We start from the raw sequence: 72,089 nt of genomic DNA, 5'->3' as shown, positions 1-72,089 counted from the left end.
AATGTATTATTTTTTAATGGTTTTAGTCCCGGCTGCTGAATTTTGAGCACTTCTCTGAAATGTGAGTCTAATTCTTCATACAATACACATACACAAAAAACTCTAAGCCTCTTTCAGGATATGACTTACAGCTTTTTTTCTGTCCACGTGCAACTCTTATAATTATCTTTGCGCAATCTGAACATCTTTTGGTAGCTAGCCGTCCTGTACCTGGCCGCTTTAGAAACAGTAAACAAAACTCAGCTGTTCCTGCGAGGATGACTTGTTTTGTGATTGCTAAGGACCATCCGAGAACACTAAAGGAAATGGGCTTTGCCTTTAAGAAGTTTACAGTTTTACAGAATACACTGGTGTGTAACGTATGAAGCGCAAAATAAGTAGAGTAAGTCACTATAAGCTAGTAACTTAGATTTAGAATGTCTGTATGAGCGATAAGGGTATTTAGGGTTCATAAAAAAGGATGAGGCAGATAATACTGACTTGCGTGTATAGAATGGGTAGCAGTATAATCCAGTGGTGAAAAGATGAGCATTGCATATGGAAAGACCAGGGCTCATAGCCCAGCTTCACCACTTTCTTGCGATGTGACTAGTTTAGTGACAGCATCCTTCAGACCTTTCACACTTAACCGACCCAAACCTTTATTTTCTCTTCTGTAAAATGGGGTTAATGATACCTTCTTGTTTGTTTCTTCAATAACATAGATCATATAAAGCACTGAGCACAGTGCCTGGACATAGTGGGAGTTCAACAGAGAGCCGTATTTTAGAATCACAGTGCTTTGTATTTATTCAGAGTTTTCAGATACATCATCTCATTTGTTCCAGACGCCAGTTTTGTAGAGAAGATGAGATAGGCATTATACAAATATTCATCCACCTGCCAATTAGATGAGAAAACAGAGACACAGAAAATGGAAGTGACTTGCTCAAATTAGTGACAGAGCGAGTACAAAAAACTGGTCTGGAACTCTTTCCACCCCATCTCACCAAACAGGAGGCACAGCCACAGGCATTTTCAGGTCCAAACGGAGTGACACCATGTAAACAATTACTGTTCTCTGATCAGCCTAGAAAAACTTTACAGAAAACATCAAAGATTTCAAGGACTTTCTGAATGCTGAGAAAAAGGTAACTTTAAGATGATGTGAGGGATTGATACTTAGCTTTGCTCAGGCAACAAGCTCACCAGAGATGTATTCTGAGGTCAGAATCCTAATTAAGGAAATTTTAATCAAATATACCTTTGAAGAGTAGAGACATATCAATTTCTTCTATTAAGTGAGAATATCACCCACTCACTGATACTGTAATAAAGATTAATGGGCAAAATGCAGGAGGGGATTTGTATATGGAACTCTTCCAGAGGCTGAGGCTCTGGAAAAAAAAGAAAACAGGAAAATTTATGTGCCTCTATTCAGTTTTCCCTTCAATATATCCTACCCCACATCATGTAAATGCTTTTATTTTGTTAGATTGCCTGAATTTACATCAATTAGGGATTCACTTGGGTTACTAGGCAATCATGTTTAAGGTGCACATAGTTCTGAAGTTTACTTATTTAACAGCCATTTATAGATTAATATACTGTTTAATCAGATTGCTTTCCTAACTTTTAAATGATGCCAAAGAAAAAAAGAATTTTGGCAAAGAGAGGAGGCAGGTAATCTGAGGATAAAGGGCAATTTAGGGACTATGCAAATTGGGTTTAATCATCTAGTAAGTGCCAAGTGATCAGAGAGCAGAGACTCTCAGGGCAGAAAATTAGAGAGAAGGAGATGGTAGAGTCCCAGAATTACTGTACAGCAAAATAATTTTCCAGAGTTATGCCTATATCCAGAGAAAGTATGGAAATATTTTTCTTCTTCACATTCCTCTTGTATAAGGGGGCCCTTATGCATCCTGTAATTTTAACTTATGGTACCACTATTATTTGACTGCATAATGGTTACCCAGATATTTGTGGGCTGACCTGGGAGCTTACATTGTTTCTACAGGAAAATGATTCCTGAGTTTTAAGTAAGCAGACTGCAAACGATATTTTTTTTTTTAAAACTTAGGCAGTGCCTATGTTTATATTATACATATTGATATAGCATGCTGATGTCTTTAAATAAGAAACAGGCAGTTATAACAGCCTATATTCCTTAGCTCCCTCAAAAGAGAGTTTGTCCAAAGTAAGGAGACCATCCTCTGAAAATATCTACTCTAACAACTTAAATGTCCACTGACAGATTACCAGATAAAGAAGATGTGATATATACATACACAATGGAACATTACTCAGCCATAAAAAATGAAATAATGCCATTTGCAGCAACATGGATGGACCTAGATATTACCAGATTAAGTGAAGTAACTCAGAGAAAGACAGAGATCATATAATATCATTTATATGTGAAATCTAAAAAAATTACAAACCAAAAATAGACTCACGGACATAGATGGTTACCAAAGGGAAAAGTGGTGGTGGTCGGGAGCACGGAAAATAAATTAGGAGTGTGGGATTAACAGATACACATTACTATACAGAGAGTAGATAAACAACAAGGACCTACTGTATAGCACAGGGAACTGTGTTCAATTTCTTTTAATAATATATAATGGACAAGAGTCTGAAGAAAACATATATATACATGTATATGCACAACTGAATCGCTTTGTTGTACACCTGAAACTAACATTGTAAATTAACTACACTTCATTAAAAGACAAAATTAAAAAAAAGAAAATATCTACTCTAATGCTTCACAAAATAGAATGTTGAATAAACTTATGTATTTTTTAAGTAGAACTGGACAGCAGTGCCTACTGGGAATCTTTGCTAGTCATCAAGCCATCCTAACAATACTTGACTTCTTTTTCCAAATATACCATTTCTCCTTAACTTATTTGTAACCCTGAGCGTAAATCCTCAATATGCGTGGCACCATATTCAGTACAAGAATTTCAGAGCAAATGACATTTATTTGGCATAACGCTTATCTTAGCTGATCTCCTTCATTTTTCATTGAATTTAACTCAAGTTTACCAAATTTCGAGCTAATCTGAGTCAGCTTCTAAAGCATCACATTAACACTGAAGACACTTAAATATAAGGATTTAGACCATTACATCACCACTCACACGTTTTAGGCCTCTCCCTCTCCGTCTCAGTCCAGGTTACCATTAGCTCTCAACTGGCATTTTACAATAGCCTCTGAAATTGATTTCTTTGCTTTCACTCTGTCATCTGTGATCGAGTCTCAACATAATGGCCAACATGATTTTTCTTTTTTAATTAGATCGTGTCACTTTCCAGCTTAAAGCCCTCCAAGTGCTGACCATTGCACTTAAAATAAAATTCAAATTCCTAGGGTGGGGGAGGGTCTAGCTCAAGTGGTAGAGTGCATGCTTAGCATGCATGAGATCATGGGTTCGATCCCCAGTACCTCCTCTAAAAATAAAACCTAATTACCTCCCACCTTCCACCAGAAAAAAAAAAATAAAAGAATTCAAATTCCTTACCATGACTTATGAGGATTCGCATGACCTAGTTCTTATACCTTTTCTTGTCCTTCTACTCATTTCTACATTCCAACCCCACTGGCTTCTCTGTGTTCCTCAAGGAAGTTTAGCCTATTCCTTACCCAGGTCTTTGCAATGTACCTTCCATCAGGAATGCCTGGTTCCTGGATTTCACACATCGGGTTCTTCTCTGTCTTCGGATCTCAGCCTTTCCGTGCTCATCTCTGCAGTGCGGCCTCCAGGCCACCCAGTTCCTCTCTAGAGTATGATCCTGCCTTATTCATCACACTTGCTAGTAACTACAATTATTTTATTTAGAGCTCTCTCTCTGTCTTTCCTCCCTCCTAGAATTTAAGCTCTGTGAGAACAGGGGTCTTGCCTTGTTCTTTGACACTGTCACTGAGAATTGTCCTGGAGCATATACTAAGCTCGTGATACTTTAAACTTTTAGAACCTATATTTTAGAATAGAATGAGACTTTAAGTACTATGAAGTATAACCTTTTCATGTTCTGGATGATAAAAATTAGTGCACAGAGAGATTAAAAGACGTAGATGGTAAGTTACAGGATCAGTACCGAAATCCAGGTCTCCTGACTCCATGACTTCACATGGCCTCTCCATTATAGCTAGCTGCCCTGAATTCTCCTTAATTCTTGAGCTAGCTGGATCATATTTCTCCTCTCCCTTCTTAATACAATGTTTTCTAAGCTATTGTCTTGTCCAGTCATCACTGCTAACATAATTCCTTTATTGTGGAGGTTTACTAGCTTTATTATTAACTCTATGAAGCACTTTGTGATGCTAGTTATGAAGAATAGCTCATGAAAATAAACTGTAACATGTAAAAAAAAAAAGCCCCAGTCCACAGCAGCACCACACACAGTGCATCTAACAAAGGCTCAGTTGTGCTGTTGCAGGGAAGAGTCAATAATTAGTAACACATTTCTAAAGGTCTCTCTTGCATAATTTTTGTGTCCAGATGTCTATGACATTTGGGTTCTAAAATAGAGTTCCAAATACCACACATTCATGCACATTTTCCAAGAATAATTGGATGATTTTTGAATCTTTCTATTTAATAAACATCAGGACTAAAGATGGACTCCTTCACAATATCAAATTTATTCATTTTAAACATCCATTTTGATGTGGCAATTGTTTGGCATAAACACAATTAAAAGAGTGCCAGATTGTGAATCCTTTGAAGTTTTTGTTTATGATATGTCTATTCCAACTGCTAGTAGTGTAAAAATGGAAGGTAATTTACATAAAATTTTTCAATTCACATGTTCTTGGAGATTAACTTTTTCTTTTCTTTTCTTTCTTTCTTTTTTTTTTTTTTTGAGATTAACTATTAACAATTCCCTCAAAACCCTTTGGAGGATCCCCACGGCCTAGAGTGTAAAGTCCAAGCTCCCTAATAAAGTACAAGCTCCTTTTGCTGCATCTGGTCCTGCCTACCTCTCTGGCTCCAACAGTTTCCACTCCTCCAAAGTTTGTGCTCTGGGAACACTGAACTGCTTGTAATTCCTGGAACACGGTGGAATGCTGCTTGTTTCAGTGCCTTTGTTACAGGCTGTGCTCTTCCTCTTCAGTCTCCCAGCTTTGTTCTGTGCACCTTTAAGTTCCAGCTCAGGTGCCACTTCCTGCAGAAGACCATCTCTGATGCCCTCAGCTTGGGTGAGGGAGTTCTTGGGAGCATAACTCCCTCCCTGAACTGCACTGAATTACAACTAGCTATTGATGTATGTTTCCCGTTGGGACAAGGACTACTTTAAAGAGGGCTCCTCTTTGTCTCCACAGCATTGGGTAGGAGTTAAATAAAAGATGCATGAATAAATAAGGCATCTGCATACAAAAATTGAATTACAGAAAAGCAACAATTAGACTTCAGTGATTGCTAGGTGCAAGAAATCCTCAATTAATTAGAACCAGCTACCTGCCTGAATTTACTGGAATTTTTGAAGACAGAAGATTTACATTATGCTTTAAAAAAAAAAATCTCAGGAAAAAAATGTTATTGCCAAAGATCTCTTAAAAATGAGTGAAAGGATAAAAAGACAATTTCTAGGGTATGTTATAGCATAAGCAAGATTTAACACAAACTTCCCAAACTTCTACATTATTTCAGTGGCCGCCAATCATTGGAGAACTGAGGCTCCTCGAAACTACTTAAAATGGTCTTAAATCTACTACTGTACTCTGAGTATCTATGTATATATAATAATGATGCTATATGAATATTTTAACATGTATGTCGACATTTGAGATTAATAAAATAAAACCATTTAAAGCAATACTTCATTCATAGAACCAATGTCCTTATATATTTTCTCATTCCTTGTTTTCAGATATTCATTTGACAAATAATATACATATTGAGAGCCTAGGATGTGCCAGGCCCTGTGCAAGTACTGGGGATTCAACAATAAACAAGTTAGATGTGAGTTCTGTCCTCAGGGTGTTTATAGCCTAGTAGAAAAGAGTCAAAAAACAGATAATCATGAGCCCTATGAAAGAAAAAACTGGGAGCTATGTTAGAAAATAGTAAGAGAGAAGAAAAGAGATACTCAAAGAAAGCTTTTCCAGGAAAGTGATTTTTATTTTTTTTTAGTTTGTTTTGCGGGGGAGAGGGGGTAATTAGGTTAACTTATTTACTTATTTTATGCAGGTACTGGGGATTGAACCCAGGACCTCATGCACGCTAAGCATGCGCTTTACCATTTGAGCTATACCCTTACCCTGAAGGTGGCTTTTGAATTGAAATCCAAAGACAATGAAGGAGCCAGCAGGGAAAGAGGGGAAGGAATAGCTTTCCAGATAGAAGGGTCAGCATGTGCAAAGGCCCAGCCAAGAAAGAACCTCAGATGCTTTGAGAAATTGAAATAAAGCCAGTGTGGATACAGCAGGCTGGGCAAGCAGTGAGGTGGAGCTGGAGAAGCAGGCAACACCAGGTCATTCAGGATGGAGCACTGTAAGTGTGCGATTTCCTTCTAATCACAGAAAGAAGTGGAGAGAGGAGACTACTCACTATCTAAATTACGCATCACAGGGCTAACTGTGCTGCATGTAAAAAGTGCTTAATTGTGCTTCCCAGATACCCAAGTAATATTTCTGAAAGTATTTATCTTTCAGAATACAGAAAAAATACTGGCATACCAAACATTCTCCCAAAATATGAATAATTTCTTCTAGCAGATCTAGTCAATTGTGTATTGGTAGAAGCTTGGACCTTCACAACACCCTTCTCAACCAACCTTAAACGGATATCTCTAGAGGGAAAAAGGGCTGTTGAACTTAGGATCCAAAGGGCATTTTTTTTTTTTCTTTAACTCTCAGCATGCTGGTTCCAAATGGCAACATATTGTCCAGTTGGTTCTTATCCTGGTCATGAAATTTCACAAGGGTTGTGCCTGGAGATAAAACTCAGGGAGGACGCAGATGCAGTTAGCCAGGGGATTGGATGCTGCTGCCTTCATTCTTGAATTCCAGAGGATCACTATGCCGTTTGCTCTAAGTTTGCTCTCATTGTTTATTCTCACATAAGCTGAATTTTTGTGCCTCTGAAGGATTCTCCCAAATGAGGAGGAGGAAGAGGTTATGTTTCCACATCCTTTTGTGTTTGAAGAACAGTCTCAAATTTAACATAAGAATATAGTCATCATAAACATACCTTAATGAATATCTACAAAGTATTTTATAATTTTTAACCATTTTCACCCGTTTGTGACTGCGTGGATCATGTAACTGGGAGCATTTGCCCTCTACAGTGCTCTGAGGAGATTGAGAAATCAGCTGTCAGTGATTTCCCTGGGGGTCTCTGGAGCTTTGGTGATGTAAGCACTTTTCTTCATCGTGTTAAATTTAGGAGGAAAGAAAAATCTGCTGAGTTTGTGTTTCTGATGGCAGTAAGCCAATTTTCCTTTCCATATGTTGTTTGCCCTGGGGCACTCATAAGGTACATGGGATTCATTTCCACTGAAGGAGAAGCCTTAGAGCATGAGGGGAAAAGTGAATGAGACAGGATGGTATGATTAGCTATTTACTGTGATCTGCAAAAGAATACAAAAAATGGGGACTGGAAGCAGAGGATCAGGAAGGTGTACAAAGTCAGGTTGACATTCATGTAGATTTTCTTGATTTGTTTGCAAAATAGGCAAGTTTGAAGCACAGGTCCTCACTGAGATGACATTCCAGTGGATTTCAGGTCCAGAAGTGACCTATAGTTTGATTCAGTGCTCTGATGAGGGAAGTAGAGATTACTGGGATGGTAGGACCCAGGAAGGATGTGCGGTCTGTGGGGAGGTAGGCCTTCTGGAAGAAGTCCTTTCTAAGCTGAGATCTAAATAATAAAAATGGAATTTCAGGCACAGTAATGGGATGGGGTGGACTAGAATGTGGAGCATGGAGGAGGAAGCATTTATGCAAAATATAGTTAAATGGGAGGTGCATTCCAGGAACTGAACGTAATTCGATACGCTGACGCAGAGTGTGTAAGTGGAACGGGCGAGGAGTTACTAAGGGAGGAGGCTGGAGATACATATCCAATTATGAAGGGCCTTCCAGGACAAGCTAAAGATTGATCCAGGGACAATGGGGACCCCAGACAGATTTTTAGAAGGAGAATGTTCAAATGAGAAAGATCAACTTGGCATCAGTGTAAAGAATGGATTAAAGGGATCTGTGGGTAAATCGGGAAGCCAATAGGAAGTTGTTGCAATGATGCAGACAGTAGATAATGATGACCTGCACTAAGGTAGTGCTAGCGGAGGGGGTAAAAGTGGATGGAGTTAGGAAGTAAAAATAGTGAGACTTGATAATATTTGTTGGAAGAAGGAGGTGGAGGAAAAGGAGGCCTGCGTTTCCCTAGTTTTCTGGTTTAAAGAGCTGGTGGATGATGAGTTTATTCTCTAGGAGGAAAGCCAATCAACTGGGTCAGTGTTCTTTGCACTAAGCCATGCTGTCTGCCTCTCTGTCCAGAGCACGCTGGGTTCAGAGGGAAATTTGGGTAGCCAAAACGCGGCTATGAATCGAGTACCAGAGTTGTGATTTCCTAGGATAGTCTTGTTTTATGCCTATTGTCTGAGAGCTCATCTGGCCTAGCAGTTTTCTGGAGAAGAGTGTCCTGGTTTGGATCATCAATTATAGTTACCCTATTTACGGGTAACTGCCCTTAGAAGGAAAAATAGGTTCGTTCTTCTCTCGAACAAAAATTTTACTGGGTTTGTAGCCATACGCCAGTATGTAAAAGGAATGAGTTGGCTGGAATAATTTAGTAAAGAATAACTTTCATTATTCATGTCATTTATCTGAGTAAGAAATTCTAAGTTATATCTAGCCTGACTGAAAAAAGTTCGAGTACTTGACAAGCTTTGTTATTTCACCTCAATCTGCCATTTTATTTTTTAAGTTGTGAGCTTAAGTCATTCTAAATTCTCCAAAGGGGTTTAAATAAACCACGGACATGGCTACAGTATTATAAATGTTTTGCAAAATTTTTGTTCTCATAAGTGTTATTTTGGGTAGATGAGATTATTGTTAGGATAGGAAGCACCATCATATCCTAAAGTGAAGGGTTGATTTTGGGGCTTTGGGGAAATAAAGATATCCAGGATGTCTGAACATGGTGAAACTATTTCAGAGCTCTGTTTTTTTACAAAAAAAAAAATCTCATATTTACAATAGCCAAGACATGGAAACAGCCTAAATGTCCATCAACAGATGACTGGATAAAGAAGAGGTGGTATATTTATACAGTGGAATACTACTCAGCCATAAAAACCAACAACATAATGCCATTTGCAGCAACATGGATGCTCCTGGAGAATGTCATTCTAAGTAAAGTAAGCCAGAAAGAGAAAGAAAAATACAATATAAGATGGTTCATATCTGGAATCTAAAAAAAAACCAAAAACAAAGCATAAATACAAAATAGAAATAGACTCACAGACATAGAATACAAACTTGTGGTTGCCAAGGGGGCGGAGGGTGGGAAGGGATAGACGAGATTTCAAAACTGTAGAATAGGTAAAGAAGATTATACTGTATAGCACAGGGAAATACACACAAGATGTTATGGTAGCTCACAGAGAAAAAAATGTGACAATGAATATATATATGTTCATGTATAACTGAAAAATTGTGCTCTACATTGGAATTTCACACAACACTGTAAAATGATTATAAATCAATAAAAAATGTTAAAAATAATCTCAAAATCTACCTAAATGTTTTTATCTATACACCTCATTTATATATTTATAGCCCATCTCCTTCCAAAAAGGACAAAAGATAGCTCCGAAAGATCCATTAGAAACCAGTTTTTTCATAGACGTTGATATGTTTCTAACTCCAACTGTTTTTTGAAAGATAAGTTTATACAAGCCACCCGGTTACTTCACTTTCAAACAGATTGCATTCCAAAAATGCATTTGAGGATTGGCTCTTTGAAAGTTGGAATACATTTTTTTTTTCTTTCAGAAACATGATGATGGTTGAGTTCCCAGGCAAGTGCACAAAAACCTGGTCAACCTAGGATGTTTACTGCTTGCTTGAATTCTGGGTCCTGGAGGTATTACTGAGGAGAGTGGAATGCTTTTCTCTATCAGGAGGAAAATTCTAGAAAAGGTAAAGTGTGTCTTGTTATCACCTCCTTTCTCTTCATTCTCTCTCTCTCCTGGTATTTCTCTAGGCCTCCATGCTGTCCCAGGTCCTCACTGCTTCCTTCCATTTGGACCTGTTCCAACTCCTTATAAATGTCTCAATTCCTAACGATTGCTTCTTTCTTCCCTAATAAAACTCCTGTGTCCTCAGTGTACTTTTCTTAACTTACCATTAAAGCATTCTATTTGAACACCATATGTGAATGACTAATGGATTCTGAATATTTGCAGAGCTCTTTCTAAAAAAGACATATAAGTGAACATATATTACTTCAAACATTTATATTATGGAGAGGGAGAATGTAATTCAATTTAATAGGGGGAAATTCAGGTTAAGACAAGGTATTTTTGTACCAGAGTCTCCAAAATTTGATTCTTTAAGTTCCTACTTTATTTATGTGTTTATTTACAATTTCCACCTTTACTTTTAAAGATAGCAACAATTAGCATTAGTATATCACCTTACAATACACTTTGATATACATTTGAAACTGTAAAGTATTATTCCTATTTAACAGAAAGGAAAAGTGAGGCTCAGAAAAGTTAAGCGTCTTGCTTAGAATGTCCAGCTCAGGCTGGAAAGGTCCCAGTTCCAGAGACCGAGCTCCTGGGAAAGTTGTCTTCGTTCAATTGCCTTTCCAGTTTCCAAAGTTTCCAACATCTCCATGCTGACAGTGAAGGTTCTGGCACTGCTGATGAGAGGAAGGTCATGGAAAAACCAGGAATTTAGTTCAGGACTGCCATCCCTAGAAAACCATTTAGATGTTTCTCTTGTTGTAAGAAATAGTTGTTCTGCTAATAGCTGATATAAACTTGAGATCTGGTCAGAAGGGATGGAGGAAGGGAGTCAGGAAGAAATGGAAACTTCACACATTCAGGGGATATATTTATACACTATGTATATGTTTGTATATGTATGTATATGTAATAATGACTTTACATTGCCTATAAGAAAACACAAACCAATTTCTACCATGTTGTTGTTGTGGGAGAAGATGAACTCTGCGTCCTTCTATTCCACCATCTTGAAGCCTTGCTATCTACCATATTGTTTCTCAATTTTCCATTATTGACGAGACAAACTATGTAGCCTATAAATGTCACTGTTTAGGAAACATTCAGAGACAGAGAACACACACTTGACCAGATCATGAATAAATGAAAGTAAATAAATAAATACAAAGAGGTGCAATCAAGAAGCCATACTATTCTTAGTTGTAATTAGAGTTAAATTGAAGCCTGTCAAAATAAAATTCAAAAAGAGTCTGTACATTTGGAAGAAGGAAAATGTCTTGATGGCAAGTTCTGACCATGGCAGGGAAACTCTCTTCTTGTTCCTAAATAACATACATGGATCTGTTAAGATGAACCTTTTCTTTGGGGGCCCATCCAGTTAATCAGCAGTGACAAAGACTACACAGGAAAACACAGATGCTCAGAAGTCCCAGTCAGCTTTTGGGCATGAAGAACCAAGGGGACCAACCGAGGCTCCCCTTGGGGTGCTTAGAACCATAAGCCCTTGAAAATTCTCGCTTTAGTCTGCCTAGTACTTGAGGTGCACTGAAAGAGCAATAGGGAAAGAGAAGACTCAAATCATTAACTCTTTCCTTATTAAAACATTCACAGACAACTAAACTTAAAAATAATATTAGGCAAATATTTATCAGAAGTTTCTCAAGAAGGAAAAACCTGTGCAACTGTGTGATAAAAGGAAGGTAATAGACGATGGCATTTTGAAAAAATGAGTCATATGATCTTTTGTGGGAAAGAAAGGGGTTTTGGGGAGTGGGGAGGAAAAAGCTAAGGAAGGCTGTGATGATGTTTGTTTTTTTTTTTTTTAAGCTGTTGATAACCTATCAAATCTAGGTTGGAGAAAACCCCAGCAATGAAGATGTTGATCCACTTGCTTTAGACAAAAGCTAGGACTTGAGGTAGACAGACAGGCTAGAGCTTGTCATTATTGGGAGTGATTGGATTTATTTATTTGAACCTCCTCAAAGAATGTTAAGGTTAATTTAGAGCAAAAGAAGCATTTTTAATTTTGTTTTGGCAGGTGTGGGGACTTCGTATTTGTATAGAAGCATGTGTGGGTTTACCAAGGTATAGGAAAATTCACTAAGATTAATTTACTGGAGTACATTTTTTAAATAAAAGAAGGGTTCTAAAATCAAAGGTGTATTTCAATGTGATGGTTATTCTTAATATTCTTTACTCAGTTAATTTGTCATTATTTATTTAGACATAACCTTAAATTCCAGTGCAAATTATAATTCTGTTCTGTTATTTTCTATCAACATACTTTGCTTATGACAGCACATAATTCTCATAGTTTGATAAAGGAGCTTCTTTTGTAGTTAAAGAGCCGTTTACAGAGCAATTATACAGTCAGCCCTCCATTTTCTCTGGTTCTGCATTCACAGATTCCACCAACCACCGATTGAAATTATTTGGGAAAAAAAATAATTCCAGAAAGTTCCCAAAAAGCAAAACTTGACTTTGCCATGCACCAGCAACCATTTACACAGCTCTTACATTGTATTCACAACTACTTACATAGCATTTATGTTGTATTAGGTATTATAAGCAATCTAGAGGTGATTTAAAGTATACGGGAGGATGTGAGTAGGTTATACAATGCAAATACTATGCCATTTTATATAAAGGACTTGAGCATTTGTGGGTTCTGGTATAGATGGTAGGGTTGGGGCGGGGGTTGTCCTAGAACCAATCGCAGGGAGACCCGGAGGGGATGACTGCATCTTTGGGATCATGGTATCTCCCCTGCCAGGTATGTATAGGATGACTGTATCTTTGAATGAAAATAACATATAATCTACATTTTGGATCAATTTATATTGAAATCTGCTAACTATACAGATTTATGGGAGCACAGTATTTTTTGTGTAATGAGTATTTCTTGAATACATGGATTTTATATGGAGAATTTAAGAACAGGGTAAGTTTTTCAAAAAGAGCAGATTTAGTTGGATAAAACGGGTGATGCAAAGAGCAGACCCAGTGAAGCCCCACGGGCAGCAGAGCAGCTCAGGGCCATCCTCTCAGATCAACAAGGCTCAGAGCGCTGCTGGTAAAACCCAAAGCATACACAGTATCTCGTACTTTACTAAGTTTGTTCAATTTTTTATTTTATAAGGTCTTCATAACTTTTACCTCCAAAATATGTCTTAAGTATGTCCTTAGAATAATATCATGATGTCCTATTACGGCCTATGAGGCCCTCCGGATCTGGCCCCTGCCTACCTCCCACAAAATCTCACCTACCCTCCTCTCTCATTCACTTCCCTCTTGGCAAGAATCTTCTTCCAATTCCTCCAATATCAGAAAGCCTTTCCCATCTTAGGGTCTCTGCATGTGCTGTTCTACTTAAGAAACTCGTTCCCTACCATTAGCCAAGTTAGTTCCTTCTCATTTTTTGGCTGAATGAATGAGCAGACCAAATATAATATCTGAGAAGTGGGGAAACATCAGACTGAGGAAGGCCTTGACTGTCCTTCATTTGGGAGGTAATGAGAAGCCTTTGAAGCTTTCAGACTAGAGACATTTACAAAATGGAGCTTTTGAATGAAGAGTGTGAGGATAGTGTATCAAAGGGAAATGGAAGGGATGTCCACTCAGGAAGTTACTGCTATTTGATTATGTGGTTAGTCAAACCATGTCCTTCTTGTGCATGGTTTTAAAATGATAAAATGAGGAGAGTCCAGAACCAAAAGCAAGTGACCCCTGCTCTAGTCCTGCACTAACTACCTGAGGTCATCACTAACTACCTAAGGTCTAACCACTCAAATAAATGGCTTGTGAACCTCTAAGCTTCTAATTCTAGCACTGAGGAAAGCTTTAAGTACGTAGTAGGCACTAAACAAATACTTATTTGTTAAACAAATTAATAAATAAGCAAATAAAATCTATGACTATATGATACACTTTTCACATTTTAGTATTTATGGTTCTTTGTTTGTTTTGGGGGGGAGGTAATTAGGTATACTTATTTACTTTTTTTTTTTTTTAACTTAACTGAAGTACTAGGGATGGAACTTATGACCTCCTGCTTGCTATAAACATGCACTCTACCACTGAGCTATACCCTCCCCCAGTATTTATGGTTCTTTATAGGAACCTTGGAAGTTCAGAAAACTATCAAGAAGGAAATAAAAATCACACATAATCCCACCATCCTGAGACAATTATGATTAACACTCTTACACAGCTCCCTTCCATCTCTTTTTTTTTAATTATTCCCTCCTCTGTGTTCCCGTTACACTATGTTTATCATTCTGTTATCCTAACTTTTATTTTATATCACAATTAGTTGTCTGTTTTCTCCTGTTAATTAAGGGCTCCCTAAGGGCAAAGGCTGCTGTTTATCTTCGTGTCCTTTGGGCCTAGGACAGGGTCTGGAACCAAAGTGCAGTTTTGTTTTGTTTAAATTTCATATTCAAAGTGAATCCTGTAGTATACATAACCATCCATCAGAAATTCTTACCTTTAGAGATTTATCATCATTTCAACTCAACGTATCTAAAACTATTTAAACTCCTATCTCTTCCTACAAGAAAACAAACGAAATAAAACAAAACCTTTCTACTCCCTCTATGTTGTCATTGGTACCTTATTTTCTCGGTCAAGCTTTAAACTTTGAAATTATTTCAATTCTATGTGGTTGCTTCCCATTTCCAGTAGCAATTTATTCATTCCACAACTCAACACCAAGTGGTGCACTGTTGTTCTCCGTGCTAGGTATATAGTAATAGTAAATAGCACAGACAAGGTTCCTTCTCTTTTGGAACTGACATTCTAGTGGAGGGAGACATGCAACAAACACAGAAGAAAAATGTCAGGTGACGGTAAGTGCTTCATGGAGAATTAGAACCAAGTGATAGGTAGAGAGTAGCTGCTTCAGATTGCTCATCAGAAAAGACCTCCCTTTAGGATGCTTCTCCTCCCTCTCTCCTCCTTTTTGGTCCTCTTGCCAACAGGCCCTCATCACCTCGTGCCCGCCTTATTCTAACAGCTTAATGGACGGCCTTCTTGATTTCAGAACCAACTCCATATCCTGCCTTTACACTGATCTTCTGTTTGATTGTTGTGGAAAGAGAGGATAAGATCCGTGGAAAATTGTAATTTTCTCCTTTGTTAAGCACACAGATAACAGCCTAAATTACGGAAATCAGATCCAAGTTTTACTCACCAGACAGAAAACTTAATTACTCATGAAGTTAATAAGAGAGTCAAACTGGAGAGATCTCCTTGAATTTCAGCTCAGAGACCTTTCTGATTAGTGTTCAGGGAGAAGGGAGTCAGAGCTACTCCCTGGAGGGAGCAGGGACCGAGTCCTTCCACTAAGGCCACCCAGAAGAGAACGTTCACTGAGCTCCAACTGGGTGCTATGAACTGTATTGAGTGCTTAATTCACTTTCTACCACTGAGACCTCATAATTACCCTCTATGATAGATATAATTAATTAACTTGCTTCCAAGCCCTACAATTAGTGAGCGGTAGTGCAATGACTAGGACTCAAGTTTGGGTAGAAACCGTAAATTTCTTTTTTTAAGAAACCGTAAATTTTATAAATTGGTTATAAATGATATTCTGAGAAACATAAACAAGAACCACAAGTCAGTGGAAAGTGAGTGGTACCTAGAACAATTATTTGTAGAATAAACGAATAAACAAATGAGAATAAATAGGAAAATTTATACCTAAAGTAGTCATTTAGGAAAATGAGCAGAGGAAGGAACTGACCACAGTTAAAGCTAGTCATTCATTCATTTATGCAACAAATAGTCATGAGTACTTTGTGTCAGATGCTGTGCTTGGCGTTAGGGATATTGTTCCTGCTCTCAAGGAGCTTGTTTTAATGGGGCAGGAAGACAGTAATATAGACATGCTTTGAATGAAAAGCACAAGGTACTTTGAGAGCGGAGGATCTGAGCTACTCTGGAGGGTCCTTAGCAACTGATGCTTAAGTTGGAAACTAAAAGATACATAGGAGTTTGTCAGGCAAGTGAGCAGGTGAGAGCATTCAAAGCAGCGTGAACATTATGTGCAATGTTGTACCATTACATCTCAAGGCAGAAAGCAGCATGGTGTTTGAAGATTGGAAGGGAACCAGTTTGGGTGGAGCTTGGTAAAGAGAGTAGGGAGGTGGAGTGAGGGAGATCATATGGGGACTTAGAGATTTGGGGCTTTATCCTAAGACATTAAAGGATTTTAAACTAGAGAGGGGCAAGACCAGTTTTGTGTTTTAAAGAAATCACTATGTCTGCTTGGTGGAGAATAAATTGGAAAAAAATTCAACTTGAATGCAGAAAACCTAATTAGGAGGGTTATTGCAACAGTGCAAGTAAGACTTGATAGTACCTCTCATTGGATAGAGAGAACTGGATGGATTTAAGAAATATATAAGATGTGGAATAGATAGGATTTGGTGTTTGATTTTATTAGAATATGAGACATGGGCATGTTTCTGGAATGGCTGGCCATATTTCTAAAGTAAGTAAGAAGGTGGTGTTAATTAATGGCATTGGGACCCCCAGATGAACCAGAAGAGTGTGGAGAGTGAATGTCCTAAATTCAACTTTTTATTTTTTAATTTTTTTGCAGAGGGAGGTAATTAGTTTTATTTTAAAATTTTTATTATTATTATTTTTTTGATGGAGGTACTGGGGATTGAACCCAGGACCTTGTGCATGCTAGGCATGCCCTCTACCATTGAACAATACTCTCCCCTCCCCCACCTAAATTCAATTTGAAGAAGTAAGCGGTTAGAAAAGTGAGGCTTGGGCTGGGCTGTATCAGCCATTGTGATAAAGGAGGATTTGAAACTCACTGGCTAAGGATGGTGATCCTAAAATTTTTCTTTTTTTTCCTTTTTTAGAAGAGGGAAACCTGGAGCTATGGCAGGATCCCTGTCCCTCCTGGGGAGAGAAGTGTGCGGGCTAGATTGCTCCTGGGTACAGATCCCTGGTATAAACTTTTTGACTTCTCATGCCTATGAGAAAAATAATATTTTAGTAAGCAGTGCTGTAAGTTGTATTTATTTATAAATCATAAAATATTGTCAATCTCTACATTAAATATTGGTAATTGTTTTATTGTATAGATGCAAATAAATAGAAATAAAAATGGTATCCATTTCTTCATGTATCCCAATAGATCACGGTATTTTGGAGATAACTGGTCTAGAGAATTTTGAAAAACAAAGTACCAAAGTACCATTATTTCAGACATGCAACTATTAAAAGTACAAAAGTCAACTTTAAATCTTTTAATTTAAATGAAATAGTAAAACAGTCAAGTTAACTTTTTTAAAGTTTACAATCAATCAATCATCAAGCAAACAATAATACAAGGAAGGCTTCTAAATTCAATTTTTTAAAATGTATATTTGGTGGGAAGAGGTAGTAGGGTAATAAGGGTTTTGTTTTGTTTTTTTTTTAATGGAGATACTAGGATTGAACCCAGGACCTTATACATGCTAAGCATGTGCTCTACCACTGAGCTATACCCTCCCGCAAGAAGTCTCCTAAATTCTAAGCTAAACATCACATGCTTTACTCAGACTGAGAGGCTGACCATCTTGGAGTACAAGTGACAACTCCAGAAAAGTACCCAGTCAAAGACTGGCTGTTCCAGCACATGCATAAGACTTCAAATCTCATAGGATGTTAGATTGAAAGTATCTACTTATCTTGTTTTAAGTTGCAAGTGACAGAGCCACAATTTGAACCTACTTAAGCAAAAAGGAGAATTGATTAAAGGATTCTGGAGTGTTTTATAGGATCTACAGAGAGCAATATGAGTCTTGGGGAACTGGATCCAAGAACTTGAATCACATCAGTCCCACAGTCTCAAGTCTCTGTTCCCTTACACATCTACTTCCTTCCTTTCTTTTACATTAATTAATTTAATTTTCATACCCTAAGAAGTTGATACACTGTTATTTCCATTTATAGGTGAGGAAACTGAGGCACAGTAACTTGTGCAGGGTCATATGGTTAAAATGGCAGAGCCAGGATTCAAATCCAAGCATTCTATTGACAGAACCCACATTCATTAACTTTTTATTATGGGATATTTGCAAGATACACAGAAGTAGTTTAAACAATCTTATTTTAAATTCATCTAAGGTAAAAATTAAATGGAACAACAGAGAGTTCTAACTGTGGTCCCTCTGACTTAGTATCCTCTCATTGAAATCTCAGAGCGCTAACGTCGATCCAACATTCCCACTAATTGACTAAAGAGTGGCAGATCCATATTTAAGTCATGCTCGTATGCTTGCATAATTTTCAGCAAAATGTGAAGCAAAATATGAAGAACCTGTCTGCTAGTAAAAATAGAATGAACAATAACCAAAATATTCAAAGAATGAATTGTTAAGATTCATCAGGGACTCCAAAATAAGCAAAGAAGTATTCCCATGATTTTTCTTTTTAAAGACAAAAATGCCAATAAAGGATTCAAACTCAAATGATCTATTTTATTGAAGAAAGAATGGGGCATAACTAGCCATTCTTTATATTCTTGTAATACTGATATTTCTAGTCGTCTTGTGCTCTGAACAATAGTAGTACAGTTTTGCAGATTTTCCTTCTAAGCGGGGCTCAAACTTCTCAAAAAAAAAAAATGTTTCTTTGTGGAAATATTTTCATTTAGAAGTGTGTTACTTAACAATCCTGATTTGGTTTGAAACCTTTAGATATATTACTTGGTCATTTATGAGAGTTTGACACTAAAGATAAACAATTATATTTATTCATATTTGCTATATTTATTTTAGCATTATTGGCTTCAGTGATTTCTAGGGGACTTAGAAATACAAACAAGAGTTATTGTCTTTGCTTAGTCACTATATTTTGTATTATTCATTTCAGTTAATCTGCTGCAAATTGAAATTGATAATATTGCTTCTGCTTGTGTTCTGTTGCATGCACTCATAATGATACACTCTGTCACTTTTTTTCAGTCGACATCTATAGAAAGATTACCAGCATAAGACACTATGGATACAAAGGTAAACATGGCATGAGGTCCCTTTAGAGAGTTCATAGCATGGTGGTGCAGACATACCCACACACAGGCATGTGGGCACTGGGTATTATAAAGGTACAATGGTGTGTGTGTGTGTGTGTGTGTGTGTGTGTAGGTAGGTAGTAGGTAGAAAAAGACTTTCTAGGAAGAGATGGTGACTGAGGTAGGCTTTATTAAAGAATAATTAGGAATTAACACCATGACAAGGAAGAGAGTAGAAAGGGGGAAGGGGTTCCATATAAAGAGAGAGAAGAAACAGCACTGTTGCAGGAGAGAAAAGTGAAAGACAAGATGTGTCAGGAGGTGATGAGGAATTAAAACAGAAAGTTCGGTGGGAGTCAGATCACATAATTAAGGATCTTAATCTTACAAGCAGTGAGAATTGATGAATTTTTAAAATAGGAGAGTAAAAGGGGTAAGATATGGGCGGGGCTGGCCCCGAGAGCAGAAGGCCAGTTAAGAGGCAGTGTTCAGGATGGGAGCAGACTAGGACAGTGGGAGCACAGGTGGAGAGGGGGAAGCACATTCAAGAACTAACCAGGAGGTACAATCGGAGAGACCTGGTGACGGATTAAACAGTGGGAAATACTGAAAGGGGAAGAGTTGAAGACAGTTGTGGGACGTAGCCTCAACACCAAGTACAGCAGAGATTACCAGGAAAGGGTTTGACGCAGGAAGCGATGACCTAAATCATTTCAGACTCGTTGAGTTGGAGGTGTACCTGGAGCGCTCATGTTGCGGAGGACAGTCAGCAGCTCTGGAGGGGTAGCTGTCGACTTGGTGTCATTTCCCAGCAATACCTAAAATCACGTCAATGTTTCAAGTAACTCAGAAAGAATGCAGAGTGACAGAATGTTTCTCTCTCAACTCATCCTGAAGTTATACTTTTAGAGCGCTTACCTTCACCATTAACTGGACTTTGGATGAGGTACCTATCATGAATGGATCAACTTACTTGATTTATTATTAATTTATGTTTCTTTGGGTTTATTCTCCAAAGCCTAGACATGGAGGCTCATGTTAAGTGAAGACTCACAGAACAATAACAACAAAACAAACAAGTAAACAAATGCAAGTATCTAAGATTGAATGTATTGACAGCTCTGCAGGACTACTTCTTACATTCCAGGGGCTGGACGATATTTCCAATATACTAATTCTTCAGTTTGTTTTACCCCTCAGTTCAGCTTTTGTACCAAATCCTACCTGTCTGGCAAAGACATCACTAACAGTGTAGTGATAGAGTTTTTGGTCTATTCCTACATCTTTTGACAATACACTGTCAAGATAACAATTAGCAATGAAACTGTAAGATTTCTTGTGGAACTTTTAAAGTGGCAGCTAAATTCTTTGATTAATTTTTAAAAACCCTATTATTTTCATTGACTTTTAAACTAAATCAAAACTATTTTCTAAGCAGCTTCAAGGAAAGAACCATGAACAAAATTCTTATGATGACGTTTCAAGACCGTGTATGGCGACCATGCAGATTAGCAATAATACAATTTTCAAGAGCTACTAAAAATACCTGTGCAATTGGGCAAAATGAGGGGCTGGATAGATTTTTTTTTTTTTTAAGTAAGGCCAAGATGTCTGAGACTTTGTTATCTTTGCTCTGATCCATAACCTGAACAATGCGCTGTTTTCTTATGGGAGTAGTCCATGACCAGTCTGGGACCAAGACATCATATAGGAATGAAGACACAGTCCTGTTATTGCTTTTAATGGCAAATATGGGCTACCCATGCCCTCCCTCCTATGACCCATGTCCATGGTAAGCAGTTTGCTGTAGCAATTCACGGTGCTAATCCCCAGCAATTCCAATTTGCCGCAGCATTTTTCGGTGCCCCAGGTCTCTGCTTCAGAGTCCTTCTAATCACATTGCTCAGCAATAACTAAGTTATTCCCAATCAGTTGGAGCTGACAAGGAAGATGGAACCCAAGTTCCACTGCTGGTCAAGATCTTCCCTTTCTACACTGGATGTTAGGTAGGCACCCAATGTGATTTTCCTTGAGACTAAAAAAAATGTGTACTGAGAATAAAATATAACCAGAATTGTGCTCCTCCTTCAAGGAGCTCACAGTGGAGTAAGGGAGACAGACATGTGAGATAAGAGAAACAGGGAGGTTCCTTCACATTTAGAGTTTAATCTGATTTCACAGTTGAAACAAGAAAGAGGAGATGAAAAAAGAGCATGCTCTTAATCTATGTCTTCCTATGCAAGTACATGGGGGCACAAAGCTTTTACCTCCCACCCAAACTGATATCCAAGAGACCAGGGACAGGAAACTGATTTCATTCCATCATATAAGGGTATTGAGAAGTATCTCTTTCAAATGTCATCATCAACAGGGACTTAATGTTAGTAATAAACACAAAAACTTAGCCAGTTAGACATAAATAGTCAAAATAAACTGGTTTACTAGAAATTATCTATTTAACAGGGAGCAGATCCAAGCATAACACCAGGATACATAAAGTTTCCATATCAGAAATTTAAGAAAGTTCTTCCACAATCCTCAAAGAGGATCTCGAAAGTACAACGTCCAGCCGTGGACTCCACAAGTTAAAGAGGGATGTGGAGAAAGTGGAAGGGATTCAACAGAGTCACAGAGATGATTAAAGGGTTAGATAAATAGGAGCTAGAAATTATTTAGCCTAAGTTAGAGAAGACTACCAGGTTTCTTAATAACAGTATTCAAGCAAAGGAAGGGTTGTTACATGCAAGATGATGAAGAGCTGCTTTCTATCTCAACCGGAGAGTGGACAGAAGAAATAGACTTTGATTACAGCATGACAGATCTAAGTTAGATATAAAAAAGAACTTTTGAGAATGAGGATTATTGGATGAGAGACCTTCTCAGGATTCTCTTCTTGCACCTGTTCCTTAAGTGATGCTGTTTCACTGGGTTCTTTTTAAATTCTCTTCTCACTTTACATGTTCTCCTTAGTTTATTTCATTTACTCTGATTTTAATTACCCGTTATAAGCTGGTAATTACCAAATATATATATATATATATATATATCTCCAGTCCAGACTACTGTCCAAATGCTCCCTGGACATCAGGCTTTTATCTTTTACTTGTTCCAGTGCAACAGCATCATAACTGATACCTCTGTATCTCCAATTTCATTCTCTGGTTATCTGATGATCTGAACATTTCTATGCAAAAGCAAGTCTAATATGTCATTTCTTTGCTTATGATCTTCTAATGGGGGAGGAGGGTATAGTTCAAGTGGTAGAGCGCATGCTTAGCATACGTAAAGTCCTGTGTTCAATCCCCAGTACCTCCTCTAAAACTAGATAAATAAGTAAACCTAATTACCTTCCCTCCAACAAAATTTAAAAAAAAATCTAATGGGTTCCATAACTTACTTGATTTCCATCATCTGGTCCCTTAACCTAGCCAATATCATCTCCTGCCACTCTCCAAATGCTATTAATTCCAAGACAGTTTCACTCTCTTCATCCTCCTGTGCTTTTATGTATTTGTGCTTTTTTAAGTCTCTGTACACTTCACTCCTCCTAGAACACACCTCCCCAATTCTTCCTGTGGTCAAGTTCTACTCATCAGTTCCAGGAATCTTTCTCTGATCTTATCACATTGAACAAATGACCCTCAATAAATGTTCATGAATTTTCATGAAAACATCCTTTGAATACTTTAATGCTGTAGTTAGTATAAATAAGAGCCTTTCAGGCTTCAGATTCTATAGCTGCTCATTTAGAAGACATCTGAGTGAAGAAGATCCCTAACAGAATCTCATGATCAACCTTCAGAGGTGGTGTGCACCAGACTATTCTTATCACACTGGATACAGGCTGCTGTTTGTCTGATACTCCCTGGAGCATCTTCTCAGGCATTTCCTTATTACTCTTCCACTGCGGGACCTAGTATCGTTTCCTTACTCTCTCTTAGCCTAGTACAGTCACCCGCATATGGTTAGGCACTTTCTGTTCATCATATATTCCTATGAAGCAGGATTAGTACGCCCATGTTACAGCTGGAAGAGCTTCTCATTGTTCTTATCATAAAAGACAAACTTACAACTGCTATACAATGGAGCCCACTCGCTTATCTCATATCCTACTCCCCCCTCAGCTGCTCCAGCCACGCAGACTCACTTTCCATCTTTCTAACATGCAATAACCCACTTCTCTGCAGGTTGCAGAACAGGCTAGAAAGCCGTCTTTCTTCCCCATTTCACTGAGTCAGCTCTTCATCATCCTGCGGATAGCAGCTCAAGAGTCCCTTTCCCAGAAAAATCTTCTCTGATCACCCTAGGAAGTCGAGTCAAATTTCTCTGCTATAAGCGCCAAGGCACAATGTTCTTCTTGTCCCCCTCTTCTTTTTACATTTGTTTTTGTGATGAGTTGATTGCCAACCTCCTCCATTAGATTGTAAGCTTCATAAGAGCAAGAAATGGATCTATTTGGGCTCAGTGCTTTGCCTCCAGTACTTATTACAGTCCCTGGCATGTAGCAAGTATTTGAAAAGTGGAATGAATTAATGTGTTGGTTTGTATTTGCCCCACACTGAGCTAAGTGCTTTACACATATCATCTCATTATTTTTGCAACAGACTCATGAGGTTACTACCATTCTACTTTTAGCTCCATTTTACAAATGAGTAAAACAGGATCTAGAGATATTAGGTGATTTTCCCAAGTCTCGCAATATGAACACTTAAGTCCTCTACAGTAAAGCTACATGTGGGACAGTTGCCCATCGTATGTGGCTATCTTTGTAGATGTAAACATATTAACTAAAAAAACACTGAGTGTATGAGAAAGAAGAAATCTCTGAATCACGAATTGATCATTTATGTCTCTTGAGCAAACCTGAAAATCCTGAAATATTTAAGAGTCAACAGCAGAATCCCACGGCTGTTAGGTCAGGTTACTTAAACAGAAAAAGTAGGCTGTACCTGAATTGTACTTGTTCAATGAGCTTAATTGTTCTGCTGGCCAGTGAGGCATAATAACTTTCACAGTACAACACTGACTGTGACTGGTCTGGGGAAATACATCTCTGCAGTCAAAAAAAGGATCAGGCCACAGTCAAGGACTTGATTCACCTTGCACCACCAGGAAAACAACATACCTCACTTACGCTGATTGTCTTTGTCCAAGCAGATGACACCACTGAGCTACTGGAAGCAGTGCAACTACTTTGAGCAGTTAATCCAAAGGTACTTAGGAATTTTTCCCTGTCCACCCACACTGTCTGGTCCAGTCCTTTTGAAAACAGAGGCATCACAGCACAGCTATTCTTAATGGCTCTTGTTTCAAGAGTAATAACTCAGAGTTTGAGACACATTTTCTGTTGGTTGGTCGCAAATGTTGGAAGAGCTTCATCTTCATTTCTGGAAGTTGTGTTAAGGATTTTTAAAGGATCATATCATCTTTTACAAAATTACTGTCATTGTGACTGTGGAATTCTCAGAATAACTGAGAGATGGGAGGCTGATGGATATGCAGTCTTCAGGGTACTATATAGAAAGTCATTAGAAGTCCTTTTAGCTTCTCAGTTGATCTCAATAATACTACCTCAGATCTGCAGCTCAGGTATGGGCATCCCCAAACGGCGCTTGATCACTATGTTTAAAATCTATTAAAGATTAAAAAAAGAAGAAAAACAAAATCTGTTAGATTTTGGCCACTACCTCAAACCAATTAAATTTAGAAGACTGCCAATTGATCATTTTTCAACAGAACGTTTATCTGGCAGGATAACCTACCTCACTTACTAAGAGAATTTCTTTCTCGTGGGTGACTACTTAGGAGGCCCAGTTAAAGATGAGATTGTTGAATGAGCATGTAATTAGCAATTCGATGTTATTAAGAAGTATCTGATTCAGTCATTCCCTTGCTTAAAAATCTTTCATTCTCCCCATTGCTTTCAGGGTAAAATCCAAACTCTTCATTGATCTCTCTCCCTCCTTTCTTTTCAGATCTCGCTTCAAGCATTTTTATAGTCCACACATGCTGAGCTACTTAAAGTTTCCTTACTTTTAGGATAAATTTTGCTTTATTTTGGCAACATTCATATCTAAATCTTAAAACCCTGCTCAAGGGTCTGTATTCCGTAGCAGTTCAATTTTTCAAACCAGCCAATGGTCATTCTACTCTCCGTGTTTCCATAGCAATTTGTACATATCTCAATCAATACTTAACTGTTATAATTGCTAATTTACATATTAATCTCCCTCACTGAAATGTCAGTTTCTTGGAAGTTGGGACAATCTTATTAAAGTCTAGTGTTTGTCGTACAGTAGAAAAATTTTTATTGCCCTTAAATGCTTGCTGGCTGTGTCCATTAAACTAGGTGGTAAACTGGCTGTATCCATTCCTCAATAATTCCAGAATATTCTACTTAATGAGACCCTCTCCTTTACATTCTGTTAAGACCAGAGATTCTCTCAGGGTTTTGAATTTTGTGAGTTAGTAAAATATTTTTAAAAAGTATTTTGGGAAGCAATAAAGAAAAGAACCTAAACAAAGCTACCATCCATTACCATCTTAATTTCAAAATATATATTTTGAGTCTAAAACATCAGAAAAGATACACTTTCAGAATAATAAGTAGTCTTAAACTGAACAAATTTAACTTTATGAAAAATTCTCTAGATTGTTTTCATTTTTCATTTCACCACTAACTGGTGAAAAATAGCATTTGGAAAACACTGAACTAGATTAGTCCTCCCCAAAATAACTGTGAAAAATTATGTACCCTTTTACACATTCATAAGGTAGCATCTGAGTTATTTCCCTTGAAAGTTCAAAGTGTTGTAATGCATGTCATTTCTGGCATGTTGTAAATACTGACACTACAAAATAAAATTATATCTTCTTAGAAAACTTAATCAATGGAATTTTTATACCATATTTATTTGACACCCTTCATTCATCTAAAAATATATGAACATGTAGCATAGGGAATATAGCCAATATTTTATAATAACTATAAATGAAGCATGATCTTTAAAAATTGTAAATCACTATATGGTACACCTGAAACTTATACAATGTAAGTCAACTATACTTCTATTAAATAAAACTAATGAAGGAAAAAAGAAAGTCATAAAAAGAATACATGAACAAACATCTGGCAAATCTACATTATTCCTTTATTTCCATTCCACTTCCCCACAGAGTTTTATAGTATAATATTTATACTGAGACATCTATTATCAATTTAAATTAATTTAAACAATTTCTATGACCCTAGAATGTTATAAAATATCCTGAAATGAGTTACCATTATAATTACTAGTGCACATTTGGTCAAAGGAACATAAACATATTGACGTTAAACATGACATAAACACTTACTGGGAATACATTTCTTAATTAACTGAGTTTTTTCAAGTAATCTGCCAAGAATTTGTTTTCTAGAGTGAGAAAGTGTCTGTCACACATTTTATTTCTTTTTTCTTCTTTTGAATACATGCTAAGAACATTTGTTCACAAAAAATTATGAATGATGGGAATAGACGGGGTTTTGTTTTAATTACATCACATAATTCTTTAAACTCCTTCCAAGATGCGTGCAAAAAACCCTTAGTGATCTATCTTTGAAATTTATTTTTAATGATCAACTGACACTTCAATTAGGGCCTTCAGTTTTGTTGAAAGCAAAAGCTGGAAACTATTAAACCTCCAAAAGTGTAGCTACCAAATAATTAGGGATATTTACTTGCTCAATTTGTCTCTGGTGCTGCTCCTTTCCCATCCTGGGGCAATGTAACTCAGGAAGATCAGGGATGGGCTGCCTCTTTTGGTGAAGTGGAAGCAGGATGATTGTGAAAAGGGAGGTGGAAAAGGAAAACCAGCTTAAGAAGAGCATTCTCCAGCAGTTCAGTTTTGGAAAACGAATGTCTGTGTAAGTTGAAATCCTGACAACTAATTATCTTAAAAAACCATCGATGTGTTCACATATCCCTTGGAAATTCTGTGTACACCTCCAGGGCTGAGCACACCCCAGTTTGAAGAGCACTGAAAGGATTAGTGTTGTGGCTGAAGCAGCTACATTCCAATCCCAGGATGTCCCCTCAATCTGGAACACATGGGAGGTACCCTACTCACAGCTTTGGGATGGTGTGTAAAGACTGATCTCATGATTGATGTTGACTCTCTTGGCTTTAGTTTCAAAGTGTCATATTTTCTCACCTTGACACTACCTCCAAATTCTGGGATAATTTACTCCTTATTTGGAATTTAAGCCTCCTATGAAATTACTGCATGAAATAGTGTAAAGTCCTGCTTTAGGATATTTCTCCATGGCACTGCACCTTTATGACCTTGGCATATTTCTGCCAAGTTTTCTTACCTGGTCCTTCTGAAGGTGATTGGTTTGCTTTTGTAAATTTATGAAAGAGGTGAATTAGCATGAAATCTATGGCTACTAACAAGAGCCTAGTTAATCAACCTACCAGGAATATAATCTGTGAACCAAACAGTGTCTGTAAACTAAATATTTGGGATGAATCTCCTACAAAAAAAATCAGTAATCTAAACGTGATTTTAATAGTTCAGTTTTCAGTAAAAATAAATATCAACCCCTCCACCACTCCATTGTACTCATTCTATGCAGCTTAAACTAAAAATTTTTTATTTTAAAAAGAATCTTTTTTGTACAATTCACATGTACAAGGGAGGCATTTTACTTACTTCATCTCTCTGAGAATACAGTGAACTAACTCCTATCTGTGATTAACTAGAATATAAGAGACTGCAATCACAAAAGGGTTAGCTGTCATTAAATTTAGAATCTAGAAGCGTAACTTCACAGATAAAGTAGTTCTATTTGTGTCTATTTCTAATAATCTAGTAGTTTAAATTGGAATTCTCATTCACTAGCTTTAATTTTTAAAGAAATTTCAAAACAACCATCCTATAACTATATACTTCTTGGAAATGCCTTACGTTGTATAACATGCAAATGTTATCAACACTTAAAACCTACCATGATATATTTCTGTTCTACTAGTTTATTCAGTAAAAAGCCTGTGTTTTAGGCTTCTGTTGAAAGTTCAAGGCTGTGCGTACCTAGTGCTTACCATTCTGCACATTCATATACTGATTCATTCAAAAAATCCTTACTGATTGTCTGCTATGTCATAGTCATTATTTCTAGATGCTGGAAATATAATATTGAGCAAAACCAGAAATGGTCCCTACCCTCACGGAGCTATCCATTTATTGGAGGAGCATGCCATAATCAGATAATTATACACATTGAAAAAACTGCAATTTTGACAACATGTTTAAAAACTGCAATTGCGACAAGTGCTAGGAAAGAGAAAAAAAATGCTGGAAGATTCTGCAACAGGCTATTTGAATGTTGGGGAGTGTGGGTGGTCAGGGAAAGCTGCCTTGAGGAAGTGACGTAAGAATGAATGTGGATTAATTAGGAGAAGTTAGAGACTGGGAACAGTGCAAAGGCCAGACAGAGATCAAAGCGAACATGAAGGAGGGAAGGAGGCGAGCTTCTGGAGGAAAGGAGGCTTAGAGGAGGTGAGGCTGGAGAGGTGGAAGGCAGCCAGAGCTTGCTGAGCTCTCCAGGCATTTAAAGTGTTTTGATAAGGAGACCAATAGAAAATAATTAAAACCTTTGTAGGGTTTTAATGTGGGTGGGGTGATGAGATCAGATTGACATTTTAAAAGGATTACTGGCTTCACGGTAGGAATGGACTGGAGGGCAGGGCCAGAATGCTTGGTTTAGGGAGATAGAGGCTTCCCTGCATGTATGCATGTAAACACAAAGCTTGGAAAAAGAAATCATGTTTTAGAAGGACTTAGAATTTTCTAAGAAAATAATCACTAGTTTTTATCTTTTAAATCTTTTTTGTTTATTTTTTGGGGGAGCCAGGCAAAACTGGTTCATGATAAATGGAGAAAAAAAGAACAAACAGTACTCTCCAGAAATCCTGGGGAAAAAACATGTCATTGAGTATAAAAGTTAACTTTTTCCCCCAAACTGAAAATAGTTTTAATTTTGGATTATATACTCAATATAAAATTTTATTTATTTATTTATGGGGGGGTGATTAGGTTTATTTAGTTAAATGGAAGTACTTGGGATTGAACCCAGGACCTCATGCATGCTAAGTGCACAGTCTACCACTGAGTATACCCTCCCTCTCAATATAAATTATAATCACAGTATAAGATAGTACAGAACGTATATTAAAAAGGTTTTTACAGGGTGGGGGACATAGCTCAGTGGTAGAGCATGTGCTTGGCATGCATGAGGTCCTGGGTTTAATCCCCAGTAAATAAAATAAAAAGTTTTTTAGAAACTGAAATTTAACTACTGAGATAATTACTATCCCCATTCAGGTGAACATCCTTTTAAACTTCTTTCCATGATTGTAGTCACACACGAACTTAGGTATATGCCCTCGGGAGGATGGCTGTTTTGTTCAGCAGCATAATGTATGCCCAGTGCTTAACAAAGTAGGTGCTCAATAACTATTAGTTAATTATTCCTGTTACATATGTTAATATATGTATTGCTTTTTTTTCATTCAATAATAAGCCCTGGACTTATATACCATATCAAATTTTTAATGGCTGTTCAATAATTCCTTATAGGTATATGCTATCATGTACGTAAATAACCCCACACTGATGGGAACTCAAGTGTTTTAGTCTTATAAACAGTAAGTCAATGAACATCCTGCAGACACACCTTAACATTTGTCTAGGATAAATTCCTAGAACTGAAATTGCTGGGTAAAAAGATATATACATATTTCATATTTTGATACGTATAGCCAAACAGCCTACCAGAAAAGTTATTTCTATTTCTATTCTCAATTATATTCATTTTCCTGTATCTCTGATGACTTAAAAACTTATTTATCCCCTGGTGTTTTTTTATGCACATTTCCCTGATTACTGGCCAAGTGTTACACATCTTTTCATAAGTTTATTAGTCCCTCGTATTTCTTATGTGATTTTCTAATACATGTCCTTTGCACATTTTTTCTTTCACTAGATCAGTGTTTGTCTTATTGATTTATAAGAGCCTTTGGATATTAGTGATATTAAGCCTTTGTCTGTCATACATACCCCAGATTTCTTTTTTCTAGTTCACTTTAAAAAATCTTTGTTGGGGGAAGGGTATAGCTCAAATAATAGAGTACATGTTTAGCATGCATGAGGTCCTGGGTTCAATCCCCAGTACCTCCTCTAAAAAATAAATGAATAAACCTAATTACACCCCCCCCCCCAAAAAAAAGGAACTGAAAAAAATCTTTATTATACTTTTGTAAAAACAGTTTTATAATCTATATAGTCATTTCTAACAATCTTTTCCTTTAAGGTATCTGGCCTTTGTGTTCTGCTTAGAACTAGGTCCTTCACTCCCCAATATTATAAAAATAGCTCCCTAATAACATTTCCTCTTGGTATTTTTTAAACTTTTGAGAGCATTTCTAGAGGGCAATCAGGTGACACTAATAAGACTTTATTAAAATGTTCATTCCCTTTGCCAAAAGTTTCCCTTTTATTTTTTAATTTATTAAAATTCTTTTTGGCAGGGGAGGTAATTAGGTTTTTTAAAAGTTTACTTTAATGGAGGTACTGGGGATTGAACACAGAGACCTTGTGCATGCTAGGCATGCATTCTACCACTGAGCTATACCCTCCCCCACTAGAAGTTCCCTTTTTAGAATTTATCCTAAAGAAATAATAGATACAAAGTTTTAGTTTCAAAGGTATTCACTAGAGTTGTTTATAATGGCAAAAAACCCCAAAACTGTAAACAACACAATGTTCAACAATGGAAGACTGCTTAAATCAATTATGGTATATCCATAGTCTTTAAAATACAAAAAATATTTAATCATATTGAAACATATTAAAAACTTAAAGCCCAAATATGCTAAGTCCAATTCACAAATACCAAAACAAATTTTTGGCTAGGTACAAAAAGGAAGACTGTATTTATACAATAGTGGTTAGCTCTGGGCACTGGTAAAAATGGGTGATTTTTATTTTGGGGGGGTTAGGAGGGAAGGTAATTAGGTTTATTTATTAAATTTTTTTTTTGATGGAGGGACTGGGGATTGAACCCAGGACCTTCCTTGTGCATGCTAAGCCTGCACTCTACCACCGAGCTTTACCCTCCCGACCTGAGTGATCTTTTTCCTTTTTTTTTTTTCTTCTATGAGAACAGTTTGAAAAATAAAAACATTTAAAATTTAGTGTAGCCTATAATTATGCAGATACAACATTGTTAAATGTATCATTTGTGTTTTAGTAGCTAAAGGTGTCTTAGACTAGAGGGTAATACCCCTGTTCAACTTAAAAACATAAATTTTGCCTCATCCAATAGCTTTAAGCAAGTCAATTAAACTTTACATACCTGGGTTTCCTCATCTGTTAAATGAGGATAATGGTACCTACCTTGATTTAACTCACAAGGAAATTGTATAAATTGTTTATCATTCACTGTAAGCAACATAGAATAAGGTGCTGATAATATTGTTCATATTCAACTACATGATTATCATTGTTTTTGCTTAGACCTCTTTACTGAGGTATTGCTGACATACAAAAAGCTGTACATATTTAATGTATACAACTTGAGTTTGGAGGTAAGTATCCACCTGTGAAACCATTACCACAATCTATGACATAAACATATCCATCACCTCCTAAAGTTTCCTGTAACCCATTCTACTTACTGTTTTTTTTGTGATAAGGACACTTAAGATCTATCCTCTTCACAAAATTTTAAGTGTACAATACAGGACAGTTAACTACAGGCACTGTGCTGTACGTAGATCTCTAAGACTTTCCATCTCGTATAATCGAAACGGTACCCTTTGATTAATACCTCTCGTTTCCCTCTCCTTCCAGCCCCTGGCAACCACTATTCCACTTTCTGCTTCTAAGAGCTTGACTAGATTCCTCGTGTAGGTAGTATTTTTCCCTCTGTGTCTGGCTTGTTTCACGCAGCATAGTGTCCTCAAGGTCCATCCATGTTGTTGCAAATGGCAGGATTTCCTTCTTTCTAAGGCCTGAATAATATTCCATCGTGTGTATATATGATTCTTGTTGCTTTTAATGTAAATGCAATGGAAACAATAGCTCAAAATCTTTAAGGAGTATTTTTTCCTTATCTAAGGGAAACAAGAATAAACAAGAGAAAAAGTGGCCTACCAAAACAGATTTCGAGGGAAGATAATTATTCAACAAACATTTACTGATTGCCTACTTTGTGCCAAGCCTGGGGTTAGGGTTGGGGCTGGGGTAGGGGAGAATAAGAGTGAATAATACACAGTCTCTATTCTCAGGTACTTTATTCTGGTGGATGACACATGTCAATGCCCAGACAGAATCACAGGCCATTGACCCTAGAACCTGAAGAGGCTAAGTGCCTCTACCATGGCAATAAAGGACTGTCAAGTTTGACCATCAGAGATCAGCTGAACCAGGTATATAGGAGCTTGGCCTCATCACAGAGTTACAGTGGAAGCGGCATCAAGGTAACCTGCAGCAGTTTTGCAGAGCCTAAAGTGAAATTAGGGGACAGATTGGTTGGGGATGCCCCACACTTGAGGGGTTCCCCTGGTAAGCATAAGGGGGAATCCCCTTAAATATGGTAGAACCCCAACAGTAAATATAGGGGCTGGAGGGGAGAACAGATCCCTGCCTGCCAGTAGGAGACTGGAAGGGGTGGGGGAATTCTTAAAAACTCCATTTACAGAACAGGAGATCCCCTTCTGTTACTCATAGTTCCCTTGCACAGGGTATTCTGAGACATTTGTGATTACTAGCCTCTTGAACCCTGTTTCTGACTCAATCTTCCTTCGGGGTTTAGGATAAGACAACTGAATATATATTTATAAATATAAAATGATAAAAAATATGAATACACACACACACACACACACTCGCGCTGTTTGGCTGGTAAGTCAGTGGCCCCAGAATTTAAGCCATTTATTTGTACCACTTGAATCGAGTGTCGTTCATTCCTAATTAGTCCATGCTGAAACATAATTCCAGACAGAAGACGATGTGGATTTTACAAAATATAAAGTAAGATATATGTCTGAGAAAATTACAGTTCTGACACAATTAACAGCTTCTGGTACCACCAGAATCAGCAAAATATCAGCAAAATAATACTAGCATAAACTTACATGATGCCTATTACGTACAAGGCATATAAAGATGAAAAGAAGCAAAGATATGAATTTAACAGTTTGGGAATGGAAACAACCTTTAAAGTTGAAAGAAAAATTCTTTAGTACATTTTACTTCCCATCACCTTAATCCCAGATAAGCAATTAACTTCAGGAACTCTTTCCTCTTTTCATGCAGATGGCAGTGGCAGTTAACACTGAATTAATAATATATTTATTTGCAAAGTGTTTGGAATTTTGAAAAATGCATTAAGGACAAAGAACAGTATTATTAAAACATTCTTTCATATATCACATGGAAGCACATAATACATACAGCCAAGCAGGCAGAATCCTCCCACTCTTCCAAGGTACAAATTCTAATATTCTCCTGTCCTACACTTTTCAACAACTAAAAGCAAGACAAAATGTTTAAAAACCTCACAAACTGTACCAATCTGAGGACCTCTATTGGAATTTCACGCTGTTGATCACCGGTGGCCGGGTGACAATATGGATAGGTGGCAATATGATTATTACTGGAAAAATAACTCAAAGCCAAAATCTTTTTGTAGTAGGTTGGTACCATCATTCTTTATGTTAAAAATTGCATTTCATCTCTAAGGTGGAACTAATATTTTTTGCTTGATATACAACACTGCTCATTTAGACAGATAATAAAATTACAGTGAAAATTGCTTTGAATAAATCTATACAATCAATAATATGAGTCTGGAAATGCATGCATGTGTTCAGTCAGTTTAAATATATCAAGACAAATGATATTTTATAATATGGTTGGGAAAATCTGTTTTTTTAAAGTTGATCTTGGAAAAATACCATATTCCATATTCCACATGATATATTCAAAGCTTCAAATATTATTTACATTAAAAGTAGAAATTTCTGAACAGAATCATGACTAGAGAGCCTGAAAATTGTAACATGCTCTTTATTAAACATATATAACTTTTCATTAATATATAATGTAAGTTAAAACCTCTAACACTAGATAACCTATAACTGGAGTTTCTGTTTCATTTTTTCCTATGTACATGCTAATATATATTAATGTAAAAAATAAAATATCATTTTTCCCACTCAATAACTATCTTGAACATATTTTATATTAGTTTGTGATTAAAGTTTTAATGTATTTCTTAAGAGTAAAAAGCTCCCCCATAGTTTGAGAATATCCTTTTTTTAACCTGAAATAGGTTTAAAAAAGTTTAAGATTTCACATTTCAAAATAGTAAAATGAGTGTAAATACTTTAAAATCTGCTCATTGTGGCATACTAAATTTTTTTTTTAAAGTAAGGGCTCTAAGTTGGGAAATCTTTTTCTGAAATACTTGAGTACGATTATTATAAGAGTTTCATTTCTGGCTCAATCTGTTCTTCTAATCATTCTAAATCCTAGATACAGTGTGAACAGTTAAAAAACAAGTCCTAAAGATCAGTTCTTGTCTTTATACACACGATCGTCGGAGTCGCACGCAGCGTCTGTATAAGCAGACTCCTCCCCACTCCTGGGGAAAACCCTGCCTAATATTTATAACGTTATGACATACTGTAATACTCACAAGGTGGTTGTAGAAGTATAAACACGACTGGGGTTATCTGATTGGCTGCTGGTGATGTAACACCCATGTCAATACTTCCCAGTGAACGCACGTGTTCGACCTTTTATTTAAATTTCCATTTCATCACAGCAATAAGACACTCGGGGCGGTGCATTTTCTGTGAAATGATTATTGCCCTGGGCCTGAGGTGCAGCCTCGCACACACAATGCATCGGACGAGATGTCCGTGGCTGTAACCTCCTCGCGTGAAAGGCACCGCCTGGTCCAGTCTTTGTGAAGGAACAAAATAAGTTCACTTCCTTGGGCACCGCCGCCCACCCCCAGCAAATGACAAGGCTGGAGCGCAGCTCCCACCGCACAGTTATTTCCAAAGTCCCAGGTGAACTCCTGGCCAGAGCAGGAAAATGTGCGTCCCGGGCGCGGGTAGGTGCGTGCGGGAAGCGGGGAGGTGGCCAGACCCTGACACTCGCCAGCTGTTTGTCCTCCGCGGAGCCCGGCCCCGGCCGCACACGCCCTTCCCTCCCCGAGACCCCCAGCCCGCCGCCCGGCCTTTTGTCCCCCGCCCCTCGGCCGACTTCCTTCCCCGCGGCCGCACCCCCGCCCCCAGGCCGGAGGCGCGGCCCGGCCCCTTTCCCGGTCCCCCAGCGCCCCCACCCCACCCCACCCTAGCCCCAAGCCCAGCCCCCCTCCCCCAGCCCGGCCCCCACCCTTTCCCCCTCCAGCGGTTACTGCTACCCCGGTGCATTGTGGGCGCACGGTCCGTTGTTCATTTGCCATTCGACCTCCGCCAGGGCCTGGTCGGACGGAAACGCTCCGCCGGCTTTATTGTCGGTTCGTTATGTGGCGGAGCCCGGCAGTTTAACGTGCCTCTCGCCTTCAGCGCCTCGGAAGCCGGCGGCGGCGTCGGGACTCCTCGGCGCGCCGGAGGAAGGATATCTGTTTGGAGGGTCGGTGTGTGCGCGCGGCTTCAAAGAGGGAGCAGCGGAGGGTCCCCCCGCACTCCGCCTCTCAACTTCGAAGGCCCCACGCGCCCCGGCTCGCTGCTCACCTCTCCGCCGCCCGCCCCCTTCTCCGCGCGGGACGCTGCCCGGAGCGCAGCGGGGCGGGGGTGGAGGACGAGGAGGCGGCCGGAGGCGGCGGCCCGGCGGGTGGCGGCGGCGGACGCGTGAGGCAGCCCCGGGAGCGAGCGCGAGCCCGGCGGCCGGGCGGGAGGGCGAGGCCGAGCCCCGCGAGACCGGAACGCCCGGGGTGGGGGCGGGGGCGACGCGGCGGGGAGCGCGCGGGACGCGGCCCGAGGCCGGGCGCGAGCCGGGGCACCGGGCGGCGGCGGCGGCGCGCGCCATGTCGTTCAGTGAAATGAACCGCAGGACGCTGGCGTTCCGAGGAGGCGGGTTGGTCACCGCCAGCGCCGGCGGCGGCGGCGGCTCCGCGAACAATAACGTTGGCGGGGAGGCCTCGGCTTGGCCCCAGCAGCCCCAGCCGAGACAGCCCCAGCCGCCAGCGCCGCAGCAGCTCAATGGGCGGGGGGCCGACGAGGAAGTGGAATTGGAGGGCCTGGAGCCCCAAGACCTGGAGGCCTCCGCCGGGGCGGCCACCGCCGCCGAGGAAGCCAAGGAGTTGCTGCTCCCCCAGGACGCGGGCGGCCCCACCTCGCTGGGCGGCGGTGGCGCGGGGGGCCCTCTGCTAGCGGAAAGGAACCGTCGGACTCTGGCCTTCCGCGGCGGCGGCGGCGGCGGGGGGCTCGGCAACAATGGCAGGAGCCGCGGCCGCCCCGAGACCTCGGCGTGGCCCCTAAGGCATTTCAATGGCCGAGGGCCCGCGGCCGTGGAGCTGGAGCTGGACGCGCTGGAGGGGAAGGAGTTGATGCCGGACGGCGCGTCCCTGAGCGACAGCACCGAGGACGAAGAAGAGGGGGCGAGCCTGGGCGACGGCAGCGGGGCGGAAGGTGGCAGCTGCAGCAGCAGCAGGCGGTCGGGCGGCGATGGCGGGGACGAAGCGGAGGGCAGCGGAGTGGGAGTCGGCGAAGGAGAGACTGTCCAGCAATTCCCGCTCGCGCGGCCCAAGTCCCTAATGCAGAAGCTACAGTGCTCCTTCCAGACCTCTTGGCTCAAAGATTTTCCCTGGCTGCGGTATTCCAAGGATACTGGCCTAATGTCTTGCGGCTGGTGCCAAAAGACCCCCGAGGATGGGGGAAGCGGGGACCTGCCTCAAGTAGGGCACGACGAGCTTTCGCGAGGGACTCGCAACTACAAGAAAACCCTCCTTCTGAGGCACCACGTCTCTACCGAGCACAAACTCCACGAAGCCAACGCCCAGGTAGAGTAGATACTGCTTCTACTTTTTGAGATCTTTTAGGGAAAGGTTTATCAGTTAAAACCACTTTCCTGGGTGCAGGCATCTTTCCTGTTGGGGAAGAGGTGTAGGAAGCTTATGTGTGGGGGTTTAGAAAGCCTGAGAACAAGTTTTCAAAAAGTTGTCTGTGGGGGTTGAGGGGAGATGGATGGAATGACAATTTTCTAATCGTAGCGCTGAGTTTTGTTTTGTTTTTTTTTTTTTCCTGACTCAGATTTCTTTGCCCATCAGGTTGAATCAAAAGGAAAGTTTAAGAAAGCGAGGTTGAAGGTTTAAAACCCTTTAAGGTTGACTTTGTGGTCAAAATGTTATTAGCTGTGATTTTAGAAAAGCTGCTTGTTTGTAGTGTTGCTGGTGGAAGTCAAATCTGGTAACTCTTTGAAGAATGAATTAAACAATTTCCTTAACCCTTGACGCTACCCCTTTTAGGAGAACATCCAAACGAGAAATTTCTTTGTATTAGGCCAGAATAATGTGAAATATGAGAGCAGGATGTAATTACAGAGGAAGCTATTTGGGTATCACTCCTTTTTCATGAATAATTTTATTAAATTCATCTCCGTTAAACTAACTTTTCTTACCAAAGGCATTCTTTGGGTAAATTATGGTGATTTTTACATGTTTCCTTCTACTCAGATTTCTGTGCTGAAATTTTCTGTAGTCCCACCCTTTCAAAAAGTTCCTTATACAAGTAGTTTACTTTAAATTTAGCACATTAGAAATGTTTAATGTAAAGTTGTTTGTATCAAGTAGTTTGATTCGGACTGTTAGATAATATATTTACCAAACTCCTCGAAATCACAAGTTCTTAGTTATAAAACAAGCAAGCTGTACTTTAGTTCTTCTTAGCTCTTATTTTAATATTTCTAGTCTAAAGATAGTAGCCTTACCATTTTGGTAATCCCTTTTCAAGCCAAGCAGATGTTGATAGGCCCTTCTAAGACTTTTAGACAACCTGTGGTGGTGGGTGGAATTCATGCTTTTGTACTGGTAGCTAGTCATTGATTTTAGAAAGTCACCTTTCAGATATTAGTCCTTTTGTGTGTTTATTGGAGTGATCTTGCTGTTTAGAACACTTCGACTGGAGCTAAATAGGTACTATCTAATAACCCGATGGCACAGACGTGTCTCAGAAGTTGAGGCTTTAACTTTAAACCATAGGGTTATTTTTCTCAGGGGGCAATGGCAACAGTTTTTGCACAACTTTTAGTTGCCTAAGCCCTAGAAGGAAGGTCACTTAAAGATAAAAGGCCCAGGAAGGTTGAGTAAATTGTCCCAAATCTTAACAGTTCTCGGTGATAAATGAGACTAGCGTCTATAAGGAGTGTTGCAATGGAAAAAAAGATGGGTTTTAGAGTAAATCTAGGTTCAGATCTCAGCTTTCTGCAATTACTAGCTTTGTGAGCTTGGGCATTGGAGTGCCAGACTTGTCTTCTGTATGCCAAACGCACATTTCCCTCACACTGGCAAGTAATGAATTTGTTCCCATTTTGCCGAAGAGGAGTCTAGAGGCTTTAAAGGGTTATGTATTCTCGAAGTTACTTAGGTGATAGAGGTGGAAGGCTTGTGAGATGAAAATGTGCTTTTCTAAATATTGGTAAGTTGGTTATTTTAAAAATTTTAAGAAGAAAGTCAGAATGGATTTTCTTCATACGCCGTGGACCAGTTGCTCGTCTCAGTGCAGTCTCTCCATGTAGGCAAATCTGAATGGGAGTGCAAATTATAATTAGCTGCTTAGTGAACCTGAAATTAGAGGAAGGGGAACTAGTTGGATAACCTTATGATAGACTTAGTATGGTGTATCTTCTCCCCTAGGCATATATCTGGACTAGGGAATTCATTCCTAGGTAAAACCTTTTCTGCACTTGAGGGTAATCTCTCCCTTACGCTTTGCCCCCCCGAAGCTCCCTTCTTGCAAACCATCTTCTTTCTCTTAGGACATTCTCTCATTCGATTGAGAATAATATGACTTAGTAAGTTATGTTAGTCTAAGGCTATTTATTGGCTCCCTTGATTGGATTTTGGATGTTTCTACTCTGAATTGATCCTAATTATTTCTCTTACTTTCATTCTAAATAACCTTAGTTTAGGGTATTACCTTGAGACTGACCCCAGGTACCACCTACAGAATCTCTTTGTCTTGTTAATATGAGTGACAGGTTCAAGAACTGACCTTTCCTCCTATGGGCAGTTAATCATTTTTTTCATTGCCCTGTAGCCTTTGATTACCTGTAGGAGGCAGTATAACACAGTCTATATGAGCTTTCTTGAGTTTAAGTAGGGGGACCTGAGTCCTAATCCTTTTTCTTGGCAGGCAGAGGAGTTAACTTCTAGTTTCCCCCTGTAGGCAAAGTATTTATGCCAGCACAAAATCATTTAGTAAATGATAATTGTTATTAATTATCATCATGACTTATTTCCAGTGCCGATAATTATAACAAGATTTTTTTTGTGGCCTGGTACCTCGCGTCCCAGTGTTACCAGTTTAGTCAGTTTGGAAGCCACTTTATCTCATGAAGTCACTCTTGAGTCTAGAGGGCAAACCATTTCTCCTCTTCATACTTCTAGAGACTTTGGCCATTCAGTTCTTTGAACATTTGGAGACCTACCATACTGCCGTTTTCCTCACTTTCATAAAGAATGTTTTGCATTAGCTTTCTCCTGTCTTAAAAATAGTGAAATCAGAGTTTTGGAGCTCCTCAGGCAAGAGTTTGTGTCTGGTGGGTAGTTCATGCCCTTTATCCCCTGTGCCCTTTTTGTTAATTTTAAGGAGGCCTGTTTTTTTGAGAGCAGTTTGGCCAAATCTATCAGTAAGGGCTACTTTACTTTTTCTTGTGCCTCTGTAAGAGAGAAAAGTCATTTTCCACTAATTCCATAGTGGTGACCAAAAGATTGTGGCACGTTCTTAAAAATTTTGATACTCTGTTACTTGGATGTTGATTGTTAAGGATTGCTCATGGGACAATCTGTAAATATGCTTTCAGAATCATTCACAGCCTTCTGTTTCAGAAAGATCCCTGTGTTTATAAGGATGTGAATATAAGGATGTAAAGGACAGTGTACAGTTTCTACTTTGAGTAACAACTGACTGTATTTCAGAGTCGAGTTCGATGATGATTAGCTCATTCAGGATTTGATCATTTGGCTTGAGGACTTTATAATTGCTTTAGTAACAGTGATTACCACTGTATCTTGGTTCAGATCACTTTCTACCTAGTTGTGAAATTTTCATAGCCTAAGTCACATTCTCTCAACTCTTCCAGTTTAGTAAGCCTAAAACATGCACTCAAAAATGTGTTACTGTTATAAATTTAGTTAACCTTTCCATAAAGTAAATACTTAATTACGATCAGTGGTCTGATTGAAATTACTAATTGGAATATGTTGGTGAGTAACGAAAGCAAAGGTGGGACAGATCTACCAGCCTTCTTTGCATTTGGCAGAAATAAGGCTCAAATGTTTGTTTTGTTTTTAATGATTACTTTGTAAGAAAGCCTGAAAAACCTTTCACTAGGAAAGAGAAATAGATAGTACAAATGAGCACAGAGCCTATGCCCATTAAATAGCTAATTTGTTTAATATTTATATAGGTTCTAACATTAATTCATTGTATTTGATTTGGTAAAAAAAACTGGTTCGTTTCCCTTATGATTTCAACTATAACTTAGCGTATCTAGGATTGACCTCTTTCCCCTTAAATTTACTTATATGTATTGGGTAGATTCAAGGCACTGGAGCCAGATATTTCTCTGCCCTCAAGGAACCTGTATTCTAATAAGGGGAGACAGGCATGGCAAACTGATAGCTACCATGTTAGAAGTATGTTCGGGTTACAGTTAGACACTAAAGGAAAGGAGTCATCAATTTGTGAAAGTTGGGAAAAGCTTGTAGAATTGGCTCCTGAACTTAATTATATTAAATGAATAGTTGTTGAAAAGGGGAGAAGGCATTCTAGGCATTGCAGTTTGAAGCATAATGGAAATTGATGCTTTGATGTGTCTAAGAAGTGGATGATTTGGTTGTTGAGCAGCATGAAAAATCAGGTTTGAATAGGCAGATAGAATCCAGGATATGGACAATCTCCTGTCGTGCTGAAATGATTGTATTTTATTCTGTTTAACAAATGGGTAATTTAGCAGTTTTTAAGCACAGGTGAACTCTCCATGATGAAATATGTATAGAAGTACCTATGTAGTGTGGATGTAGGTAGGTTTTGAGGAAAGCTGGTAATAAAGCATATTTTTGGCATCTAAAATTGGCTGGATGTTATAATCACCTGAAGACTTCTACCCCAGACCTATAGATTTAGAATTTCTGAAACTGCAAGAGAAGCCATCACTCAAGCAGATCAGAGAAGCGATAGAAGGTTGCAAATGAGACCTTCCTTTCTTTGTCTATTGACTATTATAATTTGTCATTACCACCAGAAGTCATCTATTTGACATACATTTGCTGTGCCGTCCTTTGTCCTCATGCTAGAAATTGAATTTGGTTTCTTAAAATTAGGAGTTGTAGGTGGACATTAGGTTTTTATTTTTTCAAGGTACTGTTCCAGTGGGTTGCTGCAACAAAAGTAGTAAAGATTTTTGTTTTTAATGCTTTCAGTTTACACTTTCATGTTTGTTGGAAATGTCTTTTTTTCTCAATCCGTTTATCAAAAGAGGACTGTAATTCTGGATAGGGAAGTAAATACTAATTACTTGATTTTTAGCCAAATAGCTTTTTCTTATCATTTATGGATTGACTACAGATGAACTCACTGCAACTGGAGTTATCTCCCACTCTCCTCCTGGGTAGGGCAGTTCTCTGCAGGTTGGTGGCATTATCTAGCTTCTTCAGCTAGAATGCTATGAAGACCCTGTGATTCTCCCTCCCCACCTTGAAATCTAGTTAATCACTCAAGGTCTGATTTCCAAATCTTTTTTCTTCCAAATTTTTTTCTAGGCTCTGTCTCACTACCCTTCCCCCATTAATAGCATCTGTCTTACTTAGTTGGGATCCTTGTTTCCTGCTAGTATGTGTGTTACACTGTTAACAGTAGCTTTCCCTGGTCCCCAGTGTCTTCAGTCTTCATCCCCTGGTACTTATCCTCCACTTCTGCTGCCACAGTCCTCTTGATCTACTAATCCAATCAGATCACTCTACTTCTAAAGCTCTGTAGGCACCAATAGGCAGTGGTTCTTTATCTTGTACCAGATTCAAACATCTTAATAATCTGATGCAAGTTGTAGACACTTACCTCCAAAAATAGTCATAGTGCATATTTGCAAATCTTGGGTTTGGGGGGGAATCACCTTGAAGTTCTTTTATAAATTAGAATTGTGAGGATGCTGTAGACCATCCTGGTTCTTTTTCTCATGTTTTCTCATTTGCTTAGAATGCTCATCCTCCTATCCCATCCTTGCATCTCTTAAGGCTCTGCTCAGGGTTTTCTTCCAAAAAGCATCGCCCCCTCACCCCTCAAAATGGGATTAGATACACTTCCTCTATTCTCATAACACCCTTGTTAAACCTTGAGAATCTTGCCCATCAGTGATAACTTTAAGTTGGGAACTAATTCATTTTGGCTCTCCAGTGTAGAACCTGTCTAAACTAGGCATTCCCTTAGTGCTCATTCAATGTGAATAAAGTCAGAATTTTTCAAGCTTTTATCAGTTTTTTCTCTGAGCAAAATATTTACTAATTTTTGGCCTCTCTGGGAATAAATTTGAAGATAATAAGGTATGAGGGTTTTAACTAAATGTACACATCTATATTTTCTTGATTTGGGAGGGTTAATTAAGATCTCTTCTAGATCTAAAATTGTAATTATGAGCATCTTCACAAATAAAAAAAATGAAAACTTGTTAATGTTTATAGAATCTCTGGTATAACAAAATGTTTGACTTTTTTCATCAGTATATTTTTTATTTACCTGTGATAGCTCATTTTTATCAATATACTAAGGATGGGCATAGACTGTTAAAGAAGGAACTAGAGAGACTGATGACTTGAATGAGTTCTTAGGGACCATTTATTTGGATCAGCAAATAATGGCAATTTTAGTGCTTATTTATCTCTGTTTTACCCAAATCCTCAAATAATACTCCCCTTGGAGAGTACATATACTCCCTCAACTTGTAAACCCTTTATTGTGAAGGGCGTATTTAATAGGTGTTACAACAACATGGCATAGTGCTGTGATCAGTAGTGAAGGAGAAATTACTAGTGGTGCTTGTAAAAGCAGGGACCATTGCTGTTCTTACACAGTAGTAATAAGAAAAACTAGTGGTTGAATAGTGTTTGATTTATATAGTTTATGTCAAAAATAGAATGGGCAAATGTTTTGGTGGGTAGGCTTTTGTTTAAGTTCTTTTTAAAAATTAGGACATTTGATCTGATAATGGCAGAGAATTGCAGAAATTGGGACTGGCTCAGAAAATTCAGAACACAGTGACCATAGCCTAAAATGACTGCTACAGTTAGACACAGCCACCTCCTTAAAGTGTTTTGAACTACTTGGTGTATAAACTTCAGGCAGTTCTTGACTTGTAAATGCTAATTTACTGCTTCCATAAACACTTCATGATGTGCTGCCAAACTTCGATCAGTGCTTAAAATTTTTGATTCTTCCAAGTATTTCTACTGTTACTATAATATCTGTTAGAACTTTGGACCAAAAGAGCACTGCTCGGCAGGTATGGCATGCATAGCAAAACTTAGTTTCAGGCTTGCATCAAAGAAAGATGCAGTTTGGAAATTTTCTGTAGTGAATAGAGAAGAGCGTAAGCAAATTAGTGAAAAGTCTTACTCAAGCAGTTTCATAAAAGGGAGCTCAAGTAAACTGTATGATGCTTTTATAGAAAATTTAGAGTATAGCAGTAATTATTATAGTTGTTTTTAGTATTGGTTTAGTTATTTATATATTCGTATAAGTCCTAAACATTTTCATTCCCCTTTGCTAAATAGTTTGATGTCTTTACCTCACTTTCTTTCCTCCAGCCCCCAAAAGCAAAAATTTGGGACTTAGCCATGAATTGTTTTGATTACTTTCCCCCAACTGTGGCTGTTAGCAGTTTTTGCTTAGGATTGGGTGTTTTGGTAGGAGGAGAAAGTAACTGATTTAGAACATGAGACATTTCAGTATGACAGAGCAAGAATGTGGGGATGGGATTATCATACAAGTATAAAGTGTAAGTATGCACTTGAGACAATGGGAAGTAATAGGGAGGCTGCCAAGCCGAGGGTCAGTTGGAAATGCAAAAGAAATTCTCTGCTTTTTGTGCTTCATTCTATAGTGATTGTATATTCCAGATTTGAGGGTTACCTATAATGTTTCATTGTTCCTCTGAAATACTGAAGTGTCCTGAAATTCTGGTATTGTGGTTCCTTCGGTTGACTTCTCATACCTGGAAGCAGCACAGAAATTCTTAGATGGATCATGTGACCTGTTGTACTTTCAGAGAATTGGGATTATTATATGCATGACCCCCTGTGTTTAGGACTCAGAATGAAACCTAGTGTTTTTGTACTTTAGCCATAACCATGATGGGGTTAAATGGAGACTTGAGACTGTTAAGGAGTCTCGCCACCATGTAGAATATTATTTCCAGGAGAACTCTTTGCAGTCCTAACAACACCTCTGTTCCCTAAACCCTTTTTCCCCTGATTCTTCCTCCTCCCTTCTCCCCTTCAAGCATACCGGTTCTCCCAGCATGTTTTACAATCCAGTATGTATCTTCTCCATGTTTTTCCCAGGCTCATACACTTAAAGATCTGTACTTATGTATGTTTCATTATTTTATAGAAATGACTTGTATTTGAATTAATATTTTGTGCCGAAGAAAATGTGGATTTTTAACACTTAAAGTAAGGTCAGCATTTTCAGAAATGTTTGAGCAGTTTATCTGTTGGAAAAAATGATTACAAAGTGATTGGACAGTACACCATGTGCTATTCAGGTGCTGAGAGGATAGCCACCTCTGCCTAGTCTAGGGAGCTTACCCGCCTAGTCACTGGGTGAGGGAAGTCCTGAAGTTCCTAATTAGAAACATTCGGAGTGCTGCTTTGTAGGCTCAGGGATGGTGACTTGCCCAAAGGCACAGTTAATGACTAGTATAGACAGTGTTCCAAAACTGAGATCACGCTCCTTTTTCTTGCTGATTTATCATCATATGGCCCTTATAGGAAATACCATAACTTTAGTGATGCTAAACTGAACTATAATGAATACTTGTACGATTGATAAGAAGGAAAATGATAAACATTAAGAATTTTGAGTTCAGAAAATTTACCTGATGGAGAATATTTATGACCTTAAAGAGATAAGCTATTTTGAAAATCTAATCTAAAGGTAAAGACAACTTTGTAACTATTTGACTCAGTGTTTCCTGAGATTTCTTTTTTGTCTTTAATAGTGTTAAACATAATGAGATGCCCAGCATATTCTAACTTGAATATTTTAAGGTCAGCGAGAAAGTGGCTGAATTCCTATTAGTAAAAGAATTTGACAAATTAATTTGATTGCTGTAAATGAAAGCTTATTTACATGAGAAAAGAATTGCTCTTTTAAAATTTTAAACCTTAGTCCATGCCCATAGCTATTTGAAAAGAATTACATGATACATGATATATATTATTCTTTAAATGAAATTCTGCTGATCCTCAGGATGGGTTTGATTTTTTTTTCTTATGGTAGCAATGGCTTGCAGCAAGCTGTTCACTCCTTCCCTCTCAGTATTTGGAATTGTGAACACTTCCATCTCAATACATAACCATTACTAACAAACTAGTGTACTTGATTAATGCTTTTTAAAAAGTTATATTGATAATATTTGTTTGGTTTGGAGGCTTTAAATAAAATGTAATATTAATATTTTCCATCCAATTACAGGAGCCAGAAGTGCCATCAGAGGAGGGATACTGTGACTTTAATAGCAGGCCGAATGAGAACTCGTACTGCTATCAACTTCTTCGACAACTAAATGAACAGAGAAAGAAAGGTATTCTTTGTGACGTCAGCATTGTGGTGAGCGGAAAAATCTTTAAGGCTCATAAGAACATCCTGGTTGCAGGCAGCCGTTTCTTTAAGACTTTATATTGCTTTTCAAACAAAGAAAGCCCTAACCAAAACAATACTACCCATTTAGACATTGCTGCAGTTCAAGGTTTTTCAGTCATCTTGGACTTCTTGTATTCTGGTAACCTGGTGCTCACAAGCCAAAATGCCATTGAAGTGATGACAGTGGCCAGCTATCTTCAAATGAGTGAAGTTGTTCAAACTTGCCGAAATTTCATTAAAGATGCCTTAAATATCAGCATTAAATCAGAAGCTCCAGAGTCTGTAGTCGTGGACTATAATAATAGAAAACCAGTTAACAGAGATGGCCTGTCTTCATCACGGGATCAAAAAACTGCCAGTTTTTGGGCAACACGGAATCTTACCAATTTGGCGAGTAATGTAAAAATTGAAAATGATGGTTGTAACGTCGATGAGGGCCAAATGGAAAACTATCAAATGAATGACAGTAGTTGGGTCCAGGATGGTTCACCTGAATTGGCTGAAAATGAAACTCAAGGTCAAACAAAAGTGTTTATTTGGAATAATATGGGCTCCCAGGGAATTCAAGAGACTGGCAAAACAAGGAGGAAAACTCAAGCTACAAAGAGATTTATTTATAATATACCACCTAATAATGAAACAAATTTAGAAGATTGCTCAGTGATGCAGCCACCTGTTACCTACCCAGAAGAAGATTTGTCATTCATCAAGGAAGAACCAGGTAAATATTGTGTATACAAAGGTATCTCAGTTTTCATTCTAATTCTGGTTGCATATAATCTGGAAGTATATTTTTAAAGTATTTTTTAAGTAAAGAAGTAATACGGGGGAGGGTACTAGTTCAGTGGCATGCACGAGGTCCTGGGTTCAATCCCTAGTACCTCCATTAAACAATTTTTTTAAAAAAGTAATACACATAAGTAATACTAAATTAAAGTGTTTATTACAGAAGAGGGGATATCACTCAAACAAGTACATAATTTTGGTATATCTTAGTTTTTTTCTCTAGGCATGTATATGTGGATTTCCCAAAGGTTGTGTTAAATCAGGCATTTTGCCTGTTTTATGGCATGTGGACTCTGTGTATAGTTCTTTGACTTTCATGATCTTTAGCCTCTATGCTCTCTTTTTGCACCCAGTTCTGGAAAAGATAGTCTTTGAAGTATGTGATCAGTTTGTCATTTCAGAACATTTTTGAGATCTAGTTAGCATTCTTCACTTTTTTGGAGGAGGGGGTGTAACCATTTGATTTTGCAAATGATAGTGGAGTTCTGATTTGTTTAGAGCTACTATTCTGTTCTTCCTATAAATCTTTCAGAAGCTGGAATATTTTAAGTTTGTCCTATTATTACCTCATTTTCTCATTTGCATTAGTTAAGAGAGAGGCCTCTGGGCTCACACAGGTGGTCTATAGCAGCATATCCTAATAAACTCCTTTTCTGTTCTCAAAAAAGAGGCCTGAGACCTCTCTCTTCAGTATGTTCCCAAAGAAATGTATACAAGAACCTTAGCACATCACTTGTAGTGTGGGTCTTTAGAAAAGTAGAGTTGTAGGGGACCATTGTTGAAGAATGAAAACAGATTCAAAAATTTTCTTTAATTGTCTGTGTTTACTTTTATTTGAAGAAGCAGCCCCAGTGGGTTTGAGGTTTTCCTATGCAGACCCCAGACCTGTCCACCACTGTCATACATGACTTAGTGCTTCTTTTGCCTCAAAGCTCTTAACTGTTCAGTGTCTGGTTTATATCATTGTGATCATCTGGGGATGGAGTACTTTCTGTTAAAAAAGAATCATTGTTTTTAGTTCCCAAAGGGCAAAATGTGATTATTATTACAATAATCCTATGAAATGGTTCCTCCGGCTTGGGTTTTGTTTTCATTGGTAGAAATTTTAATCATGTGAAAATTAGTATGCACGTATAACGGATACTATTGGCTGATCTTTTCCCTCCTACTTATTAAGCCTTTAGCAATAAAACCCCAGAGGTAGTTTCTTTAAAGTATAAAGGGTAAGTAGACTTTTTTAGGAGCACTTTATATTTTGGCTTAATTTTTAATATAGAAGACCTTGAAGCAGTTCTCAAGTTACATTGTCTTTCTGCTGCATGGATTAATTAATAGTACGGTGCAAACCCTGCAGTATTTTTTAAAAATACATACAGATACACAAACAAATTGAAAAACAAGGAGTTTCTGGAGGGGGTAGTAGTTTGACAAAACTAATCAGAGTCAACCCTGTTCTAAAATTGGAGTCATTCAAAGAGAAGAAAAGCAGTGATTTGAACCACAGTGCATCCTTTCAAAAGTAGCAGTACTAGTGGTTATCTTAGCAAGCACCTCTAGCTGAGGTTGCACTAGCTGTATCATAAATTAATTTTTGGTAGTCTAATACGCTTTTAATTTAGCTCATATCTTAATATATACCTCTATTACGTCTTTGATATCACTTTGGTATCTGAACTTTGCTTAAGTCACAACTTTGGTTGTATTATTGATGTGCTGCATTCCAACTTTTTATAACTTTTTTGTGCCTCTGAATCCAGTTTCATCAGTGAGACAAAATGGGTCTTATAAGAGCTAGGACATAATATGATACAGAGCCAAAGGCTAGTATATTTTTACTGAAAGAGCCAAGCAGTAAATATTTTGGATTTGCTGGTCATAAGGTCAGTTACTTAACTCTGTCATTATAGCATGAAAGCAGTCACAGACAGTATGTAAAGAAATGAACATGGATATCTTCCAATAAAGCTTTATTGCCAACCCTTGGAATAGAGCAGTGGGTCTTAATTATGGCTGCATGTTGGCATTACTTGGGGACTTTACATTCCATCATGATGCTTGGATCTCTCCGCTAGGGATTCTGGTTGAATTGGTCTGGGATGTGGCCTGTTTGTTGAAATTTTTATAAACTCTACAGGTGATTGTGCTGTAAGCCAAGGTTAAGATCCACTGATAAAGAGGAAAGAGCCGAAATTGAGTCAGGATTTGAACATGAGTTCTGCCACTTACCCACTGTGTTACCATAATCAAATTAAGCTAAACACTTGCCCTCAGTTTTCTTTTCTTTAAAATACGCTACTTACGGGATTATTATGAAAAATGACAAACATAAAAACATAACTGTTATGGTCATCTTAGCCCCCTTAAAAAATGTTAAGAGTATTTAAAATCAGTTTTCCAGAGCAGTGTACTTTCTCCCACATCCTGGGTAGGTGGTCTTACAGCCTCAGCTTGGTCTTTCGCTTCAGTAGTTAGAATGCTTTTTTTAAGCAGCCTGTTCCAGTGTGGGATGAATATGACTATTAGGAAGTTACTTTATATTGAACTAAAATTTGCTTCTCTTTAACTTCCTAATTGTGCCATTTTGAGTAGTATAATCTGAACCTAACCTCTAATCTGCCTGATAACCCTTCAGATACTAAGTTTAAAAAATTCCCAGGAAGTCCCCTTCTTCTAGGCTAAGTGCTGTACCTCCCACCTTGTGAATTCCAAACCCTATTATGTCTTGATAGTCAAAGACAGTGTGTTTCGCCCTGAAATTTTGGTGCACAGAATTGACTAGAACTCTCCAGGTAAATTCAGATCAGTAAAGAATGTAGTGGGTCTGTATTTTACCAAGGTTAAGGCCTTTCTCAAGGTCATTCAGCTAGTAAATATAGAGGCAGGTTCCATGTTTAGGACTGACATTAAAGCCTTGGCAATTAATAAACTAGTAGATCCAGTCTTTTAAAAAATGAGGCCCATTTAAAACTTCTAACATTTCAATGAACCTACACTATTGGTTATACTTTCATTTTTATTTATTGAGAAAATAGTGAAAATTGTTAGTGAAATAAATGCTTTGAAGGGAATTTAAATTTCTATACCTAACATCTGAAAAGTCATGGTGAATTATTCAATGCTTTGGGTTTGTGGCTCTCTTATAGGAACTTTGACTTCCCCAGATTCTTCGTAAATGTTTTTAAACCACAGCTCTAACTAATGTTGTCTTCTTGTCACGTAATGTTAAGTTGGAGAAAGCTTCCTAGAGTGGATCTTGTATTGTGTAGGAGTTTGCCAGGAGAGGGAGAAGGGCATTCACTGACTGCAAGGTGGTAAGAAATTGGAGTAAGTGCATAAAAGAGTAGTAGGGAGATGAGGTTGTGTCTATAGGTTAGGTGGGGCCCGATTGTGATTCTCTGTTTGGCATGGTAATTGTGAATTTTATTTTATAGACCCTGAGGTAGTGTGAGGTTTTAAATTAGAGATTCAATCTGTTTATATTTGCCTTTAACATAAAAATACTTGGGGAATGTTCAGGATTGGAGTGGGGAGTGTCCTGAGGACACCTGTTAAGGCCCAGTCATGGGAGAAATAACAGCTTTGCTTGAGCAGAGCGAAGAAGAAACAGAGCCTAGTCTAAGACGGGCTCTCATTTGAGTCATGGAGTTTGGGGGTGAAGGGAAACTGCTCTTTTGAGTCTCTAAGTTGCTGTAGAACTGTCAGTGGTGCATAATACATTTGTAACTGAATTTCCGCTCCACTGAAAGGGGGAAAACCTGATTGCAATGAATGAAAAGTAATCTTTACTTGTTTATGACAAAAATTAAAAACTTAGTTCTCTGTAACTGTCTTCAGAGAAGAGAACTTTGATGCTAGGATATATTGAAATGAAAACAAAAAGTTGAGTAGACCTTACTGAGTCTCTTAAGAGTTTTTGTAGAATAGTTTATTTCTATACCTTTGATTTCTGATGTCTTCTCTCATAATTTCAGCCTTTTCAAGAATATTTATGTTTTAAGAAAATGTGAATTAGCCTGCACCTGCCTCATGTTTGAAATTTTGAGAACCAAAAAGCAAACGGTCAGGAAGACCTCCTACCCAACATAGTTTTGTTTATTTAGCATTTATAGGCAGGTGCTGTACCACTAACCAGATGATTTGGAAGGGATGCTAATGCTAGTCCACTGTCGTCCAGGAGAAACCTGTAACCACAGGCACCAAGATGAACCTTATTTAACAACAGTGTGATTTGTATCACACTTTACAATTTATGCAGTATTTCTTATTTATTAATATTACTTTTCATAGTAACTTTGTGAAGTGGGTAAATATTGCTGCTCTCCTTTGTGAAGAAAATAAAGTTATAATTGTTATAAATTTGGGAAGAGATAGAGACCTGAAATTTATAATCTTTTAAATCTCATTCTGTTTCCATTGCTTGATAATCATGTTTAAAAAAAAGTACCCATTTTTAAAATGCATGGTTTTACAATACATGGTTAATCAGAATTATTAAAAAGTGAATTCTAAGGAGGAAGTTGCTTTGAAAATAGACAAATGTATTACTGTAAAGAACAGTGACAGCTAATAACTAGGTACACTTAAGATTTGGGAGATGTTTTTATTAAATTAGTAAAATGAATGGTAGTTTCATACAGAGTATAGGTAGGTTTTTTTCTTTCTTTATTTAGCAAAATATGTCGAGTATCACCAAGAAAGTAAGTTTAAGATGGGTTTACTTTGCTTCAGTATTCTCATTTCCAGCATTGCAAATTGTACCTTTTTTTTTTTTTTTTTTGCCTACCTGCCTTATGTCAGGTTTGGTACTTACGTTATCAGGAGGCAGTGTAATACAGTTAAACAATGCAGCACTTTGCTGCACTGGACTTTCGTTTCCTTACAAGGTTGAGGATAAGAGTATTTTTACTAATACTATGTAAATATGTAGTGAAATTTAAATGAGATAGCATATACAGGTCTTATTGGTTTATGTATAAAATCTGGTTTTCTGTTTTTGTGTTCTTTTGAGGAGGGGATCTACTATTACCTGTTAACTGGAGAAAAGACATTCATAAACTGAAGAAATTGTATGTGGCTTATGGTTTAACTCTGATCATTTGAATGTTATTACATAGTGTACATACATCTGCTATTAAAAAACTAAGAGAAAGATTTCCATAGGAAAGTCATGAATATCACAAAAGCAAAGTATATTAGAGTTTGTTATTTAATCCTGTATTTTTTTGATAAAAAGATGATGACCAAGAGTTCCTAGTGAAGCAGAATTCATTCTGGTATTGTGAATGGTTAGTTGCCTGGCTTCTGTATTACTCACATCATCATAATTGATTAAACATACGCTGTTAGGCAGTTTGCCTGGATTCAGATAAGGTACAGCGGTGGTATGATGTATTGATTCTTGAGTTAAGCATGCTTTCATGAAAGTTTATTGTCAACCTGGAAGAACTCACCTATTTTGAGATTTGTTTTTGGTGTCAAGAACCAAGTAGTTGGTGCCTTTCAAAAGAGTTTATATCTGTAGCATGGGAATGATTTTGTTACTGTACACAGAAGACATTTGCCATCTATTAAGCTTTTAGGTTGAGGTGTTCTCTACTTAGTGTCCATCTAGATTAAAGATCACAAATTAAATTCTCATACTTTAGAGGTAAGGTAGGAGACAGGAAATGTCTATTTTAAGAACTAGCTGAGGAAGCCTTCAACAAATGACTATAGAATGTTACATAAATAGAAACATCCTGTATTTACAAACCTACCTGGCAGAATTTTAAGACGTGCCCTCTGAACGTAATGTACACTTTAGAATAATGATTTTTTACAAAAGATACTGGGAAAAGTAAAATTGTTTTGATAATGATTTAAAATTTTTTATTATTAAAATACATTTAATTTTTCATAGGAAAGAAAAGTCAGTACACTTTCAGTTAGTTATTTTCAGTTTGTGGATGTTTTGGTATTATATACCAGAAAGCTGAGAAATTATTCTAAGTTAAAACTAAGTTAGTAACACAAGTTGCAAAGGGCAGACTACCCGAGCCAACATATAATGACATTTGTTGAAAAGCCTTTTATTTGTCGTGCACTATGATAAATACTGGGGAAAAAAAATCTAAGCAGTTTTCTTACTCTCAAGGACAGGAAAGGAGTCTGTGTCTAATTTACTGTTCTTGCTTTCCACGTGAACTACTTGTTCATTCTCTGGACTTTCAACCCCTTTACTCTAGGCAGTAACCTCACATTCTACTGTTTTATATTACAGAGAAGATAAAAGCCAGTGAGCATTTAGAATATCTTTAAGTTCCTGTCTTCAAACTTCTCTCTAAATATACTGATTGTCTTATGCTTTGGGATCCCAGACTCCCTAGGAATCTTGAAAGTGATCATTTCTTCTCTTTGCAGTATTCTTCAGTATCTTTTCATAGTGACTTCTTCCATTCAGCATTTAAGTGTTTATTTCACCATAAACCCAAAACTCGTGACCTATTTCTCACTCGTCCCCTTTGCAGCCAAATTTCTCAAACTGTATTATATCTCTAATTCATCTTCTATTCAAAACACAGGCCATTCTCAATCTTTACCTGCCAGCTGATCCACCAGTATCACTCTTAAGATCATCAGGTGACCTCCAAGGTGCTCAGTATTTATTGAATGAAATGAAAGTAATGCATGCTTTAGTCGTCACCGTGAATTCTTGGCAGTACAGGATGGTGATACCAAAGACGAGTCTTGAATTGAAGGTAGAGGAGAGGTTGTCCATTATAAATGGCATTTGAAAAATGTCTTCTGAGGCTTAATTCATCTGAGAGAGTAGATGGTACCTGTGGGATGATGCTAGATTCCTAAGTAGGAACCTGAATATTAGGACCTTGTATTCTAAATTAAGGAGTTTGAAGAATATCCAAAAAAATTGGTGAACTGTTGAAGTAAAGTAGCAACATGAAGTTCTGTGTTTTGGGGAGACCTCTGGCAGTGTTGTGGGAAGTGAAGTGGGAGAACTGTTATTTTGGAAGCAAAGAGACCATTTCAGTAATTCACTAACTAATCTAGAATAATGAAGGCTGCCTGAATTAAGACAGTGGCAGAGAAAAGGAAGAAATGGAACAGATTCAAGGGAAATTAACAGATTGGAACTAACAGTACTCATCTCATCAGTATGCCCTTTTATGCTGCCTTTCCATATTTCAAGATTAACTCTTAGGAATTACCTCTTCTCTGAAGTCTTCCTTTACCAGTTCAGTATTAATTGGTCTTTTCCACTTCTGAACAATACAGAAACAATAATGTTTTATACATTAGTGCTTAATATTAGCATTAGCAACTATCTTTTGGGTACCAGACACCATTATTATAACATTTGGCTTGCATCACCTAATTAAATTTCTGTATCAAATCTATGATACAGGTGGATGCATATGAGGAAACTGACACATGCTCATAAGGTGGAGCCAGGGTACCTAATTCACCTTGGCTCTTAAGTTCATTCCTATCTAGTACACTGTACTTATGTTGAATGTGCACTTGCTCCTGTGATTGAAAACCATGTCTTATATGCTTTTGTGTCTTGTAGCGTTAAGCACATAGTAGATATTTAGTACTTGCAGATATTCTATTTAGTCTGCATACGAAACAGTTCTGAGAAAGAGTGATGTTTTGGGCGACTGCTGTGGTGTCGTTGTAAATAACAGACTATTCTATATCTCCTTTTCAGATCTGGATGGTGCTCTACTCTCAGGGCCAGATTGTGATAGGAATGTGAATGCAAATTTATTGGCTGAAGCAGGCTCCGGTCAAGATGGTGGTGATGCTGGTAGGTACAGTAGAATTTTATAGCAGGAGTACCTTTAAGAGGATTTGAAGATTGGAAAATGTGTATGTGTTTATTAAGGACTTACTACAGTTTCTTTTCCTTAAAGGAAAGTATTATGTATAAACACTTTAAATATTTGGCAGCTATGTTGATTATAGAATTTAGAATCCTGGTAAATACAAATGGACAGATATTTCTTGTTTGTTTGAGGGAGTCATTTATTTAGAGTTGTTAAAACTTTCACATATCAAAAAGTAATTAAGTTAATAGAGCTTGTGGCTTCCTGCTAGTGTGTAGATTAAATGAGAATGGTAATTATCAGAATGGTTGACCACTTTAATTAGCTTTGATGTAAAATAACAGTATGGTTGTTGAAAGCTATAGAAAAATGTTCGAAGTAGTAATACTTAACAACAGCTGCTTTGGGGGAGGTGTCCTGCATATGAAGGTGAAAGAATCCATGAGTATTCCAAAGAATAACATGAGTATAAGTAAATTGAAAAGGGAGAAAGCTTTCTTTATAGAAAAATGCCAACCTAATAAATACAGAAAAATGATAGAATTGGAAAAATGTCTATTTTGCAACCTCCATGGGAAGTAATCATCATTGGATAGCAAGCCGCTGTTGGTGGACGCATCCCATGGTTGGGGGAAAGGCGGTTGTAGTAGCATACCGACATGGTCTCAGTATCATACCGCAGCTTACTTTTACTTACAAAGGGGATAAGATATCTTTACAATAAAGAGATCTGATGAACATTATGATAACCAAGTGATTAACCTTAGCACTAGTAATAAAAGAACTGAAACAACGTGCCTCCTGATATGATAGACTAGTTGGCTCACATCACCTATGTAGTATACTTGCCAGAATGTTTAACTTGAATTCATCGTGAGGTAGAGAAATCCAGACAAATGTATACAAATCCAGCGAGTCCAGGTTCTAAAATGCTAGGAAAGACAAGCAGAGCAACCACGAGGTTGAAGAAGACCAGTGAGACCAACTAAAAGCATTTAGCATTGTGTCAATCTTGATTATATCATCGATCCAAAAAAGGTGAAGAGGCATTTTAGGAATCCTTGGAAATGTGAATATGTAGTATTGTTAAATGATAGTCTCACAGTTATTGGATGTGATGAAGGCACTATGGTTTATGTATGAGAAAGTTCTAAAAGATAGCATGCTGCATTTAGGATGAAGTGATGAAGCATGCAAGTTTTCAAATAGTACGTGAAAGGTGTACTATACGTGGAAGGGAATATATAGAAAGTGCCTATGGCAAAATTAACGTTTGTGGGAGATAGATAAAGGGATATGGATGTTCATTGATTCAACTTCTGTAGCTTTGAAAATCTTTTTAAAAATTGATGGGGACGGGGACAACTGTGGGTACTCTTTACAGAAAGGTTTCAGGGGCTTTGGGCTACAAGTATGCATTGACCAAAATTTAGCCATAATTCTGAAGAAACTTTGTTAAGGTGATTTCTCCTAACTGTAGAAAAGAATTTACAAAAAAGGTTTTGAGTTGAATTTTGAAGACTTGTCTCTTGTACAGAAAATCACTGATAGTGCCAGGAGTACTTTATTGCACTTGCTTTCATGGTTTAGAAATCTGGTTCAAGAATAGGTTTAGTTGGGTTGTGTGAATTCATATGTAAAATTTAAAATTTGTGCACATAGGCATTTTCAGTGGAGAATAGGCCATATAATCTCATTTTCAAAGAAGCAAACCCTTAATTTAGAGTCGTTTCTCTTTAGGGGACATTCTAATCCATTAATTAGTATTTACAACTGAGTTCGCTCTGTGTTATGATTTTGACTTCAAAAACATTGCTTTCCTCTTGGTTGGAAATAGTGGCCAAGGGGGAGTGGTTTGGAAGCAAGGGCTGGATTGTGTGAGGCTTTGGAGCGTATTGGAAGTCTTCGGCTTTTACTATAAGATGCTTGGTTCTCGCAGGCTTTTGAGTGGAGTAGGGCCTGGCTCTGATTTAAAGTTTTAGAAGAGTCAGATTGCTGTGTTGAGAATAAACTCTAGGAAGGCGACACACTGCAAGCTGTGGGATAAGCTGACGGCTACTGAAAATAATCCAGAGACAACAGTTGATGGTTTTTGTTTTGTTTTTTTTTTTTAATTTTTTGTTGGATTTTACTTAACTCATTTAACAGAGGTACTGGGGTTTGAACCCAGGACCTCGTGCATGCTGAGCTTGCACTCTACCGCTGAATTGTAGTACGCTCTCCCCAACAGCTGATGGGATAGAGTAGCAGTAGTTATGGGGGATTCTGCATGTGTTAACATTGCCTGAGGATTTCTGGATCCAAGGAATTACATACATGTTTAAGATGGAATTAAATGCAGAGGAGATGATTCCTATTTTAGCTAGTCTGAAGATTCCCAGGCACAAATTCCCTAAGGGACACTGACTCTACCTCCCAGATTTTCATTTATATAAGGATGAAGTTAGAGAGGGTTTGACAAATCCCCAAATTCATTGTTAGCTTGCGCCACTGTGTCTGAAACACTTTACTGTAATTACCCTGTATTTATTACCCTGTAATTTACCCTGTAGTCTGCATCCTTATCCCATTTTTCTGTACTGCATAGTCTGAAAACAAGAATATGTGATTGACAATAGGAGACTACTCCATTCCAGAGCTAGGCTTCAGGATAACAGTGTTAGAATAGATAAAAGTGACAGAATAGTTAGAAACGGCAACTATTAAAAGAGTAGTTTCATATGACCTCCACATACCATTAAATAGTGTTCAGATTTATTTTATTGAATTTTTTTCCTATAGTTGAATTGTATTTGAAATTAGTTTTCTATTTAAGATGCCTGCCAACCAGGATATTATAATTAGGATAATAAAATGTGAGGCCATCTCAGTTTTAGATCAAACTGTAGAGTTTTTATTTGAATATTTTATATTAAGCTGTTCTATCATAATGTTCATAAAATAAAAATTTAGTTTCTGGGTTTTTTTTAATTCTAATAAGAGACAGATCTTTATTACCATCCTTATATCAAAATCATTTTCAGTTGTATTAGGTCCTTCACATGATTTCAAGTATGGCCTCATGCCTGGCCCTTCAAGTGATTTCAAGTATGGATTGCTACCAGGTACTTCAAATGATTTCAAGTATGGATTGATACCAGGTGCTTCTAACGATTTCAAGTATGGATTATTGCCTGAATCTTGGCCAAAACAAGAAACTTGGGAAAATGGCAAGTATTAGTCACACATTTACAGAATTCTTAATACTTTTTATCAATTTTAAAAGGTTCCATCTGGGTTTTAAAAACTCAGATGTTAGTAGCCCTATAATAATCCCTGTTCTGAGGAAGAGGCAAGCTCCTGATAGCGATTTTCTGTTCAGTATATAATAAGTGCTGTTTTGTTTTTTTTTAAATTCTCAAAGGTGAATCATCTCTAATCATGAACAAGTTAAAATGCCCTCATTGTAGCTATGTAGCCAAATACAGACGAACACTAAAAAGGCATTTGCTCATTCATACGGGAATCAGATCGTTTAGCTGTGATACTTGTGGAAAGCTGTTTACTCGCAGAGAACACGTAAAAAGACATGCCCTGGTAAGTAACTTTACATGTGACTGATCTTTGAGATAAACTATGTTTATGTCAGTGAAATTTGAGGTATTTTAAACACTACTACTTGCAAATTTAAGGAAGGTAGATGTAATAAAAAAATAAATTGCTTTAAACAATGTGAGCCAATACCAAGTGGGAGGTTTAATTTGAGTGGTTCAAATGCATTATATTGTCTGTACTATCTTTACATTGGATTTTTCCCCCCTTCAATTAGGTGCATAAGAAGGATAAAAAATACAAATGTATGGTGTGTAAGAAGATCTTCATGTTAGCAGCCAGTGTTGGAATAAGACATGGATCTCGACGCTATGGTGTTTGTACGGAGTGTACAGATAAATCACAACAAGGAGGGCAAGAAAGTGTAGATCAGGGACAGGATACAGATTTCCCTCGGGATGAAGAATTTGAGGAGAACGGAGGAGAAGCTGATGAAGAGCTGGTTGATGATGGAGAAGATCAGAACGATGCATCTCGATGGGATGAATCAGGAGATGTTTGTATGTCTCTAGATGATTAATGGACCGACTATACCCCTCAAGGATGCTGCATTTGGACATAATATGAATCAACAATTTGAATTGTTGAACTTGAAGGCTTGCAAAATATGGTACATGCTGGATGGTAGTTACGTTGCTGTGAAAACTGTAGGGTCAAAGCCTTAGAGCAAAATTTTTTTTTTTTATATTTGCACAGGACTGTACAGCAGACAACCTTGTGGTTGGATTACATGGAGTCCACACATCTTCAGTCAGTTATCAAAGTAAAAAATATTTTTTATTTATAGGGTATGCAGTAACTATTTGGGTCCTATGAAAATATAGTACCTGTTCTTAAAAAGCTTACATTCATGTGCCACTTCAACATGAATGAAGAAAATCCATTTATTAGAGTACAGTGACAGCTGACCTAATTACTCTGTCCATCAAACCACTCAGGCTAGTTTGTACTAGTAGAGTTTTGTTTCTATTTTTATTTGTATTAATTTTATTTTTTTTTAATACAGATTTTCAGTGAGGGGGCCCTTTCAACCCCATTGGTTCTACTTTTCTGTATTTTCCATTTTAATTTGCTTCATAACTTAAACCAGGTCTATTCTAGTCTTAGGTATTATTTCTCAATTTTGTGCTGATGGGCATGTTTATAAGAACTGGAGAGGTAATTTATTGGAATGAACTAACTGACTTCCTCCATTCCCCTTTCCTTTGACATGAATTTTATTTACTATTTTACAAATGAAGAATGATGTTGCAAAGTACCGTGGCGAGGTTGATAAATACCACTAAAATGATTATGATTTAGAAGTAACTTTCTCCTGCTGCTCTAATCTGATAAATGGTTACTATATGACATTTTCTGACAAGGCATTTGGTTTTGGGTATCTGTTACTTTGGCACTACTCTTGTTTGCTTCTTTTTTATTTTTTGCCAGTGTACTATACCTCAGTCCTATTTGAAAAGACAAATCTAATTGAAAGAAAAGTCATAGAAACAATAAGTAAAATGATTTGTTTTATAATGTATCCTCCATGTCCAGTTTGGTTAGCTTGTTATGCAATATAAGTGAAATATCAGGTTTTTACTCCTGTGCCCTTTTTATCATTAAAATTAACACAAAAAGTGCATTCTCCTTTGTTTCATACTTATCTGGATATTCAGTGTTTTGAAATTATGATAGATAATTAAGTTAATTTATTTTTTTCAATTCGTTGAAGTCACTACACCTTGATAGATATGTAGTCTTTCTAGTAGTTGCCATGATTCAACTATCTGCAGAAATCTGACAAAATATTGAGAGGCTTTACAGTTTATTCCGTTAGCTAAATTCTTTGGGGTACAAGGGGTGATGTATTGAGTTGAAATTGCCAGATTTACTTAGCCTGATGATGAATTAGCTGATTAACTCAAGCAACATTTCACACAACACTCACGACATTTATCAGGAACATGTTGTATATTATATAAGATTGAGGGATATCATATTTTCAGCTTTCTTTTAAATAGAAATTGTGAGTATATTTTCCTATTTTATATCAGGTAACTAAATTACGCTAATCGTGTGGAAAAAACTGCAAAAGTACACTCTGACAGACATAATCCTTTTGGTGCTCCATCTGATCAAGGTTGAAAAGTTGATACGTTATTTAAGAGATGAGCTTTCTCATTGTCTCTGATTTCAGTAAAATAATGGTTTAATGTTAGACTGATGCTTCTGCGTGGTTAAATCAAAGATAAAGTATAGTTACATGGTTAGATGCATCATTTGTCATCTAAACTTTATTGTAGTTTCTACAAAATTGAAAAACTGACATGAATAGTTTTGGTTTGATTTTTAAGGCTAAAGAGTACATCTTATTCTCAATGTTTTAGACAAATGAGTAAAATGTAATTCTGGTGGGGTCCAAAGTAGACGTTAGTTGGGCAGAGATACTATGAATGGAAAAGTATTTTAAACGTAAAATGTTCTGCTTTGTGAATATGTAAGTATAGTATAAAGATTTCTTTCATCCCATTTATCCCTCTCCTTTAAAATAAACCATAGTTTACAATTGGTAGATCTGTCTATATATAAATATATATTAAAGAGAAAAGATATATATCTGAAAATCACCTAAATCTGCTTTATTAGACTACAGTTCACTTATTGCATAGAAACTGGACTTGGCTTTACATTCTTAATGTGCTTTTACTTTTCCTTAAGGTAAGAACTTACTCTGAATTTTCTTTACTACTAAAATCTTTATGTATATCTGGTAAATTATGACCAAATTTTTGTTAGATTGCATATAGTAAATTGAAATATATACTTGGTACACTACGGGATTGTTGTGCTTTTGTTTTGGTTTTAGTTGGAAACAAGGTTTGATGTAGATGGCTTGTTACTGTTAATTTAAAATATTCTATAATTATTGTCCATTACCTTTTATGTTGTGTTGTGACAGATTTGGCTATATTTTTAGTCAACTGAAATATACTTTTAAGAGTTTGTTTTTAGAAAGGTAATCCAAAGGAAAAATGTTTATACTCTTGAATATATTAGCCTCAGCCTATATAAAAATTTCTTCTTTAAACATTTTACCAGAAACAGAATTGACAGATTTTTCTACTTGCTGACTGCCTAACTTATTTTGTTTCATGATCTTGAGGGGACTACCTTTTCCCTTCTAGATCTTTTTTAAAAATAGTTTTTAGTACTATGGTATACTACTGGATGTTTCTATTTTTTTAGTATATTCTTTTTCTGACTTACAGTACAAATTTCAGGAAGTTGATAGATACTAAGAACTTATGATTGGTCTCAGAGAGGTAACAATGGAATACTCATAATTTTGTCTGGAGCCCTGGCAGAATTATGTGTTACACATTTGCTGAATTTCTTGTAACTTATATTTTAAATGAAAACTATTTTAGAGCTTTTATTTAATGAAGGGGAAGAGTATAAACTGTTTATTTCCTATTCATTCTGTAGTAGCAGACCCTCTCATGTAAATCAAGATCATGTATTAATTCTTGGGCTTCTCAGAGACAGTTACTTCCACGTGGTCCCTGCCTTTTCATTGTTATTGGCCCTCATTTTTTCATATTCACTAGATGTTTTCCTAAATTTTACCACTCTGGCAGTTAAAAGCCAAAAAAGAAAAGAAACATTATAGGAAGGGGAAACTGAACAGTAATGATTAGCTTTGAAATTTGGGGGGGAAACCAGCTGGTTTGGTAGAGCCATCCTGATGGAGAAGAATGAGATGAGTTAATTCCTGTAAAGTGCTTAGAACACTGTCTGGGCCATGATACATCTTAGTTGTTTAATGATAGATGGGAACCATGAGGAAAAGGGGTGGGGGAAGTGGGAGAAAATAGGGAATGAAAAGATTGGGACGTTGAAATTTATATTAACATGATACGTTGTAAAGGGCCTGAAGACGACTGGAGCTGCATAATTAACAGGGGAAAATGTTATGGGAGATGGGTTTTAAAAATCATGAAATTTAAAACCGATAAGCTTTATTATACTTTTAGGATGTTGTCAACATAGGATGAAAACATTCTGAATAATTCCAAAAAGCTGTCTTTTTTTTTTTTTTTTTTTTTTTGGTACCTGCACATGCCATTGCGCTTTATATTATCAAATCCCCTGTAAGGGAGGTGCTATAGTCTCCATCTTACAGACAAGGAAAGGCTCCAGGAAATTTGCCTAATTGAATTTGCGAACGTAACACAGTTACTGAGCGGTAGAGCTGGGTTTTGACTAGGTCTGATCCTGAAGCCCGTGCTCTTTTTTTTAGGGGGCTCTATTGCCCCATTAAACAACTTTGTCGGATGTCAGCTCTTTAAAGGGGTCTGTCTATGGAGACATCTTTTCCCTATAAAACATCTGTTAGGAATTTGAGTGTCTTAATTCTTCCTCCCCCAAATATCCTTACTACTCTTTCCTCCTAAATACAGCAGTTGTATCACATGACTATTAACAAGATACCAACCTCAGTGTCGCACATGCTATTAATTGGCTGTGGCATTTTCATTTTTAAAAGGATGGTTTTTAACTGAAGAATTAGATGTGAACCCCAGTTTTTGTGCCGTTCAGTCACCCAGATCCTTAAACTTAACTATGGTACATAATATACATGCTTAGAACTAACTGGTGTTCTTTTGTAGTCACTTTAGGGTTTAAAATGGAAAGTTTTTTCCTGCTGTATCCCTACTTTCAAGTGAAGTTGAACCTGTTCTAGTTTAAAATGCTTTAGGGATAAGCACACTTTAACAGATGTTTTCTAGCCCTGAATTTTTTGATGTTGGGTACTTAAAATTTGGAGTATGCCAGCTATTGAGAACAAAATTTGGGGTTGAGGAGAGGGATGGTTGAGGCCATGATGAAATGGGAGAATCAGCATTTTAAACACTGTAAACATGAAAGAACACTATCTTCTGCCTGCTGTTTGTAAAAGCTCTTTGGGAAGATCTTTTACGAAGACCAATTTTTTAATGTAATTTACCTACCTAGTATAAGTGTCCTAAGACATGTATGTAACCTTCCAAAACTGTTTTGTCTGTGTATTTAGAAAATACACAAGATTCTTTATCAAACCTAAAAATATAAACTTGTGAGCACTGAACTCCTGGCTTTGTGACTTTTGTTGACTCTGACTAATGGGGGTAGGGGGATGCCTTTGTAAACTTTGGCTTACATAATTCAGATACCTTTGTACTTAAGGTTTACAAGTTTGAATTGTAGAACATGAAGGGTTTTTTTGGTTTGTATCTTTCGATATGAAGAGCATAAAGGACTACTTCCTAGTCATGCTTGGAGAGCCGCTTTAATAGCAGTGAATTGTAATCAGCACATCACTTGTCTTTCATCTTTACCGCTTTTGGAATTCTCTACAGGTTGTAGAAAACATTGAAATACTCCCCTGAAATGTGCATAATTTTGGCAATGGGCTGAAGAGCAAAGGTGAACGACTTCCCTATTGGCTGCATACCAGAGGGTTCACAGATTACAAGTAAATGTAAAGCTCCAGGTTTTGAAACTTCAGTAATACAGAAAGAAAAAACACTTTGAAGGGTTTTGTGGTGGTGGTATTAGCAATAGAACAAAAGAAATCATGGAATGACCAGGTTGCCAGACTTTATTATTAAAGAAATGAGAGTTTTCACTTAGTTTGGAAAAGCGTGACTTAAAGGAACAGATGCTCAAATTGCATATAATTCCTAGTGTTTTTAGGCTTGTAAAAGAACTGTCATGTGGCAGAGTTAGGTGATTTATATAGATGCATTCTCTATGATTCCAAGGGATTACGATTGGGACTACTCAACTCAAGACTAAAAGGCAGTTTTTAATAAATGTCTGAAGATGAAATGAGGTTGCTAAAGGAAGAAACCAAATCACCTCACCACTGGAGACACCCTAAATAAAGTGGAAAGATTACCCAGTAAGCATTTTGGCTAAGGCAGTGTTGACTAAAAATTTATATTTCAAGTTGGTTGAAATATTTCAAATTATCTCATGAAGTTGAAGTTTAGGAATCATGTTTAGCTTTATGGAAAAATGGCTAACTGAGCTCTTTTTCACTACAAATCATAGACCAATGTTTGGAAGCTGGTGTAGGAAATTACTGGATCTATAGTTAGATAAGAAAATTAAATGTCCTTTGCATCTAAAGGTCTGTATCACAACTATCTGAATTTTGAACTAAATGAAATTTTGAAATGGGCTAAAGGAAATCTATTCAGTTAAAATGAATAAAAAATAATAAACAAGCCCCACAGTTGCATGGCACTTTTACACGCTATTGATACAACTTTCTGAACTGTCTTCCAGCAGAATCAGTTTGGCATTAAGAAAACACTCATCTTCCAAGCATAATTAGGTGTGTTTTAGAGTCTTAGTGAAAGACAGGCCAAAGACAGTCTTACTTCTTGGCTTGTGTCCCAGCAGTTAGTGAGAGGGTGATACATAAAATGGTCTCAAGATAATTGTAGAATTTTTTTTTTTAATGGTTTTAAGAGAGAACTAATACAGAACTGATTCCCAGAGAGGGTAGTACAATGACTACAGTTACTTTTAGATTCCAGGGCTCCTCAACTTTCATGTCAGTGTTTTCCCTGCAACAAAAAATATATTTAACATTTGGGAAAACTTGGAAAGTAGAGACTACAAAGTATACTCAGATGAAACTGGCACATAGCCTGAGCTCAAAATTACTTGAATAAACGATTATTTTAAAACATCAACATTTTTAAGACTTTGCTAGTATCTAATGGCATGTAGCTATCAAGCTAATTTTGTTTAGAAGTAATTTGTGTTGTGCAGTGCTTAGGGTAAAATTGGGGTAACACTGAGCCCTTGGGACCCTTTCCCCCACCAACCAGGAGGACGTGATCAAACCCAACCGTTGGCAATTACTTCCATAGAGATCCCAGTGCAAGTGGGCTTCTGTGTTTAATTTTTTTTTTTTTTTTTACCTATACCATCTCTGTAGCTCAGAATACTTAAGTGACGAGATTAAGTACAGCCCGTGTTCTCGTGTTACACACTTGGATTTTGTGAGCACCTGGATTCCTAAACTGAGATGGTGGCGTTTACATAGAGACATGGGTAATTCTCCAGAGCAGGTTTTAGCACACTAATTTTTCAAGTAATTGTTACCTAAACCATTAAAATAATTAGCTCCTTCCAAAGAATAGCAATTATAATTGGATCAGCCTCCAAGAGTACTAAGCCAGAGCCTTACACTTCTCATCTGCGGCAAAGGAAATATGAAGAAATTATTTTATGAACTATTGTAGTAAGTAAGCAACTAGAGTTTTTTATATGTAGGTATAGTTTTTCTTTGATTAGTAGTCTTAAATTTGCCTCCTTGTAAGATTTTATTTCATAGGTTTAAAGATGTTTGTTAGAATCCTACATTGGACTTCAGGTTGACTTTAGCCATTAATCATCCTAAACTTACGCTCTGATTGTGCCTTCTGAAGGTTGCTGACTCTGGCACCCTAGTCTGTTTCCTTCTTTGTTACCACCGTGACTTACCCCACACTCAAAATGTGAGCTCCTGTTTCAGTCCACAGCCTCTTTTTCCTCTTTGGTCATACATGTGATAAACTGGTATGTTGAATACCAGTCTGTGATGGATGGTGGGATCATGCTGTATGTTCTATTCTTTCTTACTCGACTACAATCCATTTGGGATGGGAAAAGATGCAGAGTTAGACAATCAGGGAGCTTTATCAGAAAAGTCCTTCCATTTCAGCAGTTTTAAAAAGCAAGAGAGGTAGAGGGGTAGGATGGCTAAAAATATTTTAAAATATATAAAATGGCACAGATTAAGTTAGAATAATGCATACACAGCACTTTACATTGTCCCTCTTCAACGTAATAAAAGGAGAAGGAATACTTTCACCTTGAAAACGTATTGCCTCCTAGATGCCTCTCAGTTCTCTGTCAGCTGTATCAGGCAGGTCTTAGGGTTAGAGGAGCCCTTCTTAGACTCTTGTGTACTCACGGAAGCTGACACCTTAATAGCGTCTACCTCCTGTTTGGGGGGCCTAGGTAATGAAGGGACATTGACCTAGAGGGGCCTACCTAGCCAATAAAGCAGTTCAGTAGACTTGCAGGAACACGAGCTAATGTTCATTCACATATTTTTTGAATAGGGAAAGAAAAACACCTCAAAGGATGAAGTCAACATCTTTCTGTAATGTAACCCCTATCCCCAGTTATTCTGAAGGGAAATGATAGCCTAAGATCTTTGCTCAATTTTGATGTGCATTTTTTAACATAGTGCATTTACATCTCACTAAAAATCTCAATATCAAATATATAGTCAGCGTTCAAAATTCCAATCATCTCATTCATGCTCCACATACATATGTATTTTACATGTTTTTTACAATTTGCTTTTCAGTCAGGATTCTAATTATAATAAAAGTCAGCAAACTTTTTCTGAATAGGACAAATAGTAAATGATTTTGGCTTTGTGGGCCACGTAAGGTCTCCATCACAATTAGTCAGGTTTGCTGTTTGAACACTAAAACAGCCATACACAAAATGTAAACAGTGTGGCTGTGTTATGGTAAAGCTCAAAAAATGAAGCAGCAGGCTGTAGCTGGTGAACTCCAGATCTGTAAGTTCTCACTCTGTCCCTCCCACCGCCCACCCCCAATTTATGCGTGCGCACGACTTTCGTTTTTCCAATACATACATTGAAGTATGATGTGCCTTCTTACCAACAATGAAGTACTTCCTTTCCAGGACGACAAATCTTGAGTAGCAACAAGATATGACACTTTGGTGGCGCCATTTTAGCTGAGAAGGATACCATCTTGGCTGTGATTTAACAATAAGAACTTAACAGGAGGAATTCAACTAAATACCGTATTCCAGTACACAGTGTTCCCTCCCCCGTTCCCCAGTTCCTAAATGAGGGAAATAAAGAATACAACCAATTCAGAAATACATTCAGAACTTTAAGGGAAGACTTCAACTTGCTGATGAAAAAGATGTGCCTTTCTAATTTTAGACCCTTCTTTGCCACTTCCTCCTATCTATCCTATGATAAAAATATTTTATATCAGACCTCAACCTTAATTGAACGCTATGACATTTTCTTTCCACAACCTTTAGAATGTAAACTATCTGGGAGTCTTTCATTAATATCAACATTTATAAAAGGTGTCAGTAAATGAGACCTGTTGGTCATCTTGGACACAGCTTGAAAATGCTAAACTTGTGAGTAATTTGAGGTAAATTTCAGGTCTCTGACCTGAAAGAGACTTTCTGTCAAGCCCCTGAAGAAAATTCCCCAAACTGAATCAGAAGCCTACGTCATTGTTTCAAACACACTTGATTCCTCATTGTAAGCCCCACTGACGACAATCTTGTGGTCTTTGGGTTGCTCAGCCTCTCACAGTAGTGGACTCAAGTACATGTCAAATGAACAAAATACTGAGCACGATTCTTCACAAAGTTTCTATTAAAACACAATTTCAACATTGATCTAAAATACTTCCAAGAGTTGTTCCTTATAATTAAGGTTAAAATTAATCAAAGCAGATGGTCTGATTCTAAGGGACTTAGAAAAAGTTTTGTTGCTTTTGTCTCTAAGGTGGTACTGTTCCATCAGGAGTGTCATATATATTCAGAAAGGATGTGTGATGGAACTCTGAGAAGACAGTCACTTGAGAATACAGCAAGGTTCCTCTGCACACCCCATTCATTCTTCAACCCATTGCCCCCTAGAATTGCCACTTCAATATTTGAATGAAACTACCCTTTTAAGGTCACTAATGACTAGTTGCCAAATCCTCACCTCTAGCATTTCATACTGTTAGTGACTCACTTCCTTCACACAACCCTCCTCTTACTTGACCCTGTAAACATCGGTTTTCTTTCAATTCTTTACTGGGCACTGTCCCGGTGTTCTTTCCCTTGGTGTCCTTAGTCAGTCCCAAATGATCACAGTGACTTAACCCTTGGTGAATATCATCCCTGACCTCTCCAGAGCTTACAAATATTTGTTGTAATGGCACCACGCATTGTTTGACGCACAAACGATTTATGATCACATCCTAATTGGAGTCCTTGTTCTTTAATTCCTCATGGACGACCTCAAGGGTCTTTGGATTTACATTTTAGTGTATGGAGCCTCACTGTGAGCTGATATTGCATAGCAAAGTTACCTTCACAAAAATCAATCTTGATTTTTATCAGCTATCTAATGCATGCCACCACTACTGGATGAAGTGGTGTCTAGCTGGCTTTACTGTGTCCTGTCAGCATGTCTGTATCTCTGTTCACTGTACAGATTAATAAAATCTTCGAACTAAAGGAAACTGAAGGACAACTACATGTGTTTATCCAATTTCTGCTTGAACTCATCCCATCAGTGTCCATCTCCAGCTCATATGGCAGCTGTATTCGCTTGAAATCCTTCTGCTAAACTGAGTTGAGTTGAAATCTGCTTATTCCATCTCTCAAGTGTCACACAGATTCGCATCCTCCCACATAATGGTCCACGGAACTGTGGGAATTGGAAAGGGGGGTACACTGTATTTGAGGAGTACTTAGGGCCTTAAATTTTTTCTATTTCTAGAAAAGAGTATTCTATGTTTTCATTCCTGCAAGTATAATATCAGAAATCCATACTGTTCACCCTTTTCCTGTTTAATGTTTCACTCTTCATTCTAAGTCTGAGAATCAAATATTTAATATGAAAAACTGATGCCCAAAACATAGAAATCACCTAGAAATACTTTTTTTAAAGTAGAATATTAATTTGCTGGCACTGCTATATAATACTTAACATAAGATTAAATTTGCTTCTCCAAGATTAGATTAAGTTTGCAGCTTGATATAAAAATTTAAATTTGCTTAATCCTAGGCTTTCAAGAATTTCATAATTAATTGATTTCTTAATGCAGTATAATTTTAACATGTATAAATTTAATGATTCACCTCCCTTTAGAAAATGTATTACAAGGAAGATGTGAGTTATTTTTTCCTTTAATTGCATTTTAGATCATACTGTAAAAGAAGTGAAATATTTCATCTTTATTAAATTCTTATAAAATTTCAGGTCCCTCAGGCTCAAACCATTCCTCTCCTTAAGCAGCAGGATAGATTTACAATTATGCCTGCTTTGTTATTTCCATACTTTGTTTGCAAAGATTCTTGAGTACAGTCCTAGTGCATTTATGTCTCTAAGAGAGAAGAACGAACATATTGTCTTCATTAGGTAGCCAGTTTAAGTCCTAAAAATTATGGACTGCTCATTGGCATAATAAGTCTTGATATTTGAGCTTTCAAAATATGTCGGGAAATTCCATAAAAATAGTTACCCCGAACGCATTTTGTAACATTGATTGCATGCTATTTGAATGTTACCAGCATATCCTTCATCTTGTCTCAGCACAAAATCCGAGAATTTGCGAGCTGAGAATCCCAGGACATTTTGCCTGTGTAGGTGATGAATTTCATTGCCATTTTCAGCCACTTATGGATATGAGAAGAAAAGAGAGGGATGTTGTTACTCTTCACACATTTATTGCATCATGCCAGTTTGTTATAATTTTATGTGTTATGTGAGCAATCTCTTTATAGTATTGTGACTAATCTAGACCTCAGAATAGTCTTTTTTTTTTTTATTTTGGAAACTAAGCTTAAATGATACAGATGTAATATTTTTTGCAAGCAAAAAAATGAATAAATTTGCATTAGCTGGTTTGCCACTGTGAAAGTCCATCTTCTGCATATATAGTGGAAGTGAAGTGACTTGAAAAATTAGATTTGAGAATGTTTCCAGTATATCATACTGCCATTAATGTTCTGCTTTTTAATAGAATTTTTTTCTTATATTCCCACCTTTATTAACATAATTCATCATTAAGAGATGATTGAGGCAACTGCATAGGCAAAATCTGGCATTTTGAACATCCTGAAAAACACTGTCAGGTTTATTTTTTAGCCACGTGTACACACAGAAAGCAAACCTTCATTAAGCCATTAAAGAGAAACTGTAAGCAATTGAAACTAAAGATTAATGTACTGTGTAATTGAGTCTCATTGTAATAATTTAAGTGTGTTCAAAATATTTTCATTGTGGGATTAGTATTAGAATCTGGTATATATTTAAGGCCTTTAATATTTTAATTTTAGAGTTGAAAGCTTTCCAAAGCTTCTAAAAAAGTAAAGTTATAACTCATTTATGCAGCTCTCTCATTTATGGACATTGGAGAAGGGACTTATGTAAGTCTTATGAGGCAAAATACATTGAAAAGAGGATTCCTCAAGCAAAAGTTTTCATGATCTGTAGGTGTGATTTAGAAAGGTTTCAGAATAAACTACAGAATTTCATATGAACTTCACTTGTTTGAGTAGGTAAACTTGGTGGATAATTAATGATTTCCTTTAATACGTCCAGTCCATTTGGTGTATTAGATAATTACCATCATTCAGATCATGTATATTTCTTTAGCTCTTATTAGAGATGCTTTGTTCCTTCTTCAGTAAGCACTGATCCAAATTACTATATATGCTGTGTTTTCTACAGTGACTAAATAGTGCAAGCTATTCAAACACTTCAAGGCATTTTTATTTTAAAATCCATTCCATCCTTAAAGAGAAAATATACTTTAGAGGATAATTGCTAGAAACAATATTCATTTTTAATAAATAATCTAATTAACTTATTTATAATATGAATTATAATAGTGAGCGTCTTGTTTGAACATTTCTTTCCCTGTTCACATTTGTGCTTGACAGGGATTCCACACTCTCTCCACCTTCACTCTTTAGAGTTCCTACTTTTTGCCCCTTGCTAACCTTCTTTGGCTGACTCTGGGGCTTCATTTTTATCTAGCTAAATTCGTTTAACTAGATCTAGCCAAATTAGCCATGTTTTTTGTTATTTTTAAAAAATTTATTCATTATTATTTTTTTATTTTGGCAGTGGGGAAGTAATTAGGCTTATTTATTTTTAGAGGAGGTACTGGGGATTGAACCCAGGACCTTGTGCATGCTAAGCATGCACTCTACCACTCAAGCTATACCCTCCCCACCAGCCATGTTTTAGATATAAATACAAAGCTAAGGATCCAATTTATCCTCAAACTAACTTAAAATGAATTTTAATCCTATTTTATTTGCCAAAAAAATCAATTAAAAAATTTTAATAGTAACCAGGTACATTTACTACTTGATTTTGAATACCTTAGTTCCAGGAACAGTTTCTGCCTCGTGTCTTTCTCTCTGCCTTAAATTTGGCCATTTTGCCCTAACTATGACCTTTCTTATTTAAGCCTAACTGGCTAACAAATGCAGAGCAAACCTCAAAAGAGAAGCATTGTTTTCACTTCTAAATAACCTTCTTCAGGGATTTTCAAACTGTGCTCTGTGATCCTAGGAGTCTTTGAAGATGCCTCTCTGGGTGTGGGGTTAGCTGGCACAGAGTAGGTGGGGCCTGGGCCTTGGCCAAACCTCTACAACAGCTTCACTTTTGTCTTATTTGTTATGCTTTCAGGGCCCAGTACTTAAAAAAAAAAATTAAACACAGAC

General features: G+C 37.4%; 1 protein-coding gene across 2 annotated transcripts; it reads left to right on the top strand.

Moving 5' to 3' along the window:
• The first annotated feature begins 35,655 nt into the window (after positions 1-35,655).
• Positions 35,656-63,654, top strand: ZBTB10 (zinc finger and BTB domain containing 10). 2 transcript variants are annotated; one of them, XM_014567039.2, is made up of 6 exons: positions 35,656-37,265; positions 46,174-47,062; positions 54,836-54,934; positions 57,977-58,162; positions 58,357-58,529; positions 58,762-63,654. In XM_014567039.2, the coding sequence occupies exons 1-6, from the start codon at positions 36,291-36,293 to the stop codon at positions 59,062-59,064; spliced, it is 2,625 nt and encodes an 874-aa protein (XP_014422525.2). In that variant the 5' UTR covers positions 35,656-36,290; the 3' UTR covers positions 59,065-63,654. The 2 variants fall into 2 exon arrangements, with proteins under 2 accessions (XP_014422525.2, XP_032326182.1); XM_032470291.1 differs by having other exon boundaries at positions 35,659-37,265; positions 57,977-58,057.
• Positions 63,655-72,089: the final 8,435 nt, after the last annotated feature.

This window comes from Camelus ferus, chromosome 29, assembly GCF_009834535.1.
Source record: "Camelus ferus isolate YT-003-E chromosome 29, BCGSAC_Cfer_1.0, whole genome shotgun sequence".
Lineage (NCBI taxonomy): Eukaryota > Metazoa > Chordata > Mammalia > Artiodactyla > Camelidae > Camelus > Camelus ferus.
The sequence above is the reverse complement of the archived record's forward strand: the minus strand, read 5'-3'. Positions and strand labels throughout refer to the sequence as shown.

Bases quoted from the DNA above. Each gene is read 5' to 3' on its own strand.
- ZBTB10 (XM_014567039.2), top strand. From the start codon at position 36,291: ATGTCGTTCAGTGAAATGAACCGCAGGACGCTGGCGTTCCGAGGAGGC. The intron at 54,935-57,976 runs GTAGGTACAGTA...AATCATTTTCAG, and splicing joins TCAAGATGGTGGTGATGCTG to TTGTATTAGGTCCTTCACAT. The intron at 58,163-58,356 runs GCAAGTATTAGT...AAATTCTCAAAG, and splicing joins ACAAGAAACTTGGGAAAATG to GTGAATCATCTCTAATCATG.